At 38.7% G+C, this 60,948-nt stretch overlaps 1 protein-coding gene across 1 annotated transcript; it reads left to right on the plus strand.

The window, feature by feature from the left end:
* Positions 1–21,900: 21,900 nt before the first annotated feature.
* Positions 21,901–60,519, plus strand: RNF11 (ring finger protein 11). Its single transcript, XM_058552373.1, has 3 exons — positions 21,901–22,448; positions 56,815–56,984; positions 58,354–60,519. The coding sequence occupies exons 1-3, from the start codon at positions 22,326–22,328 to the stop codon at positions 58,523–58,525; spliced, it is 465 nt and encodes a 154-aa protein (XP_058408356.1). The 5' UTR covers positions 21,901–22,325; the 3' UTR covers positions 58,526–60,519.
* The last annotated feature ends 429 nt before the right edge of the window (positions 60,520–60,948 follow it).

A 60,948-nucleotide genomic window follows, 5' to 3' on the forward strand; every position in this document is an offset into this window, starting at 1 on the left:
CTTCTGCTTACTCAGTTCATCTTTATCCTTCAAAACTCATTAGAAGATTTATCGAGTACCTAATTATATATATTCTATGTTCCTGTGGTCATCCAACAAATGTCTAAATGCCATCTAGAGTGGTCCAACCACCTTCAACTGCATCAGAGCTATTAAGGCCCTTACAATTCACCTAACCTAGTCTAACACTGCCCCAGCTGAAGAAATAGTTCTAGAGAGAAGAGACTGACCCAGGGTCATGGAGATCTCAGTTATCTACTGTTGTGTAACAAACTATTGCAAAGTTTAGTGGTTTAGATCAACAACTATTTTATTATTTCTCACAATTTTGTGAGTCGGGAATCCAGTCACGGCTAGGCTAGTCTCTTCTTCTGCTCCACAGGGAGTCAACTGAGGTCGGTCAGTGGTATTCATCTGGCTTCACTCACATGCCTTGAACCTTGGCAGAAATGGCTGGAAATCTAGCTTCATTTGGGCCCCTCTACCCTCCACACAGTCTCAATATGATCTCTCCAGCAGGGTACACAGTGGCTCAGGGCTCAAAGAGACAATGTTCCTTAGAGACAGGAAGTGGAAGTTACAAGTCGCTTAAGACTTGGGCTTGGAAACTAACACAGTGTCACTTCTGAAGTATTCTATTGGTCAAAACAATCGTAGAGCCCACCCAGACTCCAGAGAAGGAGACATAGATGCCATCTGTCAATGGTAGGAGGATCAAAGAATTTACAGCCATCTTTAATCTGTCACTGTCTGCCCTCTGGCCACAAATTATTTGCATTCTTCCCACATGCAAAATACATTCACCTCCTCAAAGGACCTGTCCCCAGAATTCAGCCCATTACAGCATCAGACTCAGGATCAAGATCCATGATCTCATCATCTGAATAAGTTCCAGGTATGGATAAGGCTCCTCAGATGGTAGTTCCTAGGGTGTAGTTTCTTAAGCATTGTTCCTTTCAACCTGAAGATATCTGAATTAAAGAAATAAGTTATCTTTCCCTTACACATCCAACTACAATGGTGAGATAGGCATAAGAAAACTGCAACTGATACTGCTGTTCAAAAGAGGGGCTTGGGGGTGGTTGGTAGGGGGAATGGAAGCATATAGCAGTCACTGGTGCATAGAAATTCTGAAATCTAGCCAGGCACATGTTGCCAGTTCCTTAATTAAGGCCTAGTTCTGCTCCCTGGGAATGAGTCTCTGTGACTTTTGGTTCTGCCTCTAAGTCATCCTTCTTTTTCCATAAGAAATAGCCCATTTTGGGCCGGCCCCGTGGCTTAGCGGTTAAGTGCACGCGCTCTGCTACTGGCAGCCCGGGTTCGGATACCGGGCGCGCACCGACGCGCCACTTCTCCGGCCATGCTGAGGCCGCGTCCCACATACAGCAACTAGAAGGATGTGCAACTATAACATACAACTATCTACCGGGGCTTTGGGGTTAAAAAAAAGGAGGAGGATTGGCAATAGATGTTAGCTCAGAGCCAGTCTTCCTCAGGAAAAAGAGGAGGATAAGCATGGATGTTAGCTCAGGGCTGATCTTCTTCACACAAAAAAAAAGAAATAGCCTATATTTTTAGTTGAGTGGTTTTCTCAGCCTGTTCTCTGCCCATGGTAGATAGGGAGTCCAAAGACCTCCTTTCATTTTGTACTGTCTCTGTCAGTTTCAGGCCAAGCTAATGTAATCCTTTCAAAATTTGAGGAGTTTCCTGTGTATCAAGTTATACTTTATTCCATTATCCAAAAAACACACCCACAAATCTCTTTCAGATATAGCCTTTCTCAACCCTGTGAAGCTTCAGGAAGCTGAAGGAATGACACCCTTAAGACTCTTAGAAACCCTATTGTTTAACACAGAGGGTCCATGAGGCACAGCATTAAGATCCTCAGAAAAAAAAATTTTCCCCCTAGGAATAATTTTGAAAGGATCTATGAGACTCTGCCTTAAATCTTTCTGAGGCCTTAACAAAATATTTTATAGTTGTGCCCTTGACTTGTCTTTACCCTGTGATCTCATTTTGCTGGCAAGACCTTGGATTTGATCTCCACCATGAGGCCATTTGTTCCTTTGAGATCCTTGTGCTGGCTGGAAGTACTATCCTGGGCCATCCTTTAATCTACCTCTGTCTTCTCACATTTTATCATAGACAGCTAGAAAAAGCCAGCTGACACTTCACACTTTCTGCCTGGAAACTCCCCAGCCAGATCCTCATGTTCATTAGGTACCTTTCTATTTTCCATGTTACCACAAGTGACCATGTTGCCAAACCTTCCTCCAGCTTCCAATAACAATTCCTTGACTGTTCTGCAAGTCCTCACCAACAATCTTCTCCATGCCTCAAAGCCCTTCAAGTCTCCACTCATTGCCCAGTCTCAAAATCGATGTTGCATGTCATGGGCTTTGTGTTATAGAAGTGCCCCATTTCCAGGTATAAACTTCTATTGTGCTTACCAGTTGTTGCCTGAAAAAAAATCATTACATCTCTCAATTTTGTAGGTCAATGTTTGGGGTACGGATTGGATGATTGATTCTTCTGCTCCACATGGAGCAAAACAGGGTCAGCTGATGGTATTCAACTGGCAGTTGGGCTGGTCTGGAGGATCCAAGATAGTTTCACTCACATGACTGAGACATTGGCAAGGACAACTGGAAGGCTGGATTCGGCTAAGCCTTTCTTCCTCTCATGAAGGCTGGGCTCAGTCAGGCCCTTCTCTGCATGTAGTCTCAAAGCCTGTCCATGAGGTCTCTCCAAAGGGGATGTCAAACATGTTATATGACACCCAGGGCTCCAAGAGGCAGTATTCCAAGAGATAGGAATTGGAAGCTTCCAGTTTTTTAATCCCAGGCTTGGAAACTGACAGTATCGTTTGTGCCATATTTTATTAGTTAAAGCAATCAGAGTTTGCTCAGATTCAAGGAGAAAGGACACAGACACCGTCTCTTAATAGGAGGAGCATCAAAGAATTTGTGGCTATATTTAATCTGCCACATAAAGAAACTTAACAGTAAAGCCAAGAGTTGAACCCAGATCGTCTCTCCAGATGCATGCATGTGTCATTATAGCACTCATTCATTCATTCATTCATTTATTCATTCATGTTTCAACAAACATTTCTGGAATGCCCCGTCTGCATGTTAGACACTACGTTAGACACTGAGACAGGATATAAACATAAAAAAGGTATAAACTCTATTCTGGAATAGCCTACAGACTAATGAGGTCAGTAGACATGTCCACAGATAATGCTAGGTCTAATAGAGAGGTATGCCAAATGCTGGGTCAACACAGAAGAGGTAGGAAATATCTACAGTGAGGAAGAGGGAGTATCAGGAGAGCTTCCTAGTGTTGATTTGAAAAGCCTCAAAACGAATTTATTCGGGAATAGCCGAAAAAATTGCTATTTGGAATGTGCATGCTATGGCAAACCATAGGCAAATCCAACAAACAAAGAAGGGGAGCTGCCTTTATAGAGAAAAGAGGAGTTGTTCTAAAGGAAAGTCCATTGAGGGAAAGTAACAGTTCAGGGCAGCAATGGCTTCTCATTGGCTGAGCTGCAGCGTTTCCCATTGACTAGGCCATTCCTGGGTGAGGAGAGAAGTCTTCGTTTGGTATTAAAGTAGTTTTACTTCCTGCCCAAGATGCAAGTGTCAAGTCTCTTCCTGATGTACTTTCTTCTTGACGTAATTGATGATGTGTGATAGGGCATGAGAGCTCCCCCTAGAGGCCTTCCCAACTCCAATTTAGTTCATTTCCACACTAGAGAAATGAACTTATAGCTGAGTTTTAAAAGCCGAAGAGAATTTGCTGAGAAGAGAAGACAATGAAAGACATTCTAGGCATGGTCCAAGGGGAGGCAGGGTAAGAGAGCATGATATGTTTGGGAAACATTGAGGAGCTCACGTGGTTGATGTAGAGGATGTGAGGAGTACAAACCACTCAGAAATTACGTTAATGTTTTTTCCTGAGGCAGTCAGAGGTATAGGGAGAAAGTGATTGGAGACTTCATTTCAACTTAATGTTTTTCCTATTGATGATTCTAAGAGTTGTGACTCCAAAGCTTTCCTTTCTGTGCTCCCATATGCAACCTCTCCCCCACTCCCCCATTTCTTCATCAAATCATGGCAATAGGGTTAGAGGAAGATAAGGTCATTTAGTGATATATATTTACATCCAGCACATAAACTTCTGTCTTTCAATATGTGTGCAAGTATGGGTAACGGACTGTGTGTGATGAATATTAACCATGCCTTTTCATATGGTTATTTGAAGACTACACAGTGAGCCTGACCTTAGTACTTGCTGGAGTAGAAATTGACGTGGTGCAACTAAGAGGTTATTTTACTTGGCATCAGACTTCAACACACTAAGTCAGTGGTCCATTCCACTACCTGTCCTCTGAGATGCCTTTGTGAAAATTAGAAAAAGGTACATTCTCTTGGCAATACAGCCCCACACCAGGTTTCAGTGACTTGAAGAATAGAGTAAGGTCTGAAGTTCAGCTGCCACTTGTTTCCTGGCTTGGCATGTCCTTGTGACATGTACAAAATGTGCATCTCTATGTTCTGGCCTTGCCTGATTATTGGTGTTCCATTGTATTCCATCCATATTCAGAACAGAGCCTGTGGACACAAACCAGAGAAGCTAGTTTCCATTCCCTTCTCCTCATATCTCTTGATTCTAATGTATTCTGTGACTTACTGTTCAAATACCAAGCAAATCATCCTCTTTCTCTGTGCTTATTTTTCTCTCTCTGAAAGTTCCAAGGGGTCTGGCCCCGTGGCATAGCGGTTAAGTCTCACGCTCCGCTGCTGGCGGCCGGGGTTCGGATCCCAGGTGCACACCAATGCACCGCTTCTCAGGCCATGCTGTGGCGGCGTCCCACATAAAGTAGAGGAAGATCGGCATGGATATTAGCTCAGGGCCAGGCTTCCTCGGCAAAAAGAGGAAGATTGGCATGGATGTTAGCTCAGGGCTGATCTTCCTCACACACACACACAAAAAAAGTTCCAAGGACTGTCCCTTCCTATCCTGGAATATAGAGCCTCATTTGTCAGGAATAAGTTTGGCAAGCATAATACTCTATCCGTACTTTCACCTACCTCAGGAAAATGGTCTCTTTTTAAGTTTTTTTTTTTTTCATTGCACAAACCATTTTGAAACACTAATACCAGGAATAAAGAGAAAGAGAGAGAGAGAACATTGCCAACAATCCTGTCTCCTATCAAATAAACCATTTTCATTTCTCCAGATTACCTTGTTGACTATTGTTTCCAAGTTCCTAAATTCCAAACTCTGTCAACATGTATGTCATTTTTTCACTGTTTTAATGAGAGAATACATTTCATTTTATTTCTGTATTTTTTACTAAATAGTATTTCCCAAAAGATTCTGGGAAGATGTCAGCATAGAAGAACTCTGAACTCACCTCCTTCCACAGACATGACAAATCTACAACTACCTGTGAAACAATTACTTCTTAGACAGATCTGGAAACTGGATAAAAATAACTCACAGCAAGGGACAACACTGACAGAGGTGGAAGAGGCAGAAATTCACCTCTGCTGAGGATAAAAACAGATCCTAGTTGTGGCGCAGGAACAATCTCAGAGGTATGAAGCTTTTCCCAGAGGAGCAGGGGGATCTGAGCAGGGGATCTACGCCACAGTAGGCATCCCAGCCTTTGGATTCAGCACAGTTGAGATGAGATCCCATAATAGCTGGCTTTGCTGGCTTTGAAAACCAGCAGGGAATACCCCCAGAAATACTATTGAACTTCAGAGAAAGAAAAGCTTGCACTCCAAGGGCCCATGCACAGATTCACCCATTCTGGAAATCAACACAAAAACACCAGAAAGAAAAGCACATAGTCCTTTGCTGAAAGAGCCTCACTTGTTAAGCTCTGAGCACATCTTAGAGAGGCAAGAGTTGGCTTGGCCCACCTCCCCAGGGACTAAGACACTGGTGGCAGCCATTATTGTGACCTAGTGCAGTCATGCTGACACAGACACCTGCAGACACCATTGGATTTCTTCTTCTGGCCTGTTAGCACAGGAGTTTGCCCTGCCCACTAGAGTATCAATTTAATCCAGCTCAGCTAGGGCAGGCAGCCTGCCCTAGGGACTGGCCTCACCCACCAGCAAGCCCAAGGTGAACTTGTGAGCACCTGTAGGCAGGGTGAGTGGGCCTGCCTCTGGCAGGGTGTGCATGTAGGTAGGCCGTGGGCAGTAGGACATGTCAGCCACTGTCAACTATTGCCACTGGCCATGTCAAACAGCCACACAGGGGATCAGCCCCACCTTCCAAATCCTGAAACGATTGTGTTGCTGCACGTGGGGCCAGCCCCATGCGTCTGCTCACCTGAGAGAGCCAACAACAGCCGCATGCTATAGAGAGCTGCACCAGAGGCCTGAGCAATTGTGAGCCCCTGAGCCTAACAACTAGCCACACTGGGGCCTGACTCACTTAAGAGCAAAACAGTAGCTGTGTGCTCTTAGACTTTGCAGCCAGCCATGTTGGAGCTTGCCCCACCCAATAAAGTGACCATAGCAGCCACACATGGCTGAGCCTTACAACCAGCTGGTTCCAGGGCCAGCCTAGCCTACCCGTGCACCTGTAGCAAGAGCAACCCTGCCACAACAGAAGGGTATATGTAGCCCACAGGGGACACTCTTGCAATATTTGGAATGGGTGACAAGAGGGAAGCACATTGCTGGGCCCCATAAGGCATCTCTTACATAAGGCCACATTTCCGAGATCAGATTATATCTACCTAATACGTAGAAATAAACAAAGAGAAGTAGGCAAAATGAGGAGACAAAGGAATATGTTCCAAATAAGGGAACAGGACAAATCCTCAGAAAAAGAACTAAGTGAAACAGAGATAAACAATCCACCTGATAAAGGGTACAAACTAATAGTCATAAGGATGCTCACTGATCTTGGAAGAAGAATAGATGAACACAGTGAGAACTTCAAAAAAGAAATGGAAAATATTAAAAAGAACCAATCAGAACTGAAGCATGCAATAATGGAAATGAAAAGTTCACTAGAGGGAATCAATAGCAGAGTAGATGACACAGAAGAACAGATCAATGATCTAGATGAAAGAGTAGAGGAAATCACCCAAGCTGAACAGAAAAAAGAATTAAAAAGAATGAGGACAATCTAAGAGACCTCTGGGACAACATCAAACATACTAACATCCATATTATAGGTGTCCCAGAAGGAGAAGAGAGAGATAAAGGGGAAGAGAACCTATTTGAAGAAATAATAGCTGAAAACTTCCCTAACCTGAGGAAGGAAACAGATATCCAGGTACAAGAAGCACAAAGAACACCAAACAAGATGAACCCAAAGAGGCCCATACCAAGACACATTATAATTAACATGTCAAGAATTAAAGATAAAGAGAGAATCCTAAAAGCTGCAAGAGAAAGGCAACAAGTTACATACAAAGGAAACCCTCATAAGGTTATCAGCTGACTTCTCAGCAGAAACTTTATAGGCTAGAAGGGAGTGGCACAATATAGTCAAAGTGCTTGAAGGAAAAAACATACAACCAAGAATATTCTACCCAGCAAGGTTATCATTCAGTTGGAAGGAGAGAAGAATTTTCCAGACAAGAAAAAACTACAAGAGTTTATCACTACTAAACCAGCCTTACAAGAAATGTTAAAGAGGGGGGAGGGGCAGCATGGTGGCATAGTGGTTAAGTGTGCACACTCCACTTTGGTGGCCTGGGGTTCACAGGTTCGCATCCCAGGCGCAGACCTATACACTGTTCATCAAGCCATGTTGTGGCAGCATCTCACATACAAAAAGTAGAGGAAGATTGGCACAGATGTTAGCTCAGGGCCAATCTTCCTCACAAAAAAAAAAGAAAAAAAAAGTTAAAGGGACTTATTTAAGTAGAAAAGAAAAGACCACAAATAGGAATAAGAAAATTATCAAAGAAAAAAGTCACTGGTAAAGGCAAATACATAGTAAAGGGAGTGAATCAACCACCTATAAAGCTGGTATGAAGGTCAAAAGACAAAAGTACTAAAAATATCTATCTCCGTGATAAGAGGTTAAGGGATACACACACAAAAAGAGAGGTAAAATATGATATAGAAAACATAAACTGTGAGTGGGGGGAGCAAAAGTACAGGGCTTTTAGTAAGAGATCAAACTTAAGAGAACATCAACTTAATATAGATTGTTATTTACATAGGGTATTATTTATGAACCTCATAGTAATCACAAACCAGAAACCTATAATAAATATACAAAAAATAAAGAGAAAGGAACCTGAGCATAACACTAAAGAAACTCATCAAATCACAAGGGAAGAGAACAAGAGAAGAAGAAAGGAATAGAGAAGAACTACTAAAACACCCAGAAAAAAAGTAACAAAATGGTGATAAGTACATACTTATCAATAGCTACTTTAAATGTCAATGGACTAAATGCTCCAATCAAAAGACATAGGGTGGCTGAATGGATAAAAAAACAAGACCCATATATATGCTTTATATAGGTCTGAGACACACCTCAGACCTAAAGACACTCACAAATTGAAAGTGAAGGGATGGAAAAAGATAGTCCATGCAAATGGAAACAAAAAGGCCACTGGGGTAGCAATACTTATTTCAGGCAAAACAGACTTTAAAACAAAAACTGTAACAAGAGACAAATAAAGGCACTGAGTAATAATGAAGAGAACAATCCAACAAGAGGACATAACACTTGTAAATATCTATGAGCACCTAAATATATAAAGCAATTAGTAACAGACATAAAAGGAGAAATTGACAGTAACACAATAATAGTAGGGGACTTTATAACACTCCACTTACATCAATGGAAAGATCATCCAAACAAAAGATCGATAAGGTAACATTGGCGTTAACATTAACTAGATAGACTTAGTAGATGTATACAAGCACATTCCATCTAAAAACTGCAGAATACACATTCTTTTTGAAGGCACATGAAACATTCTCCAGGATAGATCACATATTAGGCCACAAAACAAGTCTCGATAAATTTAAGAAGATTGAAATAATACCAAGCATCTTTTCTGACCACAATAGTATGACACCAGAAATCAACTACAAGAAGAAAACTGGAAAAGCCACAAATATGTGGACATCTGCTGCTAAACAACTATTGGGTCAACAAAGAAATCAAAGGAAAAATAAAAAACTACCTGGAGACAAATAAATGGAAATACGACATACCAAAATTTATGGGATACAGGAAAAGCAGCACTAAGGGGGAAGTTTATAGCAACACAGGCCTACCTCAAGAAACAAGAAAAATTTCAAATACACAGTCTAACAGTACACCTGAAGGACCTAGAGAAAGAAAAACAAATGAAGCCCTAAATCAGTAGAAGGAAGGAAATAATAAAAATCAGAGTGGAAATAAATGAAATAGAGACTAAAAAAGCAATAGAAAAGATCAATGAAACTAAGAGCTGGTTCTTTGAAAACATAGACAAAGTTGACAAACCTTTAGCTAGATTAACCAAGAAAAAAAGAGAGAAGGCTCAAATTAATAAAATCAGAAATGAAAGAGGAGAAATCACAATGGACACCACAGAAACACAAAGGATTATGATAGTATACTACAAAAAGCTATATGCCACCAAACTGGATAATCTAGAAGAAATGGATAAATTCTTCGAATCATACAACCTTCCAAAACTGAATCAAGGAGACATAGAAAATCTGAATAAACCAATTACCAGTAAGAAGATTGAAACAGTAATCCAAAACCTCCCAAAAAACAAAAGTCCAGGGCCAGACAGCTTCCCTAGTGAATTCCACCAAACATTCAAAGAAGACTTAATACCTATCCCTCTCAAACTCTTCCAAAAGTTGAAGAGGACGGGATGCTTCCTAACTCATTCTATGAGGCCAACATTACCCTGATACCAAAACCAGACAGGGACAACTCAAAAAAAGAAAGTTATAGGCCAATATCACTGATGAACATAGATGCAAAAATCCTCAACAAAATACTAGTAAATCAAATACAACAATATATTAAGAAGATCATACAACATGATCAAGTTGGATTTATTCCAGGGATGCAAGGATGGTTCGACATCTGCAAATCAATCAAAGTGACTCACCACATTAACAAAATGAAGAATAAAAATCACATGATCATCTCAATAGATGCAGAAAAAGCCCTCAACAAGATACAGCATCCATTTATGATAAAAACTGAATAAAATCGATATAGAAGGAAAGTACCTCAAAATAATAAAAGGCATATATGAGAAACACACAGCTAACATCATACTAAATGATGATGTACTGAAAGTTATCTCTCTAAGAACAGGAACAAGACAAGGATGCCCACTTTCACCACTCTTATTTAACATAGTGTTGGAAGTCCTAGCCAGAGCAATTAGACAAGAAAAGGAAATAAAAGGGATCCAAATTGGAAAGGAAGAAGTAAAACTGTCACTATTTGCAGATGACATGATTTTATATATAAAAAACCCTAAAGAATCCACCAAAAAAACTATTAGAAATAATAAACAAATACAGTAAAGTTGCAGGGAACAAAATCAACATAAAAAAATCAGTTGCATTTCTATACACTAACAACAAAATAGCAGAAAGAGAAATGAAGAATACAATCATGTTTACAACTGCAACAAAAAGAATAAAATACCTAGGAATAAACTTACCCAAAGAAGTGAAAGACTTGTACACTGAAAACTATAAAACTTTGTTGAAAGAAACCAAAGAAGACTACAGAAATGGAAAGACATTCTGTGCTCATGGATTGGAAGAATTAACATAGTTAAAATGTCCATACTTCCTAAAGCAATACAGATTAAATGCAATCCCTATCAAAGTCCCAGTAACATTTTTCACAGAAATAGAACAAAGAATCCAAAAATTTATATGGAACTACAAAAGACCCCAAATAACCAAAGCAATATTGAGAAAAAAGAACAAAGCTAGAGGTATCACACTCCCTGAATTCAAAATATACTACAAAGCTATAGTAATCAAAACAGCATGATACTGGCACAAAAACAGACACACAGATCAATGAAACAGAATTGAGAGCCCAGAAATAAACCCACACATCTATAGAGAGCTAATTTTCAACAAGGAAGCCAAGACAATAGAGAAATGAAAGTCTCTTCAATAAATGGTGCTGGGAAAACTGGACAACCACATGCAAAAGAATGAAAGTAGACCATTATCTTACACCGTGCCTAAAAATGAACTCTAAGTGGATTAAAGACTTGAATGTGAGACCTGAAACCATAAAATTTCTAGAAGAAAACATAGGCAGTATGCTCTCGAACATCAATCTTAGCAGTATCTTCTTGAATACCATGTCTGACCAGGCAAGGGAAACAAAAGAAAAAATAAACAAATGGGACTACATCAAACTGAAAAGCTTCTGCACAGCAAAGGAAACCATCAACAAAACAAAAAGACAACCTAACAATTGGGAGAAGATATTTGCAAATTGTTTATCTGATAAGGGGTTAATATCCAAAATGTATAAAGAACTTATACAACTCAACCACAAAAAACAAACAGCCCAATTTAAAAATGAAGAAAGGTTCTGAACAGGCATTTTTCCAAGGAAGATATAGTGGCCAACAGGCACATGAAAAGATGTTCAACATCACTAATTATGAGGGAAATGCAAATCAAAACTACAATGAGATATCACCTCCCACTCATTAGGATGGCTACTATCAGAAAAACAGCAAGTGTTGGCAAGGATGTTGCCAGGAAATTGGAACCCTCGTGCACAGCAATAACTGGAGATTTATTGTTTAATAGGTATAGAGTTTTGGTTTTACAAGATGAAAAGAGTGACAAGAAGGGGTGGTGATGATGGCTGCACAACATTATGAATGTATTTAACACCACTGAACTGTACACTTAAAAATGGTTAAGATGGGGGCCTGGCAGTGGCGCAAGCAGTTGAGTGCACTTGCTCTGCTTCAGCGCGCACCCGGGCACGCACCGACGCACCGCTTGTCAAGCCATGCTGTGGTGGCATCACATATAAAGTAGAGGAAGGTAGGCATGGATGTTAGCCCAGGGCCAATCTTCCTCAGCATAAAGAGGATTAGCAACGGATGTTAGCTCAGGGCTGATCTTCCTCACACACAAAAAAATGGTTAAGATGGTAAATTTTGCTTATGTGTATTTTACCATAATAAAGAAATTTGGAAAAAAAATTGTTACCAAGAATCTATATATGTTCTATTTTCAGTTTCCCAGCGTGTCATGACATTTGTCTCTACTATGCCTTCATTCAAGCTATCCTTTCTGCCTGAGTCCTTTGTCGTCAGTCCTCCCCAACTGCTCCTGGTCATTCTACAAAAATCAAGTGTCAAGAAGGTTTTTTAACCCTCTATACCAGTGTTACTCAAACTTTAATGTGCATATAAGTCACCTGAGGATCATGGTAAAATGTACATTCTCATTTACTCAGTCTCTGGTGGGGCCAGAGACTTTGCATTTCTAACAAGCTCCCAGGTGATTCAGATAATGCTGATCCATGGACCACACTTTGAGTAAGAAGGCTTTAGACCAGCAATTCTCAAATTTTTTATCTTAGGACCCCAATACATTCTTAAAAACTTTTGAGGACCCCAGGGAGCTTTTGTTTATACAAATTATAACTATCAATATATGCCATGTTAGAAAATACATCTAAGAAATATAAAAATTATATTTAATTCATTTAAAAATAATGATACTAAGCCCGTTACATGTTAATATATATATCACATTTTTATAAAAAATAACTATATTTCCAAGAAAAATGTTCTACATTTTTGTGATATCTCTTTACTATCTGGCTCCACTATATCAGAAATGGACAGATCCAGCAGGCAGAAAATCTGTAAGGACATAGTTGAACTCAGCAACATCATCAATCAATTGGATATAATAGATTTCTATAGACTACTTTATCCAACAACAGCAGAACATACATTTTTCTCTAGCTCACATGAAATATTCACCCCGTTAGACCACATTCTATGCTATAAAACATACCTTAACAAATTTAAAAGAATAGAAATCATATAATGTCTGCTTTCAGACCACAATGAAATTAAACTAGAAGTCAATAACAGAAAGATAGGGGGAAAATCCCAAAATACTTAGAGATTAAACAACACACTTCTGAATAACATATGGGTCAAAGAAGAAATCTCAAGAGAAATTAAATAATATTTTGAAGTAAATGACAATGAAAACAGAACTTATCAAAATTTGTGGGATATAGCAAAAGCAGTGCTTAGAGGGAAATTTATAGCATTGAATGCATATATTAGAAAAGAAAAAAGATCTAAAATCAATCACTTAAGCTTCCACCTTAGGAAACTAGAAAAAGAAGAGCAAATTAAATCCAAAGTAAGCAGAAAAAAAGAAATAATAAAAATTAGAGCAGAAATCAATGAAATTGAAAGTAGGAAATCAATAGAGAAAATCAATGGAACCAAAAGCTGGTTCTTTGAAAAGATTGATAAAATTGATAAGCCTCTAGCCAGGCTAACTAAGAAAAGAAGAGAGAGAACACAGATTACTAACATCAATGAAATGAAAGAAATGACAGAAGAATGAAATTTCAGAAATAAAAGAAATTCACTACAGATCCCATAACATTAACAGAATAATAAAGGAATACTATGAACAACTCTACACCCATATATTTGATAACCTAGATGAAATGGACCAACTCCTTGAAAGACACAACCTGCCAAAACTCACACAATAAGAAATGGACAATTTGAATAAGCCTATATCTATTTAAAAAATTGAATCAATAATTAATGACCTTCCAAAACAGAAAGCACCAGGTCCAGATGGGTTCACTAGTGAATTCTACCAAACATTTAATGAAGAAATTATACCAATTCTCTATAATCTCTTTCATAAGATAGAGCAGAGGGAATATTTCCTCACTTATTCTAAGAGGCCAGCATTACCCTAATACCAAAACCAGACAAAGACATTACAAGAAAACTACTGACCAATATCTCTCATGAACATAGATGCAAAACCTCCTCAACAAAATATTAGCAAATAGAATCTAACAATGTATTAAAAAATTATACACCAAGCGAGATTTATCCCAGGTATGCAAGGCTGGGCCAACATTTGAAAATCAATTAATGTAATTCATCACATCAACAGGCTAAGGAAGCAAAATGGCATGATCATATCAACAGACGCAGAAAAAGCATTTGACAAAAATCCAACACCAATACATGATAAATACTCTTAGTAAATGAGGAATAGAGGGGAACTTCCTCAACTTGATAAAGAATATCTACAAAAAGCCTACAGCTAGCATCATACTAAATGGTGAGAAACTGAAGCTTTTCCACTAAATTAAGGAACAAAGCAAGGATGTCCCCTCTCACCACTGCTTTTCAACATTGTACTGGAAGTTCTAGCTAATACAATTAGACAAGAAAAGGAAATCAAAGGTATACAGACTGATAAGGAAGAAATAAAACTGACTTTGTTCATAGATGACAAGATTACCTACGTAGAAAATCCAAAATAATCAACAAAAAATTCCTGGAACTAATAAGTGATTATAGCAAGATTGAAGGGTACAAGGTTAATATACAAAAGTTAATTGTGTTCCTATATACCAGCCATAAACAAGTGGAATTTCGGGGCCGGCCCAGTGGCATAGCGATTAAGTGCGTGCGCTCCGCTGCTGGCGGCCCGGGTTCAGATCCTGGGCGCACACCAATGCACTGCTTGCCAGGCCATGCTGTGACTGCGTCCCATATAAAGTGGAGGAAGATGGGTACGGATGTCAGCCCAGGGCCAGTCTTCCTCAGCAAAAAAGAGGAGGATTGGCATGGATGTTAGCTCAGGGCTGATCTTCCTCACACACACAAAAAATACAAGTGGAATTTGAAATTAAAATTGAAATACTATTTACATTAGCACCACCAAAATGAAATACTTATGTACAAATCTAATGAAATATGTACGATATCCATATGAGGGAAACTACAAAATTCTGATGAGTGAAATCAAAGAAGAACTAAATAAATGGAGAGATAGTCCATGTCCATGGATAGGAAGACTCAATATTCTCAAGATGTCAGGTCTTCCCAACTTGATCTATATATTCAATGCAATCCCAATCAAAATCTCAGCAAGTTATTTCATGGATATCAACAAACCAATTCTAAAGTTTTTCTGGAGAGGCAAAAGACCTGGGAATAGCCAACAGATAATTGAAGAAGAACAAAGCCAGAAAACTGATGCTATCCGACTTCAAGACTTACTATAAAGCCAGAGTAATCAAGACAGTATGGTGTTGGTGAAAGAATAGAAAAATAGATCAATGCAACAGAATAGAGAGCCCAGATAGTTCCACGCAAATATAGTCAACTGATCTTTAACAATGGAGCAAAGGCAATACAATGGAGAAAAGATAGTCTTTTCAATAAATATACTAGAACACTAGACACCCACATGCAAAAGAATGAATCCAGACACAGACCTTACACTCTTCACAAAAATTAACTGAAAATGGATCACATTTAAATGTAAACGCAAGTATATAAACTCCTAGAAGATAACATAGGAGAAAATCCAGATGACTTTGGGTGTGGTGATAATTTTTTAGAAACAATCCATGAAAGAAAGAAATGATAAGGTGGATTTCATTAAAATTAAAATTTTCTGCTATGCAAAAGACATTGTCAAAAGAATGAAAATACAAGCCACAGACTGAGATCAAACATTTGCAAAAGACATATCTGATAAAAGTCTGCTCTCTAAAATATATTTTAAAAACTCTTAAAAGTCAACAATAAGAAAATAAACAACCTTCTTTAAAAAATGGGCCAAACATCTTAACAGACACGTCACCAATTAAAATATACAGATGTCAAATAAGCATGTGAAAGAAAATTTCAGGGAAATGGAAATTAAACAATAATGAGATACCACTACACACCTATTAGCACGGCCAAACCCCAGAACACTGACAATGCCAAATGCTGGTGAGGATATAGAGCAACAGGAACTCTCATTTGTTGCTGGTGGGAATGCAAAATGGTACAGCCACTTTGAAAGACAGTTTGGTAGTTTCTTGCAAAACTAAACATACTCTATCCATACAATCCAGAAATTGTGTTCCTTGGTATATACCCAACTTCACTGAAAACTTATGTCCACACAAAAACCTGAAAACAGACTGTTGGTGGGAATGTAAAATGGTACAGCTACCTTGGAAAAGAGTATGGCTGTTCCTCAAAACATTAAACATAGAATTACTATATGATCCAGCAATTCCAATTTGGGATATACAGCCAAATAGCTGAAGTCAGAGTCTCAGAGAGATATTTGCACCCCCATATTCATAGCAGCATTTTTCATAATAGCTAAAATGTGGAAGCAACCCAAGTGTCCATCAATAGATGAATGGATAAGCAAAATGTGGCGCATATATATACACAATGGAATATTATTCAGTCTTAAAAAGGAAGGAAATTCTGCAATAGACGACAACATGGATGAACCTTGAAAACGTTATGCTAAGTGAAATCAGCCAGTCACAAAAGGACAAATACTATATGACTATACTTACACAACATACTTAGAGTAGTCAAAAACATTAAGATAGAAAATAGAATGGTGGTTGCCAGGGGCTGAGGGGAGGGGAGAATGGGGAGTTATTGTTTAATAGGTAGTTTTGCTTTTACAAGATGAAAAGAGTTCTGGAAATGGATGATGGTGATGGTTGCACAATATTATGAATTTAATACCACTGAACTGGTATGGTATTTAATACCACTGAACTGTACACTTAAAAATGATTAAGGTGGGGGCCGGCTCCGTGGCTTAGCGGTTAAGTGCTCGCGCTCCGCTGCTGGCGGCCGGGGTTCCGATCCTGCGCGTGCACCGACGCACCGCTTCTCTGGCCATGCTGAGGCCGTGTCCCACATACAGTAACTAGAAGGATGTGCAGCTATGACATACAACTACCTACTGGGGCTTTGGGGGGAAAATAAATAAATAAATAAAATTTAAAAAAAATGATTAAGGTGGTAAAATTTATGTTAAGCGTGGATATTAATAAAAGAAATCTTGGGGCCAGCCCGGTGGTGTAGCAGTTAAGTGTGCACGCTCCACTGCTGGCGGCCCGGGTTCGGATGCCTGGCATGCACCAATGCACTGCTTGTCAGGACATGCTGTGGTGGCGTCCCACATAAAGTGGAGGAAGATAGGCACGGATGTTAGCTCAGGGCCAGTCTTCCTCAGCAAAAAGAGGAGGATTGGCATGGATGTTAGCTCAGGGCTGATCTTCCTCACAAAAAAAAAAAAGAAAGAAAAAGAAATCTTAACTAAATTGGAATTGGGAAGGCCTGCACGGTGAGCTCTCATGCCCTATCATACGTCGTCTATTACACCGTCAGGAAGAGACATACACTTGCATCTTCCTCAAGAAGTAAAACTACTTACTATTGAAGGAAGATTTCTTCTTCCACCCGGCAACAGTCCAGCCAGCAAGAAATAGTGTAGCTCTGCCAATGAGAAGCTGTTGCAGCCCTGAACTGTTACTTTCGCCCAGTGGACTTTCCTTTAGAACAGCCCCTCCCTACTCCCCCTTTTTCTCTATAAAAGCAAGCTTTGTTTTCCAGATTTGCCTATGGTTGGCCATAGCAGGCACAACCCAAATTGCAATTCTTTTGGCTATTCCCAAATAAACTCATTTTGAGGGTAAAATAACAGGTGAATTTGCTTTTAAGTTGACATAAGTGTATCTTACCACAATTAAAAAAATGGAAAAAAAAAACCCTGTACACAGATGTTTATAGCAGCTTTATTCATAATTGCCAAAATTTGGAAGCAACTAAGATGTCCCTCAGTAGGTGAACGGATAAATAAACTGTGGGACATCCAGAGAGTGGAATATTATTCAGCGCTAAAAGGAAATGAGCTATCAAGCCGTGGATAGAGCTGGAGGAAACTTAATTGCGTATTACTAAGTGAAAGAAGCCAACCTGAAAAGGCTACATACTGTATGATTCCAACTATATGACATTCTGGGAAAGGTAAAACTATGGAAACAGTAAAGAAATTAGTGGTTGCCAGGGGTTAGGGGTGAGGGAGGGATGAATAGGCGGAGCATAGAAGATTTGGGGGGCAGTGAAACTATTCTGCATGAGGCTATAATGGTGGATACATGTTATTATAAATTTGTCAAAACCCATAGAATATACAACACTGAGTGAACTCTAACATAAGCAAGGATTTTGTGTGATAGTGATGTGTCATTGTAGGTTCATCAATTGTAACAAATGTACCATTCTGGTGCAGAATGTTGATAATGGGGGAGGCTAGGCACGTGTCGGGGCAGGCTGTATATGGTAAATCTCTATACCTTCTCGATATTGATGTGAACCTAAAACTGGTCTAAAAAATAGAGTCTATTTTTTTAAAAATGTGGCTCAATAGAAGATACTGGATTCTCATATCTGCTTCTGCATTAGATCTCCTGCTGTCAGAGAAAACCAGAGCCAGACAGAAGTTAAAGCAGTAAAGGCAAATTTTATTCAGGAACTATTGCAATAGGGGAAGGGAGACCTAAGTATAGAACTGGACTCCATTCTGAATACAGAAAGGACAAGTGGGGATTTATGGGCAAGGAACAGGGTGGGAGTCAGTGGATGGAAAATCACTAAGAGGAAACATCAGGGATAAGGGGAATTCTGGTTAAACCTACTTGATAGGATTTTTGCTGAAGGCAGGCCAAGGTGGTCAGATACCAAGGATGGAGGATTCTGGCTAAACTGACTCAGCTAGATTCTTGCTAAAACTGGAATAAGTGGCAAGGACAGAGCCCAAGGTTAGGGCCTTAAGGGCTTAGAGGAGCCCACCTGGAGTTAGGTCATGGAGAGTTTTTGTCACTGCAATAGTCCTGGTTACTATTTTCAATTTTAAATTGTGTTTTGTGAGTAGGTCATACTCTCTGGTCTATAGGGCATTTCCCAAGGGCTCCTTTCTAAAGCCCGGTTAGGAAAAAAGATCATTGAATAGCTACTTCCTTACAAAGGTACTTGTGGATGCCAAAGGCATTCAAGAGAAGTCTTCTCCTATTTCCTTATTTTTACACACTGAGGGAGGAATATCAGGATGAAAAAGACATAGCCCCTTCCCACAACCTAATAAAGGCAACTGGTATACGATTCAAATCCTGGCTTTACCCCTGAATAGCCATGTGAAGCCATATTTCTATTTCCGTAAAACATGAATATCAATACATACCTTTCAGGGCTCTTATGTGTCTGGCTCAGGCTGACAAATAGCAGTTATGATTATATATACTAAAAATTGTGTTAAAATATTCATACATGATATATAGATATACGCAATATAATACAATAATAGATCCCATTTATTTTGTATTGTTACATATATTCCAACTAAGTGAAATCAAGGACAGCTACATGAAGAAAGTGATATTTAAGGAAGGTCTTAAAAGATGGCTGGATTTCAATAGAAGCGAACAGCATGGTAAAAGGTCAGAGGTGGAAAAGTATAGGGAAAATCGAGGGCATGGCAAGCAGAGTGATGTGGCTGGAGTTAGGATGCCTGGTCGAAGTCGGAGTCAGAATCACACAGGAGGTGAGGATGGGACGAAATGGTGCAAGGCCTTAATGCCATGCTAAATTTCTGAACCAAAAGTCTATGAATGCTCTCTGATCACACTTTTCATGGCAATAATGTGGAGAATGGATTGATGGTGCAGAGGCAAGGGTTTCATTAAGAAGCTGTGGCAGGGCCCGGCCCCATGGCCTAGTGGTTAAGTTTGGCACACTCTGCTTCAGAGGTTCAGGTTCAGTTCCTGGGCGCGGACCTATACCACTCGTCAGCAGCCATGTTGTGGCAGCGACCCACATACGAAAAATAGAGGAAGATTGGCACAAGTGTTATCTCAGGGCAAAAATTCCTCAAGCAAAAAGAGGAAGACTGGCAACAGATGTTAGTTCAGGGTGAATCTTCCTCAGCAAAAAAAAAAAAAGAAGCTGTTGCAATAGTTCAGAGGAGTCAAGGAAAATGGCAATGGGGGAAAAGAGGCAAATGCCAGAAATTTTCCTCCCAAAGGATCCAATAATTGCACTTTTCCAAGCTAGAGAATGAAGCAATGATTCTTGATGTATGGAAGACTCTGATATAAACCCAGCATTAGGGATACACCTATTTATGTGGGAGCTATTAACGGGAAGGAAGGCAAGTCTAGCAGAAGAGGGCATACAGCAAAAAGGCTATATTTAATATGGAATATGAAAGCATTTAAATAAGTGATTTTGTAAAATAGGGACGTTTCTATTCTACAGTAGAACAGAAAAGCACTCAGGCCCATACTAGTTTAACACAGTCCTACCTCCAAGAATCCTCTCTGATTCTCATCCAAATGATCTAATCACTCTCCTCTGGGCCCTCTAAAAACCTTTGATGACGGGAGGCAGAAGGACTCATCTGTTTACTTGTCTTACCAGCTGGACTCTGGGCTCCATCAGGAACAAGTCAGGTCTGGTCAATCAGTTTCCCTAGTGCCTAGCATAGGGTCTGGAGCAAAAAAAAAAAAAATCAGTAAACGGTGAAAAAAAGAAATGGAGTCAAGACCAACTTCTTGTCTTCTTGTTGAATGAATCACTCTTAGGAGCATTCCCATCCTTCTTGTTTCCTTCCTTTGCACACATTGCTTCTTGAGCTGTTTGTTCATTCAACCCAGAAGAGAGCCTACTCTACCTTAGGCAATGTGCCAGGCTTTGCACAAAAAGAGGGACAGATGATTCAGCTTGATCAGGCTGTGGCAGAGAAAAGCTCAAGGACTGAGAGCACAGAGGAGGTGACTAACCCAGACTGGAGGGTTAGAAGAGCCTTCCCAGGGGAAATGAAGCTGAGTCCAGGAACGACAAGTGGGAATAACAGTTAGCCTGATGGGAAGTAGAAGGCTGCGAGTGGGGAGAAGTGAGTTTCTGTCAGAGAAACAACATGGGTAAAGGCTTCAGCCAGAGGGAACAGTTTTCTAGATAACCGAAAGTACTTTATTTAGACAGCCTAGAGTTTAGAATAGGTGACGAGGCAATGCTGGTAATGAGATTGGGGAGGTAGTCAGATTTGAAAAGCATTTAAGAATACTTATAACAGTATCGGGAAGCCATTAAGGTTTTAAACAGGGGAGTGACATGATCAGATTTACATTTTAAAAAGATAATTCAACTGTGCAAATAGTGGATTGGATGGGGGCAATGGCGAATGCAGGGAGAATAGCTGAGAGTGTTGCAGTAGTGTGGGCAAGAGATAATGGTGGCTTGGACTATGGTGGTGGGAATGGAAAGAAACAGAACAATCCCAGATATACAACTGGAGGAAGAATCTCTCTGGTTGTGACGGACGAGGATAAGGAAGTGACTGGAGACAGAGGGGAAGGTTCATTAGTGAGCTTGGACTTTATTCCGAAGGGATAAAGGGGAAGCCAATTAACATTTTAACCTAGGGAGCGACAGAATCAGATATGGGTTTATAAATAGATCACCCGGCAGAAGGCAGTGAGAAGCCCGTCAGAACAGTGCACAGGTAAGAGCTGAGGTGAGTGGAGAAGAAGAGTATATGGGAGGCGCGAGAGACCGAGAGAGGTTTCGGAGTCAGGTACCCAGTCAACTGTCAAAGAAAGAAAGAAACTGACGCAGCCCAGGAACAGCTGGGAGAGGGTGGGGGTAGGGGGGTGCGGCCGCGCGGCCGGAGCTGCCCACGCCTCCCGGCGCCGGGGGCGGGACCAGAGCACGCAAGGCGGCATGACGCAGGGCCGCAGCTGGCCTCGTTCTGGGCGCCGCCGCCGCTTTGAGGCGGAGTAGGATGAGGCCCGCGGCCGTGGCTCCGGCGTCGGCAGGGGCAGCAGCAGCTGAGGCAGCAGCTGAGGCAGCCGCGACGGCCGCGCCCCCCCCTCCTGACCTGGATTAGGCCCAGCAGCTCCGTGGCCGCCGCCGCCCCGCGGGGGGGCGGGGTGGGGAAGTGCTTCGTCTCCCCGCCCCCCCCGCCCCCCATCGCCGCCTCACGGGAGGCAACCGCCGCGACCCCGGCGGAGCCGGTGGCCCAGCCTTGAGCCCCCACCCCCGGGGACTGGCATGAGCGGCCCTTCGGCGGCGCCGGGGGGCGGGGGAGCCGCCGCCGCCGCCTGAGCCCCGGCCTGCCGCCCGACCCCACCTCGCTGACCGCGGCTTACCGCGAAGCGTGCGACGACCCCGCCACTGCTTTCTTACTCCCCCAGATCACACACCCCAGCTCCGGAAGATGGGGAACTGCCTCAAATCCCCCACTTCGGATGACATCTCCCTGCTTCACGAGTCTCAGTCCGACCGGGCTAGTTTTGGCGAGGGGACGGAGCCGGATCAGGAGCCGCCGCCGCCATATCAGGTAGGGGAGGGTGTGTATTTGGGGAGGAGGGGGTGCGAGGAGCAGAAACAGCTCCAGCCCAGATTGAGGGGGCTTCGGGGCTGTCACTGCCCCTGGCCTCGGCAAGGCCTGGCCTGGGGGGCGTTGACCCCCTTAGGCCTGGATCCAGGAGTGATTGCTCCCTACTCCCAGAATAGAGGGGATCCTTCACCTCTCCCTCGAGCATGGTGTGGGGATGGTACCCTCTGTCCTTGAGTTCTGGGATCCGAGTATGTGATCATAGCCCCTTGGCCAGTGACTGGTGGTTAGCTTGTGGAGTTTGGGAGTGACATTTTCCTGCCTTTATGCCTGAATCGTGGAATCTAAGCTGTGAGGTTTGGGGATGGTTTTCTTATCGCACCGGCAGCTGGATTGTGAGTTCTGGATAGGTGGTTGCCCCCCGCCCCTTTAAATTTTCATGTGTGATCGTCGTGTCCTGTCTCCCTCCTCCCCTCCTCCCTTGTCCGTTTGTGTCAGTTGGATCCGGTAGATGTTCATTTCTCCTTCTACTTGGGAGAAGACCTTTAAGTGGTCTTCAAGTGATTTTAGTCCCAGCGACATCGAGAGTTACTTGTTTACTTAAATGTATATATTAATTTTTAATCCCTCCTCCTTTTGCCCCACCCCTATGACACACCTTTTAATCACGCTGACTTAATAAAACTTGATTATCTTGAACTTTGGAAACCTTTAAACCTAACTTGAGAAATACCTTCTGTTACTCGTTTGTCTCCGTATGTAGCAGACTTCCTCCTAAATAGTTTCATTGCTTTTTGTTCAACAATCAGCAGCCCCAGATGTGTTTACACAATTAATAAAGAGCTAAGACCTCTTGAGAAACCTCAAAATAGATACGTAGATGTTATAATCCGTAATATATATAAAACCTTTTCCTCTGCTTTTTCGATTTTAAATGATGTTGATTAAAAACTTTTTCCAGAAGGGCTCGGGTAGTTAAGTGGCTTAATGTTTTTCCTGAAGGAGGTTTAGTTTTCTAACTAGGCAGTTTCCTTTGTTGTTTCATGTGGTGACATCATTATCTAGTGTTATTCTTTTCTCATTCTTGTGTAAACCAGTGTCTCATCACACCAGAAAAACCTGATCACTTTTGCTGGTTTTCTGGATAAAACCCTTCAGGGGTTTCATATATACCAATGAAGTCCAGTCTTAACTGTGTCATACAGAAGCCTCCGTGACTTCTCTCACGTTCGGTATTCCAGGCCTACCAAATACACCAGCCTGTTCACACCCCTCTGCCTTTGCTCCAGTTGCTCCCTCTGCTTGGAGCCCTTCCCCCAAGGTCAGCCAGGTGAACATCTAATCTTCTTTGAGGACTCAGCTCTCTTGTGTCACCTGCTACCTGAAGTTCCTGTATTTCCCTCTCTCCCCCCTGAATCCATGCACTTCCTTGTTTGTGTCCCCCCCCCCCGAACCCTCCCTCTACGCTTCCATGAGCAGCACATATAACACTTGAGTGTTTATCCTTGTTTAGTTAGATGTATGTCTCATCCTTGGGCATTTCCCTCCTCCCTCAGTGTAAGCTGCATGCAGGTGGAGACCCTGTGTCTCCTGTTTGCTCTTGTATCCCCAGCATCTGGCTCACAGTAAATACTCAGTAACTCCGGGATAAGTGAAGACTATAAGCCCTTGAGAACAGGGTCTCTGTCCCCAGTGCTTCCAGCAATTTGTGGAATATAAGAAGCACTTAAATGTTGAATGAATTAGTGAATTTGAATTCCATCTTATGTTTCGTAAGTTTACACACCCATTTCTTACAAAGAATTGTCACAGGGGAAGTCTTAAAAAATCCAAGCTAAATCTGGATGTCTTTCCACATCTTTGAAGCAATTGAATTGTATTTCACTCTTCGTTTCCCTCATAACGTGCTTATTTCAGTTTCACGAGCAAATTTTTTTAGAGGTATGAAATTTTATTTCAAAATCTCCTTACACGTTCCCTAGCTCCTTTCCAGACAAGTTGAGTATCTTTGATTTATTGCCCTCTTTCTCTTATCCTTATGATAATATAGTGTTAAGGATAACTCTTTAGAATTTATGGGAAGTGTATTTGCCTTTTCCAGGAGGACTAGATGATAAGGAGAGTTTTGTTGTTATCATGAAGGAACATTCTTTGAAACATGTTATTTGTGACAGTGGGATTTTTTTGTGGTTGCCTTTTCCTGAAGTGAATGACCCAGATACTGATATGCAAATTTGGTATCAGTTGGAAGAAAATAATTTCTTTAAAAGATGGTAACATAAAAAGAAACTTTTGTGGAAAAAATTTTGTCACCCCTGAAGGAAATAAATTCTTAGGAATGATTAATTTACATGATCTGAAAAACACCAATCTAAGGTAAATGATTTATATTTTCAGTGAACAGAAGTAACTTATTTTTTCTTCAGAAATAGTATATAATTAACAGAGCTGCAGGAGTATTGGCTTATTTCTTTAAAGAATAGTCTCAGCTGCAATAAGATTAAAAAAAAATTCGCAGGGGCCAGCCTGGTGGCATAGCGGTTAAGTTCCCGTGTTCAGCGGCTTGGGGTTCGTCCGTTCAGATCCTGGGCGCGGACCTAGTCACCGCTCATCAAGCCATGTTGAGGAGGTGTCCCATATAGAAGAACTGGAAGGTCCTACAACTAGGATATACAGCTGTGTACTGGGGCTTTGGAGAGAAAAAAGAAAAAAAGAGGAAGATTGGCAACAGATGTTAGCTCGGGGCCAATCTTCCTCAAAAAAACAAACAAAAATTCATAAAGGTAATAGCTGATTATAAAGGAACACACTTGGTATTTTGCTGTAGTGAGTAGTTAAAAGATGTCCTTTGTGTTTGTGTTGCACAATGTGCATATATGCCAAGAGCTCTGTATGGTGAACTTCTGTAAGTTCCAGTTATTTCCTATTAGCAGGATCTGACAGATTTGTTTTATTTGTTCATTTATTTATTTATGGTTAAAAGTAAGTGCTGCACCATTATGGTCAAAATTTATAGGAAGTACATGTTTCTCTCCTGTGTTTCTTTAGTGGCCTTCCAACAGGTCTCCCTGCTTTCACCATTGCCCTCCCTATACAGCCATGTGGTACCTTTCAGTCAGCGACCCACCTCATGTCCGACGGTGGTTCTGTAAGATTAGTACCATATGGCCTGAGTGTGTGGTAGGCTATATCGTCTAGATTTGTGGAAGTACACCCTATGATGTTCACACAACGACGAAATCAACTAACCACACATTTCTCAGAACATATCTCCATCATTAAGCAATGCATGACTATTCTTAACCCACTAATGACCAGTCTGTTCTTAACCCAGCAGTCAGAGTGATTCTGGTAAAAACAGATCATGACACTCTGCTCAACCTTCTGTGGATCCCCATTTCATTCGAAGTAAAAGACAAATTCCTTACAGTGTCCCATAAACCCTACATAGTCTATACCCCCTACCCCCACACATACTTCTCTTGACACCTGTCCTACTGCCTCCCCCTGCTGGCTTCCCTTTAGCCTCTACGGCCTCTTTGTCCTGGGATACTCCAGGACCTTTGCCCTGGTTGTTTTCTGTGCCTGGAGTACTCTTCCCCCAGGTATCACCATGGCTGACTCCCTCACCTCCTTCAAGTCTTTACTCAAATGACACCTTCTTAAACCCTCTCTGACCACCTATTTAGAATTGCACCCTGCCTCAGCACCCTAGCATTCTCCCTTACCCTGTTCTGTTTTTCCCATGGCATTTATCACTTTCTAACACACTATCTTTACTTACTATATTTATTGTTTATTATCTGTCTCTTCCCACTAGGTGGTAAGCGCCCTGAGGAAAGGAGATTTAAAAAAAATTGTTTCCCAAGTTCCTAGAACAGTGCCTGGTACACATTAAGCACTCAATTACTGATTGAATAAGTAGATTTCTTTTAAATGAATTAACATATTTATTTTGAGGCAAGTGCAGTTGAATATCTTATAAGAACTATCCAGGGCCGGCTGTGGCTTAGCGGTTACATGCGCATGCTCCGCTGCTGGCAGCCCAGGTTCGGATCCCAGGCGCGCACCAACGCACCGCTTGTCTGGCCATGCTGAGGCCGCGTCCCACATACAGCAACTAGAAGGATGTGCAGCTATGACATACAACTATCTACTGGGGCTTTGGGGGAAAAAAATAAAATAAATAAAATTTTAAAAAAAAGAACTATCCATATTCTTAGTGCCCTTTTTCCTTCATTATGGATCATTTTTAAGGAATCAATCCTAAAAATCAAATCCCAATAATATTAAATATAGGAATTGGTTTAAAATCATTATTGATAAAATAGGTGTTTTTTTCTCCCTGTATATATTCTATAAGGAATTGTTTGTTTTTTGAGAAAGTACTTGAATCCTTATCCTTAAAGAAATGGGAGGGAAAGATTAGAGCTTTTCTTGAATTAGAAGGTAAAAACAAAGAAATTTGGCATGTTCTCTGCTCTGTCCTTCCTGAATGTTTAAAAAGAGTAAAATGAAATCTGCCCTAATGGCAGTCTTAGAGGGGTTGTGGAGAGGGAGGATAAGTCATGAAAGGCTGGAGAATGAAGGTCTATAAGAGAGAAGGGCCAGGTAGACAGCCCAGTGCTGAAAGGTATATGTGAACAGGTTGAGGTACCACTGTGACTCTTAAGACCCCCATTTGTCATATGCTAATTCAAGAGTGGCACTCTGTTAAAAAGAACTTAATATTCATTGAACAAATTTTAAAGCCACTTTACAGTATTTCTATCTATCTGTATGTAGAAATGAAGATTGGTGTTTCTCAGTTTTGCAGTAGTTATATAGTTGGAGATTTACTAATCTCTTCCTCCTGTCATACCTACACTTTGTGATGAATACATTTGAGATTTTAAAATCAGAAGAAAAGAAGGTATTGTTAATACAGCAGTGAGTGCAAATATAGCTCTGGTTTTGAAGTCAGATGGAACTGAGTTCAAATCCTGGTTGCTACTTGCATGTAACATAGCAAGAGGATTTTATATCAGATTATGTTGTGTTTTGAGGAACTTCTTCCGCAAATACCAAAACATAACATTTTGGTTATTTCAAATTGTGACTGAGTAAAGCTTTCAAGATGTTTTTTTTTTTAAAAAAAAGGCTTGATCTCTCCTATAGAACTCATTAAAGTAATCTTCCTCCTTTAAAAATCTAGGATATAATAAAATACTTATTTTTAAGAATTCAAAGCTGTAATAATATATTAATACCTTGTTTTTCTGATATCTTTGTGAAGTTAAATTCAGGTAATTGAAGTTTTTTTTTATGTATTAGCATTTTGTTTACCACTTTGGTAGAAATTACCCAAAATGTATTTCACATATCTTGTTCTTATTAAACAAATTATTTAACTTAAAAAAAATGTCCTTTGTGTGAAATTTTATCCCTCCTCTTGAAGTTCTACCTTTTCCCTGAGGTGCAGATGAACTCTAGCCTCTTTAATAAACCTTCCCTGACCACTTTTTTTCTCTCTCACTCTTTATAAAGTTTTTTTTTTTTCTGTCTTTTTTTTTTTCTTTCTGAGGAAGACCAGCCCTGAGCTAACATCCAATGCCCATCCTTTTCTTTTTTGCTGAGGAAGACTGGCCCTGGGCTAACATCCATGCCCATCTTCCTCTACTTTATATGGGACACCGCCACAGCATGGCTTAACAAGCAGTGCGTCGGTGTGCGCCCGGGATCCGAACCGGCAAACCCCGGGCCACAGCACCAGAGTACGTGCACTTAACCGCTTGCGCCACTGGACCGGCCCCCTCTCTCACTCTTGATTTCTTCAAGTACAATACTTTTTGTTTATAATATTTATCTGGAAATCATATATTACCTTATTAATCAGGTCTTGGTGCTTTAACAGTTACTATTTTTCCGATTACAGTTTACTTAAAAATTAGAATGATGTGTTAAGATTTAAAAATTTTTTAAAGTGGAGTGGAGTGGCACCTTACACATTGTAGACACCCAGTGACTACTGTGCTGTCAACACCGTAATTGAAGTCCTCATTACCTCCCGGATGACCTAATTGATGTCTCCTCTCCTCCTCATTCATTTCGTTCCTCACTGCTGATAAATTCTATCCAGATCAGATCCCTTGCTCTTAATCCTTAATGATTCTTCATGACTCATCACTGAAGATCTCTGTCTTAGTATTCCAAGTCACGATCTGGCTCCTTATATACTTTTTGAGCTTTTTGTAGCCTTGTATACAAGCTATACTCTAGTCAGACTGAACAGTTTGCTATATTCTATGAATGCCTTGTGCTTTCCACCCTCTGCCTTTGCTCATTCTATTCCCATTTCCCAGAATGCTCTTCCCTTAATAGTTCCCAATGTAAATTCTAGCTTTCAAGGTCCATCTCAAATGCCATGACTCCTCTGATCTCCCCCAACACGAATAACTTTTTAATCTGTACTTCTTTAGCACTTTGTTCGCTATTCTTAGGACACCTTACCCTTCCTGTTTGATTTTAATTATTTATAACAATGTCATGTCTCCTCTACTAGAATCCAAGTCTGATGATTCATCTTTGCACTGCTAGAACTATGCTTTTCATATAGCAGGCCCTCAAATACTTGAATAAATGTGAAAATCAATGATTATGTCTTTCTGTAAGAGTGTGAACTTTTGGAGTTGTTTCCCTCTATATGTTATTCTCAGAATCCTGTGCTTTAGTATTTGGCCTTTGTACTTTAAAGGGTTCTGCTATTTTTCTCTCCCACATTAACTATTTTATCTGACTATATTCAGTTTTGTCCTGTCACTTCTAATTTCTCAAGTGCATGAGCTTTGGGAAAGTTAATCTCTTTACAACTTTTTTTTAGTTGAGTTTGGTTTGTGCTCTGTGTTGTTCAGCTTGCCTCCGTTTTTATTTAGTCAATAAGCAAAGGTATTTGCTTATTTATTTGTAACTATTGTTGCAGGGGTTTGGTTTATTTGTTTATGCCTGATCTCCCACTCTGGATGTCCTTTAATTAAGTCTGATTCTTTGCCATTAAGAATGTATGCACTTTTAAGACTAGGACAGTCTCTGTGTCAGAGTTTAATTCTAGAGCTAATTATAGGGTAACTTGAGAAAGTAGGGGTAATGAGTTGCTTGGTAAAAAGGATCTGAGAACTTGACTTTCTTAAAATATTTTTTAGTTAATACTTTCTAGAAACCTCCATATTTTATTGTAAAATTTAGGTCTTTTAAAATCTTAATATAATACTTTAGGTAGAATGGAATTCTTTTTTTAAAGATCTTAATTATGTTTTTTTCTAAATGGAAAAATTGTCACGGAATGGCTACTGTAGGTTCTCCCTGACGTTTTTCTTCAACTTGTGCCACTTCTTTCTCTCTGTCTTCTGTCTTTACTGTGTCTCAGCCAAGTTAAATTTTAGAAATGAGGAGGGACATGAAAAGAGGATGGTTGTAAATACAGTTGGAATTAGATGTTATGTTTCTTTGTCATCTTGCCTCAAGCCATTTGGGAATATAGTTATCGTCTATGTATTAACCTTCCTTCAAGCAAAGAGTTAGGGATGATGTATTTCTGTCCTGTGTTCAAATAGGTTATTAAAATATAGGCTGTAACAAATTTCCAGAGATTGATTCCTTACCAGTAACTTTTAATATTGAGTTTAACAAATATTTATGATATTGTTAACATGCTCAGAATTCAGGATTTTTGCAGTTGTGATATAAATGAAAGAAAGAATGAGGTGGTATAGATACTAAAGACTCAGAGTAGAAATATGAGTGAAAGATGTGAGGAAAAGCTGGCTTATAGACAGCCAAAGTGTGTGTTTTTGATAGCAGAAGAGATCGCTACATGCAATTGAAAAGTAAAGTGATAAGGGAGAACTAAATATATTTTCTGCTCTTGGGGAATCTGCCTGACCTTTTGATTTTGATATTCAAGTTGGCTTTATGGTGTGTTGCTTTTGAAGTCTTAGGAGAGTTCCTTATTTTAACTGATTAAAGAATGCTTTGAGATCAGTTTAATATGAATGCACATATACCTATCTTTTAATTAAATAGCCAACCTGGAGTGTGATCCCAGGGGCCAGTTGAGTAATTATCTTGTTACTTAATCTAGAGAGCATACAGTAAGGTAACTAAGGGATCTGGAAGTCTGAGAATGAAGAAAGCAATATTCCAGGTATATTTGTTTCTAAATTTATTAAAGTTTTCTGAGTTCTTATGAAGCTTTAATGGCTTTAAAGAAGAGTAAGATTTTTATAACTGACCCAATTAGTTAAAATTGCATATAATTTTGTATAACAATTTAATTCTTATATTTGTGGAAAAAAAGAAGTTTACCATAAACTGAGTGGAAAGGCTTAAGGATAAAAACCAGGACACCTAGTTTCTTCTGTCAGTCAACAAGTATGTGTTAGGCACCAAGGGGAAAGGAGAAATGAGTCCTTTACCCCTAAGGAGTTACCATTTTAGTTAAGGGGACAAGATTAATGTCTATACATGAAGCATTTATTAGTTCACTGTGAAATAGTAATAATCAAGTATTAAATAGTTTGATGTAGACTTTTGAAGTTGGGGAATCAATTTGTGATAGCAGTGAATCACAAATTTACTTTTTAGCTTTTGAAGACTTCAAATGAAATCTTATGTGAACATTGGTGTAAAAAATGAACATAAGCAAAAGATCTTTCCTGATTAAACTGTGGGGGGCAGGAGGGGTTTAGACCTGAAATAATCATCATCAGTAGGTGATGAGCATGAATTTAGAGGGAGTTGTATAATCTTGTACAGTGAAAGTGTAATATGTGTATGTGTGTGTGTAAGTAAACCTTTTTGTTGTTTATATACAATAAAGAGTACATCTTTAACAGTACAGCTAATAGTATCTTAACTGTATGGCCCAGTGAACTTTTACATATTATAACCACCATCAAGATATAGCCTATTTCCAACCGCCCAAAAGGCTCCCTCATACCCCCTCCAACAGTCAATACCCGTTCCCCAAAGGTAACCACTATTCTGACCTCTTATCACCGTATATTTGTTTTGCCTGGTTTTGAGCTTAAATAGAATAATTTGTTCAGCATTGTTTGTAAAATTCATTTATGTTGTTAAATATATGTGGCAGTAGTCCATATTGTTTTTCATTGCTGTACAGTATTGTATAAATGTGCATTTTAAAAAATCCATTCTAGTATTGGTATATATTTGGGTTGTGTTGGTTTTTGGCTGTATAAATCTATGAGCATTCTTTTTGTGTACGTAAGCACCGATTTATTTTGGGTGTATACCCAGGAGTGGAATTGGTGGGTAGTGGAGCAGATATATATTTAGTTTGTCCTACAACATTTTATTACAGAAATTTTCAAAAATAAAGAGAAGTCACAGAATTGTTTGAACACCTATATTCCCACCACTTAGATTCTGTAGTTAACATTTTGCTGTATTTGTCTTAACACATATCCGTCCCTCTATCGATCCATCCTATTTTTTGACACATTTCAAAATAAGTTGCCAAATAGTTTTCCAAAGTGATTTCACCAATTTACATTCCTGTCAGCAATGGATGAGAATTCTGTTTGCTCTACATCCTTACCAGCACCTGGTACTGTCACTCCATTTTATTTTAGACATTCTGATAAGTGCGTAAAAGTATGTCGTTGTGGTTTTAATTGGCATTTCCCCAATGGGAAATGTATACCAACATGCATACTAGTATGTGGTCTTTTGTGGCTGGCCTGTTTCACTTAGCATAATGTTTTCTCAAGATTCGTCTATATTGTAGCATGTGTCATGACATCATTCCTTTTTATTGTGAAATATTCTGTTCTATGGCTCTACCACATTTTGTTTAGCCATTCATCAGTTGATGAACATTTGGGTTTCCACTTTTGGCTCTCATGTATGTTGCTGTGAACATTTGTGTACAAGTTTTTATGGACGTGTTTTCATTTCTCTTGGTTATACACCAAGTGGTTATACACTTAGTGGAGTTGCTGTGTCATGTAATTCCATGTTTAATCTTCTGAGGAACTGCCTAACAATTTTCCAAAGCACTTGCACCATTTTACATTCCCACCAGCAGTGCACAAGGGTTCCAGTTTCTACACATTGTCACCAAAACTTGTTATTATCGTCTTTTTTATTATAACCATCCTAGTGGCTATAAAATGGTATCTCATTGTGGTTTTGATTGCATTTCCCTAAAGGCTAATAATTTTGAGCATCTTTTTGTGTGCTTTTTGGCCATTTGTATATCTTCTTTGGAGAAAGGTCTGTTCAGATCCTTTGCCCATTTTTAATCATGTTGTCTTTGTATATTGAGTTCTAAGAGTTCTTTATACGTTCTAGTCCCTTGTCAGATGTATGATCTGCAAAAGTTTTATCCCATTTTGTTGGTTGTTTTTTCACTTTGTTGATGGTGTTATTTGAGGCACAAAAGTTATTCTGATGAGGTCCAATTTATTTATTTATTTTTTGTTGCTTGAGCTTTTGGTGCTGTGTCTTAGAAAGTTTTGTCTAACCCAAGGTCACAAAGATGTGCTTCTATGTTTTCCTGTAAGAGTTATATTTTTAGCTCTCACATTTCGGTATATGATCCATTTTGAGTTAATTTTTGTGAGTAGTGTAAGGAAGGCTCAGATTTATTCTTTTGCATGTGACTATCCTGTTGTTATTGCACCATTTGTTAAAAGAGCATTCTTTCCGCGTTGTCTTGGCATTCCTGCCCAAAATCAGTTGTCCATAAGTGTAAGTGTTTGTTTCTAGATTCTTCAATTATGGCCTATTGATCTATCCTAATGTTAGTACTACATTAGCTTTATAATAAGTTGTGAAATCAGGAAGTGTGAATCTTTCAACTTTGTTCTAATTATTCAACATTGTTTTGGCTGTTCTTAGTCCTTTGTGATTCCATATGGATTTTAGGATCAGCTATTAATTTCTGCAAATAAGCCTGCTGGGATTTTGATAGGGCCACTTTTAATTTTCTTTTAATGAACCTACTGTGAAACATCATCATCACCCAAAGTCCATAGTTTACATTAGGGTTCACTCTTGGTGTTGTACACTCTGTGAGTTTGGACGAATGTATAATGACATGGGTTCACCATTATAGCATCATATAGAATAGTTTCCCTGCCCTAAAAATCCTCTGTGTTCCACCTATTCATCCCTCCCTCCCCACTAACCCCTGACAACCGTTGATCCTTTTGCTGTCTCCGTAGTTTTGCCTTTTCCCGAATGTCATATAGTTGGAATCATACAGTATGTAGCCTTTTCAGATTGGCTTCTTTCACTTAGTAATATGCATTTAAGTTTCCTTTAGTAATATGCATTTGAGGTTCCTCCATGTCTTTTCATGGCTTGATAGCTCATTTCTTTTTAGCACTGAGTAGTTATTCCATTGTCGTCTTGTATCACGGTTTAGTTATCCATTCATGTGCTGAAGGACGTCTTGCTTGCTTCCAAGTTTTGACAGTTGAATAAAGCTGCTATAAACATCCATGTGCAGGTTTTTGGGTAGACATAAGTGTTCGGCTCCTTTGGGTAGATACCAAGGACTACAATTGCTAGATTATATGGTAAGAGTATGTTTAGTTTTGTAAGAAACTGCCAAACTGTCTTCCAAAGTGGCTACGCCATTTTGCATTCCCACCAACAGTGAGTGCGAGTTCCTGTTGCTCCACATCCTCACCAGCATTTCATGTCACTGTTTTGGATTTTCACCATTCTAATAGGTGTATAGTAGTGTGTATGTTTTAATTTGCAATTCTCAGTGTGCCTACCCTCCCCCCACTTAGGTGGGACAGGATGGGAAGAGGGGAATGGAGTTGGATATTTCCCCTCCCCCATGTAGAAGGCTAGGGCCAGCTGGATTTGAGTATTTCCATTTCCTCCAATAGGTTAGGCTCTGATAATACCCCAGCAGGTTGGCTCTGGCAAAATAGTGTCTCCTGAGGGCAGTCCTTGTTAGGAAGAATAGAATGCTCTGGCGTACATCAAAATGGTTCCTTTCCCCCTCCCCCCCTGTTGGAAGCATGAGGGAATTTTTCTCTGATACTCACTATGAGGACCTGGTGCAGCTCCTGGAGATAAAACTTTAAATAAAAAGTGTGAGGTCCCCCTGGAGTTTTTAACTCATACTTGTTTACACTGAGCCCCAGGAGTCCATCAATTACAGTTCAGGTTTTCCTACCCCAGCACTGGTTCTGCTGATGGGTTTCTGCTCCAGTAAGTTGTGATTTTCTGTATTCACTTGTCTGTCTCTCCAATTTTGGGATCAGCAGTTTGCCTTGTGACCTCACTTCTTTGACAGATCTAAGAAGAGTTGTTGATTTTTCAGTTTGTTCCGCGTTTTTATATTTGTTACGGTGGAGTGGTGACTTCTAAGCTTTTTACATGCCAGACCAGAAACTAGAAGTTATTAATTTTCATAATAATTCTATGAAAGTGAATATTATTATTTCCATCTTACAGATGAAGAAACAGGCTTAGCATTAGAGCTGGGCAGCCATGAGAATTGAGTTTTAGACAGTAGAGGTAATTGCACCATGTGGCAGAGGAATAGTAGAAGAATGGATATAGATATGATACACTAGATTTGGCTCAGAGGCAGTCAGTCGTGGGAACCTGGGAGTCCATGTCCAGTAGAGTGAATCTGTCAGAAGAATGGGATATTGGAATGAAGTGGTTTATACAGTGATAATTGAGGTAATGAGAATCCTTTATAATGAAGTTGGTTTTCTAAAAATATTTCATAGATCATATAAAGGCAGATTTCATATAGCACAACGGTGTTCTGCTAAATTAACAAAAATGCTGAAGGTAGCAAAGCGTGTTTTTGATGTTCTGTGTCCTCTTTTCTATCCTCAATTGATGATTCCCCTTTCACCTTTCTTTTCTCCCTTGGGGCTCCCTGTCTAATCTTTCTTTCCGAATTCAAAATAAGAGATGGTTGTAATCTTTTATCATTGATAGTAAGATACCAATTCCTGTCTATTAATTAAGGCTAATTGCAGTATAGTGGGATGTGTTTAATTTAACATTATCTCCGCTAGTCATTTGTATCCATTATGTTTCTTGCGTTTTACTGTGATATTTTTTAAAATGTAGAAGTAATAGCAGCAGATCTGGAGCTAAGAGGGCCGTGAAGCCATTGGTACTGATAAGTAATCCGTTCAGATTCATGGAGGCGCAAGGAGGTCCAAAAAAACAGAACTCTTAAAAAAAGTAAAAAAGAAGATGGGGTATTAAACTCACACAGGAGAATCCAGTGGATTCAGCTGTAGAAAGTACACCTGCAATTAGATTTAAGTGAAATGTTCCAGTTTAAACAAGATTTATTTTGGATAGATAAGTTTTGGATAGAAAACCTAAAATATATTATACATTTTTAACAACATTTTTTCAACATTAGTTGACATTAGCAAGACATGAGGTCATAACACTAATTTTTGTCCCAATACACTACCTTTGGTAGTAGTGTCTTACTAAACTTATTCTCAAGTGGATCCTTTTTCAAACTTCACAACCTTCCCCTTTCATTCTCACTCCTTCCCCTATAAATCACTGAAATATTGACTTCTGAGCAGATTTTCATCCCATTTTGTTGACTCAAAATTATTAGAAAGATTAGTTTATTATACTCTGGAGGTAATAGAATGGTGCCTCCAGAGTCTTGAATTATGTAGGATTATTTGTGTTATTGAGTGAAGTCTATTCTGCTTTTAATTCTTGTACCTACTTTTTATCATTTTTTTCTCTTTGTCTTTTCCCACTGTCAGATGGTTCTTCATCTGCTGTTAATATGTCTGCCCTTGCAGTACCTCTTCTTCTAATATTCTGCATATTATAAAACCAGATAATCAAGCTTGTCGTAATGTTTCCTAGCAGCTGCCAATAGAGACAGCCCAAAGGCAGTATCTATGAGTAAAGCAGCATTTTTATTTGTGAAGAAACTATTTGGGGATTTGGATACATGGGTACCTTGTTTTTTTTTTAAGTTTAAATTTATTTTTAAAATTTCCTTGGCACAAATTTGCTTAAGTAAAGTCGATTTTAGCAGGAAGTCCACATGCATATGAGAGTAAAAAAATAGAGAAAGGGAAGGAACCGTCTTTAATGTTGAGTCAAGCTTATCAGTGTTGCATTTTTCACATGCGCATCCCCTCTCCCCCCCCACTGCGTTTCATTATCTAGAATTTTCTCTCTTCCCTAGATTTTATTTCTCAAAATACTTTTTATTTATCCCTTAACACATGCTTTAATTAGCCAGGACTCCTTCTAAGGTCTAAGTTCCTAAGCTTGATGTAATCTTTAGATTGATGAATACTTTCCCTTAGGCCCACAAATCCCTATAGGATCAGGGATAGAACTGCATTTCAATGTAACTGATTTCCCTGGTAATCTTCTGTATTCATTCATTCAAAAACACTAAGAAGGGGTCCGTTGTCAGATTGGGGTCCCTGATCAGATTGCCAGAGGTTTCCATGCCACAAAGAAGGTTAAGAATCTCCCAGAGGCAGTCTTTGAGTTGCAAGACATGAGGGCATATCACTGCTGCGAGAACAACAAAGCCTTTGGGGTTTGTGCCACAGTGTTCTGATAGGTGTGTGGTATAGGAATTCAGTTAAATTTTGCCATTGCAACACTATTAGGTAAGTTATCAGACCTCATTTAAGTTTAGGTAGCATGAAATGGGGCCATTTTAAAATGGCTGAAATTCTGAAATCCATTGAGAAAATGAACTTGAAGTATAATTTCTTAGTCACAGATGAAAAACTTTTGTATCACGAGGAAAACGGCAGCATCATAATCTCAAAAAAAATGCTAAGACTGTGGGCTTTCAAACATTTTTTGGCAATTCATACTAAAAAATTTTACACCGTGCTTCAGTTTATAAAAATGGAAACAATTTTCATATAACAGTGTTGACCCTTACTATATATTCTGTATGTTCTATTTCATTTTCTAAAAAGTCCTAGTTGTGACCCTCTAAAACCGATTTCAGAATCCACAATAGGTCATGACCTGCAGTTTAGAAAACACTCCAAGATATAGAGCCAAAAAGATAAGATTGTGAAATACATTTAAAATATTTTGCATGTCCGGTATCTCAAACAAGATCTCTTAGGAATCCAAACTTGCCTCTCTGTAAAAGAGCATTTTAGAGAAGTGGTTATGTGTTTATCCTGGGACTAGTCATTAAGATGCTTGTGCCAGGTCCTTTACATTTATTATCTTTATTAAGGATTTTGGACTTTATCCTAGATCAGTGGAAAGCTAGCCACTAAAGGATTTTAAGTGGGATGGTGGGGGGGTGACTATATAAATTGGATTTGCATTTAAAAAGTCTCTGAGAACAAATTGGAAGGGGATAGTGGTTATGGGAAAACTAGTTAGGAAGCCACTGCATTAGCGGATATTGTTGGGTGGGGTGTTGGCAATAGAGATGAAGAGTTATGAATTCTGTTGATAATTGAGACAAAAACAGCAGAATTTAGTAATGGATTATATGGAAAGAATATCCAGGAGATTAGGATAGAAACATCAAGAACCGATTGTTTTGGGAGAAGATTGGCTGTGAAGGGGTATAGGAATAGGGCAATAAGGGGATGAGGAATTGAAGGTGGATTAGTTTGTTTTAGTGAAAAAGACTTGATTATGTTTATAAGCTGATGAGAAGGATCCAGCGAAAAGAAGAGGTTGCATAGGGAGAGCAGCAAAAATCTATAGTGTAAGGATTCTGACAAGGTGGAAACAGATGGAATCCAAACAGAGGTAGTAGGCTTGGCCTACATAAAAGAAAATAAAATCTTTAAAATTATTTTTTAATAATTAAGTATTAGGTAATACATTCATGTGGTCAAATTCTACAAGAGTATAGTTGAAACATCTTACTTGTGTTCTCCAGCCACTCAGTTCCACATCCCATAGGCAACTAATGTTAATGTTTTTGTGGATCCTTCTAGAGACTTTATACACATGTGCAAATACAAATAGTCCTCCCCCACCCCTTTATACAAAAAATAGCCCACTATACACACAATTCTAGACCTTGGTTTTCTTTTTTCCACTTACTGTATCTTCAAGCTATTTCCCTATCAGTACATAAAAAGTTTCATTCTTCTCTAGGGCTGCATAGTATTCATTGTATGTACTATTATTTATTTATCCAGTTCCCTATTTGATGGACATTTAGGTTGTTACCATTCTTTTGATAGTGCCTCTATTTTAACAAGATGGAAAGACTAAATGGAGATATGTACACAGGTGGGCAGGGCTGTTGGTTCATTCTAGAAGTTAAGGGGCCCAAATGATCTAGGTGCAGAAAGCTAGAATGGTCCATTTTGGGGCCAGCAAATGGAAATTGAATATTTAGGTTAAAGAGCTGATATGTGGAGACTTACTTGGTCAAATGAACAGGAATTATACCTTACCTAGGGAAATCTAGCTGGGTCAGTAAACTAGATGGAGGTGAAGAGTCACTGGACCAAAGTTGGAGATAACAGCCAGGAGAATTCCTGAAACTATGTGTTTTGTCAGTCAAGAGTCACTTTCAGTAGTCACCTTTTAATAACGAAGAATTAGGCCTACTTTTGGTAGCCTCAAACTGGGACCCTTCATTCAAGGGTAAATGGATCTATCCCATCTGGAGGGCAAGGAGCCCTCTTTAGGGCAAAGAATGTGTTTTGGGTTCAGAAACTCTCTAAGAAGATATTTCCACAGAATTGCCTAATTTCCAAAGAATTTCAGTTTTCTACCAGTGTTTATCAGTTATAGAACTTGTAATTGTAACCTAAAATAGAAAAATTGGTTAAGCCTAAATTATAAATTTGTTTGCAGAATTACTTAAGGCGCCTTCAAATGGTTATAATTTTTTCAACAATTTTAGTGGGTCTGTGATGTCACTCACACTGTTAGGTATCACGGGCCAAGTATAAGATACATACAAACATGAAACAGTACCAAGTCATGGGCACAACAGGTGCTACAGGAGGCTTGAGGTGCGAGAGCTAACTTTCGGTTAGAGTTGTTTGAGAGGGCTTCTTGTGGGACTGGGTGTTCAAGTATCAAAAATCAAGACTTCCCTTATCCCCTTGTTTGGATTTTTTCCTTATATTCCTTCAAATGGTTTTTCTGTTTCTCTGGCAACCATCCAAGTTCACATAAGTGTTTCTTAACCCTTTCTTTGTTTAATAACTCTTGAGAAGCTGAAAACTATAAACCATAAATCCTCTTCCTAGAAAGATGCACAGAATTTTGCATGCAATTTCAAGGAATTTGTGTACAGTCACGTGCCACGTAACGACGTTTCAGTCAATGACGAACCGCATATACAGACAGTGGTCCCATAAGATTAGTGCCGTATAGACTAGGTGTGTAATAGGCTATGCCATCTAGGTTTCTGTAAGTACACTCTATGATCGCACAGCAAAGAAATCAACTAACGACGCATTTCTCTAAACATTTCCCCATTGTTAAGGGATGCGTGACTGTACTCGCTTAAGCCCTGGACTTCAGATTAACAACCTCTGGTCTGTTATCTCAAACTTCTGTTCCTACCTGCTTTCATTGCCTTCTTCAGTGTATCTTGTCTACACTGCCAGGTAACCTGTTAAAATACAACTTCTATGTTATACTTCTTCAGTGATTCCTCAATAGCTGCCGTTTAATATAAAAGCCAAATCTGTAACAACATTTGATTTCCTCTGCTCTTGGAAATTTGACTGAATGGATGTGACAGGTCACATAGCTATTTTGTAACACCAGACAATTTTCTTTTCTTTTCTTTTTTTTTGTGAGGAAGATCGGCCCTGAGCTAACATCTGCCAATCCTCCTCTTTTTGCTGAGGAAGACTGGCCCTGGGCTAACATCCATGCCCATCTTCCTCCACTTTACATGGGACACCGCCACAGCATGCCTTGACAAGCGGTGCGTCGGTGCGCGCCTGGGATCCGAACCGGCAAACCCCAGGCCGCCACAGCAGAACACGCGCGCTTAACTGCTTGCGCCACTGGGCCAGCCCCCAGACAATTTTCTTGACTTATGGTACATAGCATGTTCTGTCATTGGATTTCATTACGTAATTCTAAACTGAGACTGGTTTGTGCGCTTTAAAAAGATATTTTGAAATTTGTTAACAATCTATCCTTTTTCTTTACTTTTATACTTTTAAGTATAAAAAAGTTAATTTCCACTGATTTGTATATCGTTGCATTCCAAGTTGCATTGTTGAAACTAAATATTGCTTAGGTAATAGTAGGACCCTATATACAAGGGACTCTCAAAAGAAAATTAGACTAAAAACATATATATATGTATTTTTTGACTGATTCACTATATCTTAAAAATGAAGTTAATGTATGCTACAACACGGATGAACCTCAAATAATTATGCTAAGTGAAAGAAGCCAGACACAAACGGTCGTGTAGTCTGTGATTCCATTTATATGAAATATCCAGAATAGGTAAGTCCATAGAAACAGGTGGTAGCCAGAGGCTGAGGAAAAGGGGGAATGGGTCGTAACTACCTAGGGGAGACAGAGTTTCATTTTGGAGTGATGAAAGGGTTTTGGAAGTAGTTAGAGTAGTGGTTGCACAGCATTGTGAATATACTAAAGGCCACTGAATTGTTCTCTTTAAATTGGTTAATTTTATGTGATATGAATTTCACCTCTATTTTAAAAAAGTAGAGTTAGACTCAGCTGTGAAAGTCATGTTTTTAGCAGAATTAAATAGGCATTGTGACTTGTCTCTATTTTGCTTTCACTTTTCTGTTCAGCTTATAAATTGGATTTTCTAACAATAACTTTTATTTATTTTTTTTTTTAGATTTATTTATTTATTTTTCCCCCCAAAGCCCCAGCAGATTGTTGTATGTCATAGCTGCACATCCTTCCAGTTGCTGCACATGGGACGCGGCCTCAGCATGGCCGGAGAAGCGGTGCGTCGGTGCGCGCCCAGGATCCGAACCCGGGCCGCCAGCAGCGGAGCGCGTGCACTTAACCGCTAAGCCACGGGGCCAGCCCTAACAATAACTTTTAAAATTAGCTATTTACTTAGTGACACCAACTTTATAAGGTTTTCTTTCCTTTTTTTATAGTAAATTGCAAGTTAAACGCAGTTACTTAGAAATGAAAATTATAACTCATATTTTCAATACTCTGTTGCAACCACAGTTAACATTTCAGTGTATATTTCCATACAGTTTTTTCCAATGTAAAATATTTTTAAATGCATGTGTAATAGTACTCTCTAATATTTTTGCATCCTTTTAATTTTTACTTAATGTCATTTTATAAGCATTTTCTCATGTTGCCACAATTTTTAGAGCTCTAATTTTTAAAAGCTGTTAAGGGCTGGCCCCGTGGCTTAGCGGTTAAGTGCGTGCGCTCTGCTGCTGGCGGCCCGGGTTCAGATCCCAGGGTTCAGATCCCAGGCGCACACCGACGCACCGCTTCTCCGGCCATGCTGAGGCTGCGTCCCATGTACAGCAACTAGAAGGATGTGCAGCTATGACATACAACAATCTACTGGGGCTTTGGGGGGAAAATAAATAAATAAAATCTTTAAAAGCCGTTAAATAATCCGTTAAGTCTATATTATTCTCCTGTACATTTAGGTTATTTCTTGATATTCCAAGGTAAGTTTTCTTGATTCCTGGTGGTGGTAGAGGAGATGATGAGATGTGTTTCATTATCTAGAAATTGTGCCAGGGAGCATTTTATGAAAAAGTAGTGTGCTGACAGTTTCGGTTGAAAATAAGTTACAAATAGCTGGCTGGTGAGTAGGTAGCCTTGCTCAGAACAACTTTACATTTCGGTTCTAAGATTAATAACTCTCCAGTAATCTTAACTTTTGTTTTATTTACATTTGTACTACCAAGGTCAAGTTAGGATGCTTTTTTTTTTTTTTTTTTGAGGTGCATTGCCAAAAGGACTTAAGCACTCTAAATTCCATATTCTGCTAGTCTCCATTTCTCTTACTAGTTAAAACAGTTTCCTGATGTCCTGACCTGGAATTGAGCTCGAGGAAGAATCTAAAGACTAAACCTGATTTTTCACTTCCAGACTTGTAAGTGCTGATGTTTGGCATAATCTGAGTAGTCTAGTAGACAGATACCAGCATCTCACTACTCATTTAGTATAGCTCAATGTTGAGATCCAGGGCATTGTCGGTATCTGTGTCTTAAAGAGGATCATCATAAGACAACTGTAATTTTTCTTGTTTCCTATGTTAGGGTATGTTACATGAAACAACACAAACAATTAGAAGGCAAGCATTAGGGATATGATATTGAATGACTAGTGCATTAGAAAATAGGAACCACCTATGTAGAAGCTGCCACAGCTGATCTGACTAGAGGATGTAGCAAATGTCCTTGGTCAGACTAATTTTAGGCCTCCTCAGGAGACCCTGGTTGCTTCAGATAAGCAGTATTATAAGATCCTTATTCTTTTCACCTCCATCCTAAAATATTTCATTAAGCTTCTAGGAAAAATAACAAAATAAAATGTAGGCCTTTTCAAAACAATTTTCAACAAATGGTGCTGGGACACCTGCATGTCCACATACAAAGAATGACGTTGGACCACATACAAAGAATGGAAGTTAATGGTTCATCTACCTAAATATAAGAGCTAAAACTATAAAACTCTTAGAAAATATAGGCGTAAGTCTTCATGACCTTGGATTAGGTAAAGCCTTCCTAGATATGATACCAAAAGCACAAGTGATGAAAAAATAAATAAGACAGATATCATCAAAATTAAAAACTTGTGCTTCAAAGGACACCAATAGGAAAATAAAAAGACAACCTATAGAATACAAGAAAATATTTGCAAATCATTTATCTGATGAGGGACTGATGTCCGGGATATATAAAGAACTCTTAGAACTCAATAAACAAAACCCAATTTTAAAAAGGGTAAAGAATCTGAATAGTCAGTTCTCCAAAGAAGACATACAAATGGCCAATTAGCACATGAAAAATGCTTTACATCATTTGCTATCAGGGAAATGCAAATCAAAACCACTAGGGTGACTATAATAAAAAAGACAGAAAATAAGATTTGGCAATGATGTGGAGAGATTGGAAGGAACCCTCATACACTGCTGGTGGGAGTGCAAAATCGTGCAAGTGCTTTGGAAAACATTTTGGCAGTTCCTCAAAAGACTGAACATAGAGCTATCATATGACCCAGCAATTCTGCTCCTAGGTGTATATCCTAGAGAAATGAAAACGTACGTCCACACAATCTTGTACACAAATGCTCATAGCAGGATATTCATGATAGCCCCAAACTGGAAACAACTGAAATATCCATCAGCTGATGGATGGCTAAACAAAATGTGGTATATACATACAATGCAGTATTATTCAGCAATAAAAAGGAATGAGGTTCTGATACATACTACAGCATGGTGAACTTTGAAAACCTACTGTTTTAGGCCTCCAAAGACCACATTAGTTTGATTCCATTTATATGAAACGTCCAGAATAGGCAAATCTATAGAGACAGAAAGCAGATTAGTGGTTGCCTGGGGCTGGGGAATTTAGGGAGAAATGGGGGAATGACTGCTAATGGGTATGGGTTTTTTAGGGGAGTCGGGGGGAGATGATGAAAATGTTCTAAAATTGTAATGATGGTTGCATAACTCTGTGAACATACTAACAACCATTGAATTGTGTACTTTAAATGGGTTAGTTATATTGTGTGAATTATAATGGGGTGGTTTTCCACTTAGCCTTAGAAACTTTTAGAAGCCAATATACTTCCTAAAGAGTTAGTTTTGCAAAATTCTGACAACTAAAGTTCAGCAGTCTTTGGAGGAGATTAATTTTTATTGGTGATGTTAGCCCTGGTCCTTCAAAAAATAACTTTAGAAAAAAAGGAGGAGCGTGTCTGTTAGAGAACTTAGTGCAGTAAATGCAATACCAGACTTCCTGAGCTCCAAAGCCAACCCTTGGCTGCTACAGACATATTCTTTTTAGAATTAATACCTTTTTAAAAAACTCTCATCTTTTAACTCCTTAAAGGCTACATGTATTCTGACTCTTGGTTTTGCAAAGAATTCTTGGGCTTACTAATCCTAGCTTTCAAATACGACTTGTATTTGCATCTTCCATTTAAGGATGAAAGGCAAAATTTTTGAAATGTGTGTTCTTATTCTTTGAGCTGGTAAAATTCAAAGATAGGATGCTTAAATGAGAAAAATTCTAGTATATTTTGGCTATAGCAAAGAAATGGTTCCAACAACAACTCATGTACTAAGAGGAATATCTCTTAGCCTACAACTAACCTGGAGATCTGCCTCACTGGTAAGCAATTCTTTGTCGGTAAGTGGTTGTCATTTCCCCTCTGGAAACCAGTTTGCTTGGTGAGAAGGAAAGAGTAGTCTAATTTAGGAAAGAAAATGGTGGTGGTGCTTAGGAGACTCTTGTTTTAGACAAAATTAATTCAGAGGAAAGATGCTTTATTTTAATAATACACATGGATTAGAATCAGAAAGCTGTCAGTGAACCAAGGCAGCCACTCTCCCATTTCTCTTACCCAGGGCTTCAGCGTTTTTCATTTGTGAGCTCTCCTAATGACTGCTTCACTCAGCATTTCTAATCTGTCTTACATACCATCAGTTTCCTCATAACCTCAATTTACATATGCCTCTTATTTGCTGCTTGATGACCTTTCAGGTCACTTGATTCAGTTTTCCAATTCTAATTCTAAAGAAAGAATCTGATTGGTTCAACCTCTCTTCACCAGTCAGGAGGTGCAAGTCATCAAATGTTGGCTAGCCTATGGGTCCACTGGAATGCATGCCTGTCGCAGAAGTTGCCAGGTCCTGGGCAGTTTGGGGATAGTAGGATCTGTGAGTGAGGTAGTTATCTTTTCTTGTTTATTCTCTCTGTGTGCCCCTACTATAAGGGATTTAAGCTTCATAAGGATAGAGACCTTACCTTATCTGTCTTGGTCACCACTATATCCCGTTTGCCTAAAAGAGTATCTGAAATGTGGTTAGGTGTTCAAGAAATTGATGCTTAGGCTCAAAATGTGACCTTGATTTCATTTGTCTTGAGCTTTAGGTGGATGAATAAGCTTATCTAATGATTTGCTAATGCTGAGTGCCTGTGGTGATAATGCCTACCAGCCCTCCCCCAGTTAGGATAATGTATATAACCCTGTAGCCAGCGCTGGTGGTCTAGGGGTTAAGATTCAGTGCTCTCACTGCAGTGGCCTGGGTCATTTCCCGGTCAGAGAACCAAACCACTTGTCTATCCGTTGTCATACTGTGGCGGCTGCGTGTTGCTGGGATGCTGAAAGCTATGCCACCAGTATTTCAAATACCAGCAGGGTCACCCATGATGGACAAGTTTCAGCGGATCTTCCAGACTAAGACAGACAAGGAAGAAGGACCTGGCCACCCGCTTCTGAAAAATTGGCCACGAAAACCCTATGAATAGCAGTGGAGCACTGTCTGATACAGCGCCAGAAGGTGAGAGGATGGTGCAAAAAGACCAGGCAGGGTTCTACTCTGCTGTGCACAGGTCTCTAAGAGTCAGATTCAATTCGATGGCACTGAGAAACAACAACAGTGTATAACCTTGTATAGTAAGTGCTCGGTGAATATTTTATGCAATGAATGAAAGAAGCCAACTTTTTCATTTCTTTTAAAAAAAGCGGACAAATGCCAAACCACCTCCCTGGAAGCAGTGCTCTTTTTCCATCAGATCACTCTGGTTTATATCACTTTTTCATTAAATATAACATCATATCATTTGTCAGTATCATAGATGGGATGTTGACTTTTTTTCCCCTTCTATGTGTAATTGTTATCCTTTATGGTTTAGGAACTGCATTAATACTAATCTTTGGGGTTTTTTGTTTATTTGGGTTGGGTTTTTTTTGGTCAAGATTCATTGAACATCAGAGTTAGAATTTGCATTGAAACCATCTATTCCAAATCCTCCATTTTATGGCCTTAAGTTTCAGTCTGGCAAAATTCAGAGAAAACATTCCCAGTAGGAGACTGCAGCTTGGGAGGGGGTGGTGCCAGCAGCAGCTTGTAAGGCTGTAAGGAGAAAATCAGAAGAGCTGACTCTTATTTCCTACTGGAGGAAAGGATACAGCTTTTGGTGACAAGCTGCATTCTTTAGCAGTGACTTTATTTTTCCTTCACCGCAAACCAGACTTGTACTATTTCCAGCCTCAGCACATTATTTAGGCACTTCCCCACTGCATTGTTTTAGTTTCTGAAATTGTATCATATTCCCTAAATTGGGTCCAACTTTTAATGCAGTGCCTTTCAGATAGACATGTTTACTCTTTGATCTGTTTCTGTCTTTCTTGGCTTGTAAACTCCCTGAGATTGAGGCCTATTGTATTTTTCGCAACATTCCTCATTTTATAAATGCTTCATTATATATTAACAAACAACTGGAATACTTCAGAGGTTTTTCTCATCAGAAGGTCAGACCTTACTTTTTTGTGTGACTGACCCTGTCTTTTCCCTTTGCTCTGCCTCAGCATATTTCCTAATCCTTTGTTCCTTTTCTATTCTACCATGATGCTGCATTTCTTTTCCTAACACACATTTTAATTTTACATTATTCCTTTTCTTTAAGGCAAATAAATGCTTTTCCTTGGATTCTTTTGTTTTATTGTTATTGTTTTGCGAGAAGACTTATGTGGAAAATTAAAGAAAGCATTAAGGAGAAAAGAATTGTTTAAATTCGTTTGAAATATATTTGCTTCTCTTATTGTGAATTCCCCCTTTCTCAAAATTTAAACTCACAGGGCAAGTACATGTGTGTCTCCTATCAACATTGAGGAAATGGTAGTTAGATAACATTATAAGACATTTAAGTAGGTGATGGGGATAAAGGGAAGGGGGGAAGTCAGAGGAATCAGAAAGAATGAGATGTCTACCTTGGATGACTAGTGATGTCATTATAGGAAGGCCCAGATATCAAGCCCCTCTCTTGGTGTAGGTACTTTACTTACATTTTCTTAGTTGTTCCTTACAACGCTCTTTTAAGACAGGTATTCTATTAATTTCTGATGAGAAACCTTAGGCTTAGAGGTATTAAGTAACTTACCTATTGTCAAATATCTGATAACTCCGAGAGCTGAAATTCCATGAAATGTCATTGTTCTTTCTTCTGTACTTCTCGATCATTAACCTAGATAGTGGGCATAGAAATTCTGAGTTTGAGAAAGGTTGTAGAAGTAGAAAGAGATAATTAGCTTGGTTTTGGACATATTGAAGTTCTTGTGGGATGGGTAGGTAGAAATTTGAAAGAGGTGACAAACCAGGTATTGTCCCTTGGAGAAGGAATGTTGGTTGTAATTTGTATTGAGTTTTCATTTTTGGTTTTATTGCGGCTTAATCCAAATCATTAGCAATTTTTTCATAACATGGTGACAAAATCCTGATATGAATATCTGACATGGATTCCAAGAACATACTTTGATTTAAATCATTCAGTTATCCAGTAATGTTTATGGAGTTCCTACTACATGCCAGATACTGTGCAGAGTAAATAGTATACATTGGTAAGCAAAACAGACACAGTCCCTGTCCTTATCATGCTTATAGCCTAATGGTGTGGGAGTACATTAATCAAATAATCGTGCAGATAATCACACACCTTTTTAGCCCAAGCACAAAATACCTCATGAATTATATTCATAGAATAGAGGTGAGGGCAGCCAATTGAACCACCCTTGAAGGTGCCAGCATTTATATTAATTATCAATTTAATACTTTAGTGATTTAGATTTTCATAAACTGATTCATAGTATTCCTTTCTGTATTAAGCGCCCTTGTATGTTGGGAATGATTAATTTGTAAACATTATTTTCCACAGGTCTTCAAAATCATATTTAGTGTTCACATTTGGGGGGGAACAGTGGAGGTAGGTGTCCTTATTATCAATCATTCTTAAAGAATATACATAGCAAAACAAAAACAACTTTATAATCCCAATGTTGTGGCATGTACACTAGCTTTATTAAGTATTTAACAATTGGCTAGGGGTTCCAGGAAATTTAAAGAAACACTGAAATGAAAGGAAACACTGGAGTAAGTTAATGGGTGACTATTTTTAACTATTAGTAGGTAACATTTTTAGTGGACCATTTATTCATCTATCCATTCAGTGAGAAGCAAAAACAGACATAATTCCTATCATGGATCTTACAGTCTGGTAGGGAGGACAAACATTCAAATTATAACTAAATGTAAAATTACAACTATGACAGATGCTGTGAAGGAAACCTGCTTGGTGTATAAGAGCCTGTAATAGAGAATGGTTAGTAGGGAAGGTTTTTGAGAAAGTAGAAGTTGAACTGAGCTCTGAAGGAAGAAAAGGAGGTATTTAAGCAGTGGTGATGGGGGAGAGTGTTCTCATGCAGAGAGTACAGTAGGTGCCAAGACTTCATGTAGGAGAAAACAGGTTCTTTAAAGGATCTGAAAGAAGGCCCGTGGGGCTAGACAGCAGTGAGTGAGTTGTTAGATGAGGGAGGAGAGGTAGGTACATAGGTAGGTTATCAGACTATGTAGGGCTTTGGGGGTCTTGTGAAGGACTTGAGCCTCCATCCTAAGAGCAGTGGGTAGCTATTGAAGGATTTTTTAGGTGTGTGAGAGGAGGGTATAGGGTTGGATTTGTTTTGAAAGGATTGTTCTAACTTCTTCTGGGTAGAGAACAAATTGCGATTTTGCTAGCTAATATTGCATACCAGGGAAGAAATGGGAGCTTAGACTGGAATATTGGGAGTAGACATGGAAAGAAATGAACAGATTCTGTCAGTATTTCAATAGAAAATAAATTCACTGGAACTTGGTGATATTGAATATGAGGAGGGTAAGGGAGAGGAAGGAGCCAAGAATGTCTGTCTTACAGAACTAGGAAGATGATCATGTCATTCACTGAGACATGGAAACCTAAAAGAGGACCAGATTTTAGAGAGGAGTTCATTTTTGGACATGTTGCATTTGAGGTACTTTTGGAACATCGAATTGGAACTGTCAAGTAGAGCCTGGAGTTTAAAAGGGAGATCTAGACTGGAATATAAATTTGGGAATCATCTATATCTAGGTGGTAATTTTAGCTGTCAACATGGATATAGTTATTAGGTGAAGAGTATAGGGCAGGAGAAGAGGCCAGGACGAAGCCAGTTACATTTGTGCTCCAAATACAGTCACATTCAGAGGTACTAGAGATTAGGACTTGAACATATGAATTTTGGGGGACACAGTTCAGCTCATAACAACATCTCTATCTCAAAATGTTTTCTCTATGCTAAATAATAAATATTCAAAATAATAGTTCCTTCAGGTGTCTTTTTAAACTTACTTTGATAAAAGGAATAAAACACAAGTAGTCTGTAACCACCATTGTCAAAACACACCTTTTTTCTCAAAGGAGCATTTCTAATGAACATTGCCAAATAAACTATTTGAAAACAAAGGAGTCAGTGCAGGCACTATCCATCACTCTGAACCTTATCTAGAATGTTCATCAATTCCATAGGAAGACTCACAGGACTTAGCATATAATTGTAATAACAGCTATGATTTATTACAGCAAAAGTACACAAAATCAGCAAAGGGAAAAGGTGCATAGGTTCACAGAAAGTAGGCACAAGCTTCCAAGAGTCCTCTCCCAGTGGAGTCATACAGAATGGGCTTAATTTCTCCAGCATGGAATTGTGCCAACATGTGTGAAGGGTTGTCTACCAGGGAAGCCCATGGTACTCAGTAGGCATCCATTGCCCAGCACATACCAAAATTCCAGACTCACAGAGGAAAGCAGGTGTTCAGCATAATTCCTACTGTTTACACAAAGATTTTAGGCACAGTGAGCCATCAGTTAGAGAGTGGTAGGAATTGTCCCAGAATCCAAATCTTTTAAAAATTGCTGTTTTTATATCTCTGTCTAATCTTCCTTTCAATGCCCTTTAGCCTAAGACATTAGAAACAAGATTCCATTTTGCCACCTAGAAAATACCAGTGGATCTCTAGTTACTAAACAATTAATAACTCATACCATACCTCAGTCCATTTTTAACAAGTATGATAGGAATTAAAATTAGGTGTGTGTGGTAAGAAGGGTGAGGCCACATCCATCTTTAAAATATCAGGAGTGGGCCGGCCCCGTGGCTTAGCAGTTAAGTGCGCGTGCTCCGCTACTGGCGGTCCGGGTTCGGGTCCCAGGCGCGCACTGATGCACTGCTTCTCCGGCCATGCTGAGGCCACGTCCCACATACAGCAACTAGAAGGATGTGCAACTATGACATACAACTATCTACTGGGTCTTTGGTGGAGAAAAAAAAGGAGGAGCATTGGCAATAGATATTAGCTCAGAGCCGGTCTTCCTCAGCAAAAAGAGGAGGATTAGCATGGATGTTAGCTCAGGGCTGATCTTCCTCACAAAAAAAAAAAAATAAAATAAAATATCAGGAGTTCTTAGTCATTTCCTTCCCTCTATGGCTTTCTGAAAAGTTGCACGTAGACTGAAATTAGAATGTTGAATCATTTTAAATATCTAGCCAGTACTTAGAGGGTTCTTTGGGTTTAACAAAAAATACCAAAGAAGAAAATATATCCATAATGTGAATAATGAAAAGGTAGAGTTTTTATTTTATTATTTTTGGGAGTAAGATTAGCCCTGAGCTAACATCCATTGCCAATCCTCTTCTGTTTTGCTGAGGAAGATTGGCCCTGGGCTAACATTCAAGCCCATCTTCTACTTTATATGGGACGCCGGCACAGCATGGCTTGATAAGCAGTGTGTAGGTCCACGCCCGGGATCTGAACCTGCGAACCCCAGGCTGCCGAAGCAGAGTGCGCAAACCTAACCACTATGCCACCAGACCAGCCCCTAGAGTTTTTATTTTATATCTATTAATATGTTCTTCATTAGGTAGAGCTTTCCTTTTCTGCTGTCAAGGATTTTGGAGTCCCTTATTACCATAGTCTTATACCAGTTGTTCCAGTGTGAGTTCATATCCATCATATCTTAGTGTGAATCACAGCTCATTAAGACTGGTCAGCTGGACTGGGACTAAGAATCAGGAAGGTAGTCTAGACTAGAAATGGTAATCCAAGGGTTGAAAAACTCAGAGCTGGCAGGGGTCATAACAGAGGCCAAAGAGTTTCTTCTATTGAGGGATAAGCCAGAAAGCCAGGGACAATAACAGTTAGCTTAAAGTCTGCAAACCAGAGTCGCTTGATGATAGGGAGAAAACAAAGGGTTAGAATAATTTACAAATGTTGGCATTTTACTAAACTCTTTGATGTTATCTTATATGATTCTATCATCACCCTCTAAAGTGGTGCTATTATCTCCTTTATTCAAAGATATTAAGAGACTTGGCTTAGGTCACCATGGTAAGTAGCAGAGACTCAAATCTTGTAATTTAATTTTTCAGACTGAAAATCCCATTTGCTTAAATAGCAATGTTTTTAAAACTGTGTTCCACTGATTCCTAGGATTCTGCAGAGGTACTCCAGATAGGGGTTGGCGATGGTAATCCTCATCCCTCCTAGGTCACATTCCATCCCAGCTGCATTCCACCCAAGTAGCTTAGTGCTAAATATTGTGATTATAAAGAAGATTCCTTTGAACAAAAGTTTCGTTGCTTAAGAAACTCATTGGATTAGTAGGCTGTTACCTTTTTAGACCAGGTAGTTTGAGAAAGTGACACTGGGTGACGGAAATCCTAAAGTTAGCACAAGGAGAAACTGTCCTTTAATGTTTTAAAACAACTTGCTGAGCATAGGTATCAGCAGAATTTGACCTTCTCCCAACCTTACAGTAAGAATTACCTAAAGTAGCTCACAGGAGTTCCAATCAAAGGTCAGACAGAGAAGGTATGATTAGACTTGGGAGTTTATTTTTCTATCAGTAATAGAATCTATTTTACAGAGACAGTTAAAAGATGTATTTGATGTTCTTTGAAATTCTTAAATTCTAGAAGTTATTGAAATTATAAAACCTTTATCACAGATGAAAAACCTTTTATGCAACCATTTATTAGAAATGCCTTATTTTGATGGCTTTCTTAAAATATCATTTCAATGTACTGTTCTTCAAAGTAATGTAAATGGACAAAATCCAAATCATTTAACTTACAGAATCTCCTTGCTATCGAGCAACCAAGCATGGTGTAGTGGAAATTACTGGCTTACAAGGGAGACCAGAATTCTAATTCTAACATTGTTAGTAATATATGACTGTAGGCAAGCTTGGACCTATAAAATGGGAGCGATGGTCTTAGAGGAGTACTAAGATTCTTTTTTTAAATGTTTTGCTTATCCTTTTCTTCTTCCTCTTTTTTTGATTAAATTTTATTTATTTCAATTTCAGCTTTATTGAGGTAGAATTAACATATAAAATTATAAATCCAATCCACTTCTTAAAGTAAACTTGGGATTGCTGTTCTATAGTCATATAGTAGAGCTGCAATAATAGTAGCTAACATTTATTTAACAAGCTTTTATATGTGTGTCTGAGCTATGAAACTTTTCTGCATTGAAAATTTGCCTACTAGGTGTAAAACCTTGAAGAGGTGAATACCTAAACCAGCAATGCAACAGCCATATTTATGATCATTAATAACTAAAGGGTCATGCACCTTTTATAGGCACTATAAAGCCTGGTCAACAGTTATTTTTTCTAGTGCATAAAATAGGGCTTTAATGTACATGTTGCATATAAAAGATTTTCTGAGTTGGAGCTACAAACTGAACATTTTTATACAGGTACAAAGCTCATTTAAAAGGAAATACTTATTTAAAAAATAACTTATTTATAAAACAAAAAATTGCCTATAGTCATAGTGCTGTAGATATACAGGGCTGAAACAAAGCTTTCAACCTGTACTAGAGAAATGCAGTCAGTTTGATACTACCTTCCTGTGTGAAAATTAGAAGAATTGACATCAAGAATTGTCACTTGATGACTGCACTTGATAACTGAAGTTTCACTGTATTCTGTGTAATCTTCCTAATTCTCTTGTAGGTAGATAACACTTGTATAATTAAGCTGAGGCTAGAGGCAGAGTCTGTCAATATTGGATGGCAGGGAGGAGGATTGGGTAAGGCTTCATTCATGTCAGCAACTTGCTGGACAGGGTAGAATTTGGACCAATAGACCTGCAGGGAAAGGTAGAGGGAATAGCAAGAGCAGAGGCAGTAAGATGGAAAAGCGTGGAGCTTATAGGAAACAGCTAATTCGGCTGCAGTAACAGATAAAGCTCTTTGAAAGCAGTAATAGTTATAATAGCTACCATTTATTGAGTTCCTGCCATTCCAAGGTTCACCAGCTTCCTCAGTTAAGCCTTATAGTAACCCTATGAAGTAGGATCTAATCCAGATATGTTAAATAGCTTAAACATGGTCACTCTGTTAAGTGGCAGAGAAGTATCTTTTTTTTTTTTGTGAGGAAGATCAGCCCTAAGCTAACATCCATGCTAATCCTCCTCTTTTTGCTGAGGAAGACGGGCTCTGAGCTAACATCTATTGCCAGTCCTTCCTCCTTTTTTTTTGTTACCCAAAGCCCCAGTAGACAGTTGTATGTCATAGTTGTACATCCTTCTAGTTGCTGTATGTGGGACGCTGCCTCAGCATGGCCAGAGAAGCGGTGCGTCAGTGCGCGCCTGGGATGTGAAACCAGGCCGCCAGTAGCAGAGCGCGCGCACTTAACCGCTGAGCCACGGGACCGACCCGCAGAGAGGTATCTTAAGATTGAAGTTATCTGGATCCAAGAGCCATACTTAATATTAATAATATGATGTCTTCTTCACTTGTTTGTTGTTGGTGTTGTCAAGTCGATTCCCACTCCTAGCGCCCCTGTGTACAGCAGAATGGAACCTTGCCTGGTCTTTTTGCTCCATCTCACCTTCTGGTGCTATATCAGACAGTGCTCTGCTGCTATTCATAGGGTTTTCATGGCCAATATTTTTGGAAGTGTGTGGGACCAGGTCCTTCTTCGTAGTCTGGCTTAGTCTGGAAGCTCTGCTGAAGCCTGTCCACCATGTGTGACCCTGCTGGTATTTGAAATACTGGTGGCATAGCTTTCAGCATCACAGCAACACGCAGCAGCCACAGTATGACAACTGACAGACAAGTGGTGTGGTTCTCTGACCAGGAAACAAACCCAGACCACAGCAGTGAGAGTGCTGAATCTTAAACACTAGACCGCCAGGGCTGGCTCTTTGCATGTAACATGCAGTAAATAAATATTTGGATGAAGAATATAGTTCTGGTAAGCATTCAAATGCTTGGTTATTGTTTCCTAAATGTTGAGATAGAAGTATGAAAGCACTTAAAGTAACCATTAATGATTTTATGTGGAAATTCATAAAACATGAAACTTTGAACTACTGGCATTTTACTAGTACCAGAGAATATACTCTTAATTATTTGATAAAGGATTTACTGGGTTTTGAGATCTTTAATTATACACTTGTTCTGAATCTCAGAGAAAAGGAATATTTAAAGTCTTAGATTGAACTGCCTTTGACAAGAAACTCAATAACCACTGTCAGATAAAGGGTTTATAAGAATAAGGCTAATTTAAAGGCACACAATGGCATCTTTCTAGGAGACATTGTGGTAGTTTCTTTCTCCTTGAATTAAATATTTCAGTATTTGAGCCTAATTTATATGTATGAGACTTTCCTCTAAAATTACTCTTTGAAAAGGATATTTATACTTGAGTCCTTATAGAGTGTCTCATTATGAGTGCTCCCTCACTTATTTTATTTTGAACCATAGAAGCCATTAGCTCAAAACAGCCTGAATTGATGCTAGTTCTGTATGATTATGGAGGTCATCTCACAAAATTTTTTTTCCCAAAGCTTAACACAAATTTAGCAGTTATTCCTGGAGGTATAATCTCACAATTGCAAATGTTGGCTGTCATTGTAAACAAGTGCTTAAATTGTAGAGATCGTGAGTGATCCTACAGGGTGAATGGAAGTAACATTTTCTAACATAATGTGGATAACTAATTGTGATTTGATGTAGAATTTCCCATGAAAACTTCATACATGGATTCAAAGTATTGTGTCTCAGTTTATTCAAGTAGAGATGTTCTCTGGAAAACCAAATTATGTGGCTCAAAAATGGTTCTAGCCACAGGAAATCATTAGGTCAAAAACTCACTGTCTTCCTCATACTTCATTGAGGTCTCTTAAAATGTCTTATCAGAGAGATTTTCCCTGAACATCCTGTCTAAAGTAGCATCTCCCATCACTCTAGGAACTTTATTTTGTTACTGTCAACTCATCACCTGGCACATAATAGATACTCAATAAGTATCTGTTGAAAGATTGTACAAAGAGTGTGAAAAAAATTATTTCATAAATGTGAGTTGAAAGAAAGCCATATGTCTAAATTAATATATTTTATATAGTAATATATACAAGTAAATGATTGTTATAAGTAGATATTTGGCTTTTTTTTTTGGTGAGGAAGATTAGCCTTGAGCCAACATCTGTTGCCAATCTTCCTCTTTTTGCTGAGGAAGATTGGCCCTGAGCTAACATCTGTGTCCATCTTCCTCTATTTTATATGTGGGACGCCTGCCACAGCATGGCGTGATGAGCAGTGTATCATCTACTCCTGGGATCCAAACCTGCGAACCCTGGGCCGCCGAAGTGGAGCGCGCGAACTTAACCACTACACCACGAGGCCAATATTTGGCTATTTAATTTACATCCCCAAAAGCTTATGTATTCCATTTGGGAGGAAGGGTGGCCTCATTTGGCTCACTGTTATCATATCCAAATATGTATCCAAGATCTAAAAGGAATTTTAACAAAATTTATTGCAATTTTTTCCAAATTTACTCCAATCTTTCCAAATAAATAATAAATTAATTTTAAAGTTGTTGTCTGTATGGAAAGAAAACAACAAGTTTGCAAATAAGAACAGTCTGTAATGGCCGGTTCTAATGTAAATAATGGTATACTGCGGCCACAAAATTCCATTGCGGCCTACAGAATATTGAATACAGTCAATTTGGTTAATTAATTAATTATATTGATTTATCTATTTGTGTATCAGGAATGAATATATCTGGGTTATATGATTTTAATGTAGAAATACTTCAAATAACATTCCATGCCAGTTTTTCAGTGAAGCTTGTGTTTATATCCTTTAAAAGTAGGTCACATATGCTAAGGTTAAGGCAGGGTAAAAAAGAATCTCATACTGCAGCACACTAGCCCAGCCTCCCTCTCCCCAAGCCCCCTCTACCACCACCCCAGCCAAAAAAAAGAAGAAATAAAAGGAAAACATTACCCTAGAAAACAGATTTTTTAAAAATAATCCTTTTCTCTGTTTTTTAAAATTTAGGAACAAGTTCCAGTTCCGGTCTATCATCCAACACCTAGCCAGACTCGCCTAGCAACTCAGCTGACTGAAGAGGAACAAATTAGGATAGCTCAAAGAATAGGCCTTATACAGCATCTGCCTAAAGGAGTTTATGACCCTGGAAGAGATGGATCAGAAAAAAAGATCCGGGAGTAAGTTTTAATAAATTTATATGTGCTTCAAAGGTCTATCTTCATAGATTTGCTTTTGGTAAATATTCTTCTGCATTTTGGAAGTCAGATACTTAATATAATCAGTTCATACAAGAGAACGTTTACATGTAGCAATTAGAAGAATTTTCATATAAAAAGAGCTAAGAAATGATGGTGTGAATTCTGACCATTTTATGTTGCCTGTGTCCATTTGGCTAACAGTTGACGTCAGTTAAAAATGATTCACCCATGTGAGTGCAAACTAGTACCAACAGTGCTGGTGGCCTTGTCAGCTGAGAAAGCAGTTTAGCAATATGTCAAGGACCTTCAAGTCTATACCCTTGGAGACAGTTAATTCTAGAGATCTAGCCCAAAATGTGTACCTCACTCTAACCCCTAGAGCTTTATGCACAAAGATATTCATCATGGTTTTTTTTAATTTAGTGAAAAACAACAGTAGAGGTATAGGTAATTGTGGTATAAGAATACTTTGGTAGGTTATACAGCCATTAAAATTGTTTGCTAAGGGATTTTAGTGATGTGAGGAAAACCTTATATCCATTTCTTAACTTGGAATAATTTTAAGCCTGATGAATATAAAATTTTACTTCTGGGGAGTTTTTGTCCTCTGAGCTCTTTATTGTCTGAGAATCCCTAATGAGGACAGACATTCTCCTTTTTGGATTGAGAATGGTTTTGCCAACACAGACATAATCTGATTTGCTATGTTGATTTTGGCTATTTGAGCCATAGCACCATTTAGTGCTCATGGTTAAGATCATAACCTATCTAGAATTCTGACTTCTGAAACACTGCAGAATTGGGTTGCTTCTTGAACCTGTAGAAAAGTGCAGTGAACTTGAAACTGGGGTTAATGAAGAAACCTTTAGCCTACAGCAGCCCAGTGAGTAGGCTGAAATTAGTGGTTCTGTTTTTACATATAGTTATTAAAATGAAAACTTTTTTACTCCTGGTTTACTGAAAACTCAGTTTAAGTAAACAAAGTTGATCTAACTGATGGTTTCCTACCTAAAGCATCACATTCTCCTTCAGGTGTCTTCTATAATATGTTGGTGTTTTTCAAGCACAGTTCTAGCAATGGATTTGATCCCCATGTGGTCCATTTCTCTTTGCTCTGTTGATTTCTCTCAAACTCTGCAAATTCCCAGGGGATTAAAATAAGAGATTGTGGATGGATTAACACTTGTTAGGAAAAAAATTCAATTTGCATGCTTTGGTGGAAGGATGACAGGCAAGCCATTTTCATCTGTTCTGATTAACATTGGCTTTGTATGGGATTTTAAAGAGTGTTCTAGGTAGATCACTTCTCTAAAAATGCTTTCTGATTTCTCTCCCTCACCCCCAACAGGTGTGTGATCTGTATGATGGACTTTGTTTATGGGGACCCAATTCGATTTCTGCCGTGCATGCACATCTATCACCTGGACTGTATAGATGACTGGTTGATGAGATCCTTCACGTGCCCCTCCTGCATGGAGCCAGTTGATGCAGCACTGCTTTCATCCTATGAGACTAATTGAGCCAGGGTCTCTCGTCTGACTTCAAGTGAACCATCATTTTTTGGTGGTTTTGATCTTTTGTCACTGAGCCCAAAGAGCCAGGGATTAGGAATTAAGATCATGCACAAAAGTTTCCTAGAAATTCCTGAATGGCTGCAGATGTTGGGGAAAAGTACGTGATATTTTAGAAACTTAGGGGGAAAAGTAGGATGGTATTTTTATGTAAAGCCTTGACCCAGTGTTTAAAAATATAATTGTATTTAGATCTTGTTACTGCTCCAGTACATAGGAATTGTGTAAAGTGTTACAGCAGCTGTATATGTTTAAATTGTGTGTGTTGAAGATTAGGAAAAAGATAGTGGTTGTTTTTCCTAAATGAAATAACTTTCTTCTTCCCCCCTCCCAAATTCTTTTCTGAAGTTGCTGGCATTTGGGTCAAGGTTTTATTAAAAGCTACATTTTATAACACTGGCACAAAAAAAAAAGTAGTTTTAAGCTTGTTTGCACAGTTCTTTTTTTCCATTGGAAATGGAATTCATTGCCTTAGGTCTTTTTAAATAGTGTATTATCGTTGGGGCTGGCTCTATGCTTGAAAACCAGTTTATTTATAACCTGTTATAAGTGCTATATCTGTTTGCAGTTAGGAAATGCAGAATTCAAAGTGATCTCCTAGCTTGTAAGCAAACTGAGATGCACTATCCCTTTTCTATAAAAAGATGAGTTAATGTGTCAAGGAACCAACTCTAATAAAGTGGGGTTTAATATTACCCTTTCCTATATGTTTTATCTAATTATTTTGGTTGTTAATATGGTGATAATTAAAAGTCAAGGTAAATTTTAAGTATTAAGATTTCTGATTTATTGAGCTTGAATTATGCCACCATGCTTATGTAAAAATGAAAGTGGCACCATGATGAAACTGAGAAAAGTTTCTCAGTTGTAACAATTTTGATTTATTCTTTCCTGTGACCTCCTTCCCTATTGTCTTGAACCATAGCAAAAGGATACTGCATCTCTTATTATTGTAGTGCTGAGGTTATTGAAGTTATATCAAACACATCTCAGTCTCTGTTTCTTGGAAAGGAAAGTCCTGCTAGCTGACTGGCAAGTCTAAGCAGGGAGAATTAAGATAAATGTATCTCATGTCTTGCACACATGCAGAATTTGTATAACCACATGACTTCATAGTTGTGATCTCAAAAAAGAAGGAATTTCTCCTTTTTCTTTTTCTTGCAGTTAATGTAAGAACACTCTGAATCTCTAAGCTTCTTAAGTGTTAGAGGTAGAGATGGTCTAGTAAAGATATAGTTGTAATGTTTTATCCATTTAGCATGTGTTTATTTTTCCTTATGTACTGAAAGGTGACTTATTTGTTCAGCTCAGTGATATTACAGCTAAAAATCATTCATTAGCAAAAAGAGACGCAATCTCAACCTAACAAATCAGAAATGTTTCTTATTATTTTATATTGAGTTGAATATTTGACTCTTAACACTTTTCTACATACAGAACACAAGTTTCCTGAAGGTTCTTCATAATTGCATCGTAGACGAATTTAAGTATGTCATAAGTACTGCTTAAAGATTCGACATTTGACTGCAGTATCCATATGTTGGTTAATTTTCGTATGAGCCCCATGATAGAAAGACTTAAAGATGAATTTGAGAAAAATTGAAAGAAATTAGATTATCAGGTTCTGTTAAATTGTTACATGTATCTTGCTTAAGTTTTTGTTCTAATTTATATCCACCCAATTACATAAAACAAATTTGGAGGAAACACCTGAAGTTGTGCAATATTTTCAGCGATATTACTTTTTCTATCCTTGTGTTTTCTACTTAAACATGATGTCTGTGTCATCAAGTATTATAGTCAGACTTTCTTTTTTCTAGATTGTTAAAATTGGTAAATGAACTTTTTTTTTAAAATCATCTTCTATGTTGCTGTTACTCTTTCTTTATTACAAGGCTTCTTTCACAGAAGTTTGGCAATAATATTGAAGGAACCAGTATTGAGCTGAATGATTTTTTTTTTTTTAGGTGCTTTGTATTCTTTAATTTTAATCTCCACATACCATGTTAAGAACCATCAATTTTGGCTTTTATTAAGTTAAATAAAGTTATAATACAGTTATAAAGGGCTAAAGTTAGAGTTGATTACATAAAAATATTCCCCAAGTTATCTAATCCTTCCTTTAAAACAGACATGTAAATTTAATGAATTACCTTTAAATCTCTAGGTATATATACTTTTTGGGAAATCTATTTTACGGCTTGGCATTTAATACCATCTAATCATAAATTTAGAAGTTTGATAGCTTTAAATTTTCTAAAGTCAAATAATAGGCGCAACATATTTAGATTTGGGCAAAATGTGTTCAAGCTTAGTTGTAGGATTTGATATGTCTGAAAAGCCTGACCAGGAGAAAAATAAACTCATCTTAT

Source organism: Diceros bicornis, chromosome 13, assembly GCF_020826845.1.
Source record: "Diceros bicornis minor isolate mBicDic1 chromosome 13, mDicBic1.mat.cur, whole genome shotgun sequence".
NCBI classification, from domain to species: domain Eukaryota; kingdom Metazoa; phylum Chordata; class Mammalia; order Perissodactyla; family Rhinocerotidae; genus Diceros; species Diceros bicornis.

Coding starts and splice junctions, on each gene's coding strand:
- RNF11 (XM_058552373.1), top strand. CDS start 22,326: ATGGGGAACTGCCTCAAATCCCCCACTTCGGATGACATCTCCCTGCTT. Junction 22,449..56,814: donor AGCCGCCGCCGCCATATCAG/GTAGGGGAGGGT, acceptor TTTAAAATTTAG/GAACAAGTTCCAGTTCCGGT. Junction 56,985..58,353: donor TCAGAAAAAAAGATCCGGGA/GTAAGTTTTAAT, acceptor CACCCCCAACAG/GTGTGTGATCTGTATGATGG.